General features: G+C 50.5%; 1 protein-coding gene across 1 annotated transcript; it reads left to right on the top strand.

Moving 5' to 3' along the window:
- The first annotated feature begins 16,452 nt into the window (after positions 1 to 16,452).
- On the top strand, positions 16,453 to 45,957 carry GPR4 (G protein-coupled receptor 4). Its single transcript, XM_077463205.1, has 2 exons — positions 16,453 to 17,156; positions 44,657 to 45,957. Exon 2 carries the CDS (start codon positions 44,787 to 44,789, stop codon positions 45,894 to 45,896), a length of 1,110 nt encoding a protein of 369 aa, XP_077319331.1. The 5' UTR covers positions 16,453 to 17,156; positions 44,657 to 44,786; the 3' UTR covers positions 45,897 to 45,957.
- The last annotated feature ends 26,132 nt before the right edge of the window (positions 45,958 to 72,089 follow it).

Raw genomic sequence — 72,089 nt, 5'->3', positions numbered from 1 at the left:
ATCACCATCATCTCCAGAGACTGACCACCCCTCCCTCACCACCCACCTCATCACCATCATCTCCTCTGTATCACAATCATCTCCAGAGACTGGCAACCCCTCACCTTATCACCAACATCCCCAGAGACCGACCACCCCTCCGTATCACCATCATCTCCAGAGACCGACCACCCCTCCCTCACCACTCACCTTTTCACCATCATCTACAGAGACTGACCACCCCTCCGTATCACTATCATCTCCAGAGACCGACCACCCCTCCCTGGGCACCATCATCTCCAGAGACTGACCACCCCTCCCTCACCACCCACCTCATCACCATCATCTCCAGAGACTGACCACCCCTCCCTCACCACCCACCGCATCACCATCATCTCCAGAGACTGACCACCCCTCCCTCACCACCTACCTCATCGCCATCATCTCCAGAGACTGACCACCCCTCCGTATCACCATCATCTCCAGAGACCGACCACCCCTCCCTGGGCACCATCATCTCCAGAGACTGACCACCCCTCCCTCACCACCCACCTCATCACCATCATCTCCAGAGACCGACCACCCCTCCCTCACCACCCACCTCATCACCATCATCTCCAGAGACTGATCACCCCTCCGTATCACCATCATCTCCAGAGACCGACCACCCCTCCCTCACCACCCACCTCCCCACCATCATCTCCAGAGACCAACCACCCCTTCCGTATCACCATCATCTCCAGAGACCGGCCACCCCCCACCTTATCACTATCATCTCCAGAGAACGACCACGCCCTCACCACCCACCTCATCACCATCATCTCCAGAGACCGACCACCCCTCTGTATCACAATCATCTCCAGAGACTGGCAACCCCTCACCTTATCACCAACATCCCCAGAGACCGACCACCCCTCCGTATCACCATCATCTCCAGAGACCGACCACCCCTCCCTCACCACTCACCTTATCACCATCATCTCCAGAGACTGACCACCCCTCCGTATCACCATCATCTCCAGAGACCGACCACCCCTCCCTCACCACTCACCTTATCACCATCATCTCTAGAGACTGACCACCCCTCCGTATCACCATCATCTCCAGAGACCGACCACCCCTCCCTCACCACCCACCCCATCACCATCATCTCCAGAGACCGACCACCCCTCCCTCACCACCCACCTTATCACCATCATCTCCAGAGACCGACCACCCCTCCCTCACCACCCACCTTATCACCATCATTCCCAGAAACCGACCACCCCTCACCACCCACCTCATCACCATCATCTCCAGAGACCGACCACCCCTCCCTCACCACCCACCCCATCATCTCCAGAGACCGACCACCCCTCCCTCACCACCCACCTCATCACCATCATCTCCCGAGACCGACCACCCCTCCATATCACCATCATCTCCAGAGACCAGCCACCCCCCACCTTATCACTATCATCTCCAGAGACCGACCATGCCCTCACCACCCACCTCATCACCATCATCTCCAGAGACTGACCACCCCTCCCTCACCACCCACCTCATCACCATCATCTCCAGAGACTGACCACCCCTCCCTCACCACCTACCTCATCTCCATCATCTCCAGAGACTGACCACCCCTCCGTATCACCATCATCTCCAGAGACCGACCACCCCTCCCTCACCACTCACCCTATCACCATCATCTGCAGAGACCGACCATCCCTCCATATCACCATCATCTCCAGAGACCGACCACCCCTCACCAACCACCTTATCACCATCATTCCCAGAAACCAACCACACCCTTACCACCCACCTCATCACTATCATCTCCAGAGACTGACCACCCCTCCCTCACCACCCACCTCATCACCATCATCTCCAGAGACCGACCACCCCTTCCGTATCACCATCATCTCCAGAGACTGACCACCCCCCACCTTATCACTATCATCTCCAGAGAACGACCATGCCCTCACCACCCACCTCATCATCATCATCATCTCCAGGGACCGACCACCCCTCCCTCACCACCCACCTTATCACCATCATCTCCAGAGACCGGCCACCCCCCACCTTATCACTATCATCTCCAGAGAACGACCATGCCCTCACCACCCACCTCATCATCATCATCTCCAGAGACCGACTACCCCTCTGTATCACAATCATCTCCAGAGACTGGCAACCCCCCCCCTTTTCTCACCAACATCCCCAGAGACCTTCCAACCCTCACCACCCACCTAATCACCATCATCTCCAGAGAGTGACCATGCCCTCACCACCCAACTTATCATCATCATCTCAAGAGACGACCACCCCTCACCACCCAACTTATCGCCATCATTCCCAGAGACTGACCATGCCCTCACCACCCACCGTATCACCATCATCCCGAGAGACTGGCCACCCCCTTATCCCACCCAAATTATCACCATCATCCCCAGAGAACAACCACACCTTCACCATCCAACTTATCATCATCATCTCCAGAGACTGACCATGCCCTCACCTTATCACCATCATCTCCAGAGACTGACCACACCCTCACCACCCACCTTATCACCATCATCTCCAGAGACCGTCCACACTTTACACTATAGTGTCAAAAGTATTGGAACACCTGCCTTTACACGCACATGAAATTGAATGGCATCCCAGTCTTAGTCCGTAGGGTTCAATATTGAGTTGGCCCCGCCCTTTCCAGCTTTAAACAGCTTTACCTCTTCTGGGAAGGCTGTCCACAAGGTTTAGGAGTGTGTCTTTGGGAATGTTTGATCATTCTTCCAGGAGTGCATTTGTGAGGTCAGGCACTGATGTTGGACGAGAAAGCCGGGCTCGAAGTCTCCGCTCTAATTCATTCCAAAGGTGTTCTATTGGGTTGATCTAAATCATCATCTCCGGAGACCAGCCACCCCCTCACCACCCACCATCTCCAGAGACTGACCATGCCTTCACCACCCACCTTATCACCATCATCACTAGAGACTGGCCACCCCCTTATCCCACCCAAATTATCTCCATCTCTAGAGATCGACCACCCCTCACCCCCCACCTTACCACCATCATCTCCAGAGACCAACCGCCTTCTCCCCACCCACCTTATCACTATCATCTCCAGAGACCGACCACCCCTCACCCCCCACCTTACCACCATCATCTCCAGAGATCAGCCAGCCCTTACCAAACCTCATTATCACCATCCTCTCCAGAGACTGACCACCCCTCCATATCACCATAATCTCCAGAAACTGACCATCCACCTTATCACCATAATCTCCAGAGACCAGCCACCCCTCACCACCCACCTTATCAGCATTATCTACAGAGACGAGCCACCCCTCCCCAACCACCTTATCACCATCATCACCAGAGACCAACCACCCCTTACCCACCACCTTATTACCATCATCTCCAGAAACTGACCACCCACCTTATCACCATAATCTCCAGAGACCAGCCACCCCTCACCTTATTACCGTCATCTCCAGAGACCAACCACCCCTCACCACCTCTCCTTATCACTATCATACCCTGAGACCATCTCCCCCTCCCCCTTTCTAGCCCTCCTTATCACCATCATCTCCAGAGACCACCGGCAACCCCTCCTTATAACCATCATCTCCAGAGACTGGCCACCTCTCACCCCCCACACACACATTATCACCATCATCTTAAGAGACTGCCCCCTTACTATCCCTCCTTACAGCTATTGATTCCAAATACCAGGAGCCCCCTTAATTCCTCCACACACCGCTCTTGTGTCTAGAGAGCCGGATCATCACCCCTCATAAGGATATCACCACCTGAGACTGGGCGCCATCTTACTTTCCTATTCTACTGTGCTACAGAGAATGGGCACTATCCTGCCAATTTCCCGTGTACATAAAACATGTATAACCAGGATGAGTATACTGGGTGGAAGTCTGTGTTTTCCATTAATATCTTAATCATTAATATCTTAATGTTTAAATGTGCCTCACGGCACTGTCATGGTAACTGCATCCTCTATTGCTCGATACAGGACAAATTGAAGGTATTGCTCATGATGGTTAAAATGGAGTTCTTGGACCAAATGTACAATGAACCTTTCCATTTGCTCATTCCTGGATTTTCTACTGGACAACGCAAAAAGGAATGAACATGTGCAATATGCAGTAACCCATAGCAACCATTAAAGTCATATTATAACTGACCAAACTACAGTAAACGAATTGCGACTGGTTAGCATTGGAGGGTGAAAACATGTCTCCTGCCAGGTAAAGGACAACGATGTCTACATGAGGCCTGTTCTCAGAGCCTGCATGGTATTGAAAATATTGAAAATCAGGGAAGGTGACAACATCTATTTCTTCCCTCGTTTGTATGTCCTGAGCAGCAAGCTTTAATTTCATCAGTAAGAGGAAATATGATGTGGTGATGGGAAGTTGGTTGAGAATGTCAGTACCAGTCTCATGGTGGCACATAGACTGAGCAGTTCTTGTCTTAACAGGTCCCAATCACAGCTGATGGTCACCCTACCTCTATACGGTACTTGTATATCTCGAATTAAAAGAGACAAATGGTGAAAGCTTTCTTGCCATACTTCTCCTCTGGGTCACAGGGGTACACTAATGCCGCATACACACGATCGGACTATCCGACTTAGCCCGGCGGACAAGCCGCCGGACTTTGAAGCAGAGGTCCACCGGACTTTGAAGCAGATGTCCGCCGGACTTTCCGAACGAGCAGACCTGCCCACACCGCCGGACCATGGCGGGAGTCCCCTGGACTTTTGAAATTAATGGACTTGCTCACACACGGAAGAAAGTCCGTTCATTTTGAACGCGGCTCCAGGTAGACGGGACTAGCGAAGGAAGTCAATGTCGCCGCCTTCGGAGGCGAGATTGACATGTATCTGGCCCCGTCACCTGCTATGGACTTAAAGGAGAACCCCTAAGCTGAACAAAACAGCGTGGGGGTCCCCCCCAAGTCCATATCAGACCCTTATCTGAGCACGCAGCCTGGCCGGTCAGGAAAGGGAGTGGGGACAAGAGAGCGCCCCCCCTTCTGAGCCATACCAGGCCGCGTGCCCTCAACATGGGGGGGGAGCTTTGGTGCGGCCCCCCCACCCCAAAGCACCTTGTCCCCATGTTGATGAGGACAAGGGCCTCTTCCCGAAAACCCTGGCCGTTGGTTGTCGGGGTCTTATTGTAATCCGGAAGCCCCCTTTAATAAGGGGCCCCCAGATACCGGCCCCCCACCCTATGTGAATGAGTATGGGGTACAATGTACCCCTACCCATTCACCTGGTGAAAAAAAAGTGTAAAAAAAACACAACACAAGGTTTTAAAATAATTTATTGCACAGCTCCGGTGGTCTTCCGGCATGGGGTCTTCTCGCTGGACTCCTCCGCTATCTTCTGCTAGCTCTTTTACTAGCGGAGGAGCCCGGCTTTCTTCTTCATTGCTGCCGATGCCCGGGGGTCTTCTTCCGACTTTGGGGGGGTCTTGTCCCCCTCTTTGGGGGTCTTGTCCCCCTCTTTGGTTCTTCTTGCCAGGCCTCCGCTTTCTTCCTATGGCTCTTTTACTAGCGGTGGCCCGGTCTTCTGTCGCCGCCGCCTCTCCTTCCATCTTCGGTTCTTCTTTTTTCGGTGTAGGGCTTCCCCTTTAAGTCCATACCAGGTGACGGGGCCGGCGAGGTGTCAATCTCACCGATGGAGGCAGCAACACTGACCTCCTTTGTTAGTCCCGTCTACCTAGAGCTGCGTTCAAAATGAACTGACTTTTCTCCGTGTGCGGGCAAGTACATTCATTTCAAAAGTCCGGCAGACAATTTTGAGTCAAAACTTCTATCTAAGTCCGCCGGAGCCCACACACGGGCAGATTGTCCGGCGGACTCTGGTCCGCCGGACCAAGTCCGCCAGATAGTCCGATCGTGTGTACGGGGCATTACTGTTATTGTCTAGTGACCCAGAATCAATTTATATTGGGCTATGGCCTGCTGTCAGCTGATGAGGCAGAGCAACCCTACGATTTGGAAATATCCCAGCGATATTGTCAGGATCCACCCGGCTGCCTGCTTGAGCGATGGCTCCGCCTCTCAGCACCAGCCCCCACCACAGCCCGGCACTCCAGTGGTTGCTCTCCGTTCTGAGCAGGCTGAGAGCTGAGCGATCAGCGGCCATGTGATCTCTCAGTTCTCGGTCTTAGAGTTGACGTGTGGGACAGCAGCACCATGGAGGTGCATATAAAGGTTTACTGTATTCATATATTCAAACGGTTTAACTGCGCTAATCCAAACAAATGCTTATATACTATTAACACTAACACGGTGTTTATACCTTTATATTTTATGTGCCAACATAACTCTTTAAAGTGCAACGTGACAATAAAAGTGCCAATTATTATAAAGTGCAATCAGAAAAGAATCACAATTTTAAACCGTAGACACATAATATTTATCTCAATCGTCCATTGCCATTTAACATGTATGTTCAAAGTGCTCATGTGCTTCAAATCTCATCCGTGGTGAATTACCATGACTTTTCACCACTTCTTGTGCCACCCCCACCTTCTGAAATGGTCATTCACCAAAGCCTAGAAAAAGCTTTGGCTTTGGTTCATATAGGGATAAGCACTCCACTATTCTGGCGTTCCTCCAGTTAGTTAGCCATTAGACGTTCCTTAATCCTTCATGCCCAACATTGGTATCTCATAAGAATGAAATATTTATTGTTGCGCAGCGTGTTTATAAAAGAGATTTATTTGTAGCCAGTAAAAACACACATAAACAATGCTCAGTCGCATTTTATAGTGCCTTAGACTGGCACTGAGTCTGTCCAGCTTTCTGTTATCGGGCTCGGTTGCGCTGTTTCGTTCCTCGTTCCCGGCTTGCCCTCCAAGACTCGTTTGGGCTCGGGTTAGTGATAGGAAGGGAAATCCATAATTAACCAGAAATCTCTACGCGTTTCGCATACACACATGCATCATCAGGAAGCTTCCTGAAGCCGGTTTGTTTGGATTAGCGCAGTTACACCATTTGAATACATCCCTCCCTATACAAGGTATAGGATTATCCTAACTGCAGCAGATCAACTTTGTAAATATATATTTTTTATTTATATTTTTTTTTTTTACACCAGTGACATTAGTTCACATTATTGTATTTATACTTCTTTAATAATGAAAGCAGTGACTGAAGTCGTGCTATGAGGAGGTTGCAGCACCACGCAGGTTTCCAGGCCGGATGTGTAACGTGCAGCAGATGAGTACAGGACAGACTGGTCAGGTCACACTGATAAGACCAATTATCTATAGCTATGAACTTGTCAGTGTTTGACTTCCCCGAGTCTCCTGGTAACTGTCCCTTCTCCCATCTTCCTTTGCCCGTAATTTCCCGGCTATCTCTCTATGGGAGATAAGGGAGATTAGAGTGTTGGCTGGAACCAGATGAGACTGTCCCAGGCTGGACCCGAGGACCCGAGCACCGGGACCACAATTATAATTCATTATTATGATATGGGATAAAAAAAAAAAAAGGAGGGGGAAGGCCCTCCACATGGGCACACAAACATGGACAGACAAACATGGGCACACGAACATGGACAGACAAACATGGGCACACAAACATGGACAGACAAACATGGGCACACGAACATGGACAGACAAACATGGGCACACGAACATGGACAGACAAACATGGGCACACAAACATGGGCACACAAACATGGGCACACAAACATGGACAGACAAACATGGGCACACGAACATGGACAGACAAACATGGGCACACAAACATGGACAGACAAACATGGGCACACAAACATGGACAGACAAACATGGGCACACGAACATGGACAGACAAACATGGGCACACAAACATGGACAGACAAACATGGACAGACAAACATGGACAGACAAACATGGGCACACGAACATGGACAGACAAACATGGGCACACGAACATGGACAGACAAACATGGGCACACAAACATGGACAGACAAACATGGGCACACAAACATGGACAGACAAACATGGGCACACACGAGTGAGGACATATGGAAGATGTGTCAACACACACACACACAACAAAGCCGTGATCACATGAACAACGTGCCTGTGGGACTGGCTCTTCATACTATGTCTACCAATAATTCATTCATTTATAAATAGGCAGACGTAGAACATCAGTAAATGGGTGGATTTCGTGCCCCTCCCCCCCAATGATGGAGCTCAGGTGTCTGCAGGGAAGGGTCCTGGTAATTCTCCATCATACAAAGACGTTGTAGACAATTGTACTCTTCCATCCTTGTGGTAACAGTTCAGTGAAGACACTTTTCTGTTCCAACATGACTGTGTCCCACCTGCGTACAAGGCCAGCTCCATAAAGACATGGTGTGACCAGTTTGGTGTGGAGGAACTTGAGTGTCCTGTACAGAGCCCTGAGCTCATCCCTACTGAACACCTTAGGGGTGGATTGGAACCCCAACATGTGAGCCAAGTCTTCTTATCCAAATTCAGTATCTGACCTCACAAATGGGAACAAATTTCCACAGACAACCTCCAAAATCTTGCAGGTAGCCTTCCCGGAAGAGTGGAGCCAGCTCCATAAAGACAAGGTATGACCAGTTTCATGTGGAGGAACTTGAGTGTCCTGCACAGAGCCCTGACCTCATCCCTACTATAAAAAACATTTGCGATGAATCGGAATGCCAATTGTGAGCCAGATCTTCTTATCCAACATCAGTCATGTCCTTGCAGGCTCATAACTAAGAAAATCTCTAACATTAATGGTAACTACGCATGTAAAGCACACATCAGAAAATCTAACAGGGTAATTTTACTCAAAATTGATTCACCATGAGGCCACCCATCTAGATGATGGAGTTGTGGTGTCTCCAGTGAAGGTCCTGGTAATATTCCATCATACAAAGACATTGTAGACAATTGTGCTCTTCCAACCTTGTGGTAACAGTTTGGGGAAGACCCTTTTCTGTTTCGACATGACTGTGCTCCCCCATGTGTACAAAGCCGTTCCATTAAGACATGGTGTGACCAGTTTGGTGTGGAGGAACTTGAGTGTTCTGCACAGAGCCCTGACCTCATCCCTACTGAACACCTTTGGGATGAATTGGAATGCAAGTGAGCCAGGTTTTCTCATCCAACATCAGTACCTGACCTCAGAACTGGGCACAAATTCCTACAGACACCCTCTTGTGGAAAGTCTTCAGAGAAGAGTGGAGGATGTTGTAGATGCAAAATGGGCAACTCCATAAAGCCATGGTTTGTGTAAGGAAAGGCTTGCCAATAGATAACTCCTCTGGATGGACTTCTGTGCACAGGCTAACACATGTTCCCTTTCGTGTACTCGTAGGATTTGGGCACTGGCGAATGCATATGCACATACTCATGCACACACAGGTGAACTCGCGCATTCCCATGCGTGCCAGTGCTCACATGCACAGGTGACAGATGTTGGCAACAAACGGGCTATCCAAACTCAGCCAGTGCTCAAAATCAGTGCTGCTTTGTCTTTAGCCTCCTGTGGAACCTGTGATTCTGTATCCTGATTCCAGTTGCTGACCCGGCTTGTCTTGACTACTCTTTAAACTCTGCCTGCACTGACCTCAGCTTGTCTGCTGACCTCCACTTCTGTTTGCTGAATTGGCTTCTGCTTCTCTAATCAGTTCCTGACCATGCTCCAGCCTGTGTCCTGTACCCGATCTATCCTGTGTGTGTGTATAACCCAGCCTGTCTGACTCTGCTTCTCTGTCTGCTGTTGCCAGTACCAGCTGCCTACCTGCTCGCCTGCTTACTGGAGCCATCTGACAACTTTACCTGCCCACTGCCAGCATAGACTCCTGGCCTGCTGATAGCAAGACTTACAGGCACTCATGCCACTCTGTACGCCTGCACCTCCTGTCTATACTATCAGGGTCCCGAGCCAGAGGTGTACTTCCTCATCGTATCAGGCTCTGCTAACAGTTACGTGATAGTTTGATAGTTGGGTATGAAGGAACTCGAGTGTCTTGAGAACCTCCAGAGAAATGTGAATGAACAACGAGACCAACAATTCTTTCATAGGGCCTTGGTTGACTTAGGCCTATGGGACTCTTTTTATAGACACTTGTGCTCTTTGAACCTTGTGGTAACAGTTTGGTGAAGGCCCTTTTCTGTTCCAGCATGACTGTGCCCCAAATGTGTACAAAGTCAGCTCCAAAAAAGACATGGAGTAACCAGTTTGGTGTTGAGGAACTCCAGTGTCCTGCACAAAGCCCTGACCTCAACCCTACTGAACACCTTTGGGATGAATTGAATTACCAACTGGGAGCCAGGCCTTTTTTCTGGTGCCCAATTTGAGGCCCAACATGTAAGCCGGGTCTTCTCACCTAACATCAGTACCTGACAGGGTTGCCGCCTTTTCTTCAAGCCAAACCCGAACACTTTAGCGGAGGCATTTTTTTTTTGGGGGGGGGGGGGGGTATATGCTATAAGATTGTAAAAAGACCTGGGACACTTTTGGTGGCCTGAAAGAGAGTAGTAATGTGGCGCATAGCGCGCCGCAGCAAACGGTGTGCGTTGCTGAATTGTAAGTGTTCTGCACAGAATGCAGGGGTCAGATATGTCCTGGGGAGAGGGCGAATGCTAGCAGGGGGGTGGGGAAGAGTTAGATATGTGCTGGGGGGCAGTGGCGGCTGGTGCTCAAAATTTTATGGGGGGGGAGGGGGGCACAAACAAAGCAAAAAATTCTGAAAAAAAGCCATCAATTGCAACCTCACTGTGCCCCATTGTATGCAGCCACTGCACCCATCGTATGCAGCCTCTGTACCCATCATATGCAGCCTGTGCCCATCATATGCAGCCTGTTCCCATCATACAGCCACTGTGCCCATCATATGCAGCCTCTGTGCCCATCATATGCAGCCTGTGCCCATCATATGCAGCCTGTTCCCATCATACAGCCACTGTGCCCATCATATGCAGCCTCTGTTCCCATCATACAGCCACTGTGCCCATCATATGCAGCCTCTGTGCCCATCATGCAGCCACTGTGTCAATCATACAGACTCTGTGCCCATCATATTAAGCCTGTGTGCCAATCATACAGCCTCTGTGCCCATATGTGCTGGGGGCGCTTGAGGGTGTCAGATATGTGCTGGGGGAGGGCACTTTGTGAGAGAAGAGGGCCAGTGCAAGGGGGAGGGGTGAGGGTAGGAATTGTGCTGGAGGGGTCCTTTGGGAAGGAAGAGAGTGCAAGGAGAGGTTGTCAGATTTGAAATCCAATCCACACTTCTAGCATATCTTCCACCTGCCAAAGCCACCCCCCCCCCCCCCAGCACATATCCTAACCTCTTGATCACTCCACATATTTTCTACCTTGTCCTCCTTTCCAGCTGCCCTCTCCCCCTCCCTCTACAGAACATAACAAAAACTTTCTACAGACCTGATATCGGGGCATCCCTGCTCCCCTCCTCCCCCTGTGTGTACAGAACGAGAAGGAGGAGGAGGGGAGGAGCTTTGATACACTGACACTCTGCTCTGCTGATCCAAGGGAGAGGGGAGACTCGTCACTCTCTGTGCAGTCCGGGTGAATGATGTGTCCGGGTCTGGGGCAGAAGTAAACCCGAACACATCATTAAAAAACCGGACTGTTCCGGGAGAAAACCGTACAGGTGGCAACCCTAGCACCTGACCTCACAAATAGGTACAAATTCCCACAGACACCCACCAAAATGTTACTGCCACAAAGAGGGGGAACTCCATATTAGGCTAGGTTCACACTATTGCGATGCGGGAACGCCGCGAATCCGCGGCGTTTTCCCGCATCGCTCACCTCCCGCCGGCAGTTCACACTGCCCTATGCGGACGGCTGGGGGTGTCAATGTTATGTTAATGACACCCCCAGATCCGTCGGCATATCGCAGTGCGATCTGCCGACTCGCACAGGAATCGGATCGCATGGTGTGAACCCCCATGCGATCCGATTCCGTTGCGGACCCAAAAAAGGGTCCTGTGCGAGTTTGCTGCGGGACAGCTGCGAGTTCAGCCATACTATCTGTATGGCTGAACTCGCAGTGCTACGGAGATCGGATGTGATTTGCTGTGCGAATCACATCCGGATCTCCCCCCGCAGCGGTGTGAACCCAGCCTTAATGACAGTGATCAATAGTGGGACAAATCTTCTCAAATTAGGCCTGGAAGGGGCAGAGTGGGCCTGCAGACCTCAATCAACACAGAGCTGCCAACAGGTAGTGGGCCGAATTGTGTGCAAATAAGGGGGAATCACTCCAGGATTCTACCTTGCAGGACAGTTGGCAAATCTTATGCCGCGTACACACGGTCGGAGAATCTGTCGGAATGCGTCTTATCGGAACGCGTCGTCAGATAATCTGACTGTGTGTGGTCTGCATCGGACTGATTCTGTCCGAATATCCGTCGGACCCAATTTTCCAACATGTTGGAAATATTTCCCGACCAACTGGGCCGGACGTAATCCGATCATGTGTAGAGAATTCCGATCGGACAAAGTGCCACGCATGCTCAGATCAAATTCCTACATCAAAGCTATTGGCTACTAGCCTGAATGTAGTCCCATCGTAACGAAATTACGTCATCACGTTCTGAACGATCGGATTTTTCGACAACTTGGTCCGACCCGTGTGTATGCAACAGTTTCGGACACAATCCGTGAGACTAAATCTGAGGGACAAAATCCGACGGATTTGGTTGGCAGAATCTCCGACCGTGTGTACAGGGGCTTAGAAGTGTGTAGTAATTACTATGCTGCTCCACAATCCCTAGATGCACCAGGTTGTATGTAAGATCGGTATAGGCCTATATATGTCCAGAGGCCCCCATTAGGAGGCGACTACTAGTATTGTGACCTCTGTCCTCATTCCTCCTTCAAACAAGGCCCTCTCCCCAGTTGCCAAGGCACAATGGGCATGCAGTCCGTGGCCCCAAATAATATCCACATTTTCATACAACTGTCACATCCATGTATGTCGTTCTGCACGCTGCACAGCGCCCACTCCAGGATGTCCACTCCGGACACTCAACACCGCATTCCTACCACACTCTGATCACTCCCAGCAACATTCCAGTCTGTGTAATCCTTCCCAGGGCCCTGATCAGACTCGTCACCACGGGCTCCGCTCAGACTCGTCACCACGGGCTCCGCTCAGACTCGTCACCACGGGCTCCGCTCAGACTCGTCACCACGGGCTCCGCTCAGACTCGTCACCACGGGCTCCGCTCAGACTCGTCACCACGGGCTCCGCTCAGACTCGTCACCACGGGCTCCGCTCAGACTCTTCACCACGGGCTCCGCTCAGACTCGTCACCACGGGCTCCGCTCAGACTCGTCACCACGGGCTCCGCTCAGACTCTTCACTATGGGCTCCGCTCAGACTCGTCACCACGGGCTCGGCTCAGACTCGTCACCACGGGCTCGGCTCAGACTCGTCACCACGGGCTCGGCTCAGACTCGTCACCACGGGCTCCGCTCAGACTCGTCACCACGGGCTCCGCTCAGACTCGTCACCACGGGCTCCGCTCAGACTCTTCACCACGGGCTCCGCTCAGACTCGTCACCACGGGCTCCGCTCAGACTCATCGCTATGGACTCCGCTCAGACTCATCTCTATGGGCTCCGCTCAGACTCATCACTATGGACTCCTCTCAGGCTCATCATTATGGGCTCCGCGCAGACTCATCACTATGGGCTCCGCTCAGACTCATCACTATGGGCTCCGCTCAGACACATCCCTATGGGCTCCGCTTAGACTCATCACTATGGGCTCGTCTCAGACTCATCACAGACTCATCACTATGGACCCCGCTCAGGCTGATCATTATGGGCTCCGCTCAGGCTCATCATTATGGGCTCTGCTCAGGCTCATCATTATGGGCTCCTCTCAGGCTCATCATTATGGGCTCAGCTCAGACTCATCACTATGGGCTCGGCTCAGGCTCATCATTATGGGCTCCGCTCAGACTCATCATTATGGACTCCGCTCAGACTCATCACTATGGGCTCAGCTCAGACTCATCACTATGGGCTCCTCTCAGACTTATCACTATGGGCTCGGCTCAGGCTCATCACTATGGACTCCGCTCAGAATCATCACTATGGGCTCGGCTCGGCTCATCATTACAGGCCCCGCTCAGACTCATCACCATGGTCTTCGCTCAGGTTCATCACTATGGTCTTCGCTCAAGCTCATCACTCTGCTCAGACTCTTTACTATGGGTTCCGCTCAGACTCATCACTATGGGCTCCACTCAGACTCATCACTATGGGCTCCGCTCAGACTCATCACTATGGGCTCCGCTCAGACTCATCACTATGGGCTCCGCTCAGACTCATCACTATGGGCTCCGCTCAGACTCATCACTATGGACTCCGCTCAGACTCATCACTATGGATTCCGCTCAGACTTATCACTATGGGCTCCGCTCAGACTCATCACTATGGACTCCACTCAGGCTCATCATTATGGGCTCCGTTCAGACTCCTCATTATGGGCTCCGCTCAGACTCATCACTATGGGCTCCGCTCAGACTCATCACTATGGGCTCCGCTCAGACTCATCACTACGGGCTCGGCTCAGGCTCATCATTACAGGCTCCGCTCAGACTCATCACCATGGTCTTCGCTAAGGCTCATCACTATGGGCTCTGCTCAGACTCATCACTATGGGCTTCGCTCAGACACATCCCTATGGGCCCCTCTCAGACTCATCCCTATGGGCTCCGCTTAGACTCATCACTATGGGCTCGTCTCAGACTCATCACAGACTCATCACTATGGACCCCGCTCAGGCTGATCATTATGGGCTCCGCTCAGACTCATCGCTATGGGCTCCGCTCAGACTCATTGCTATGGACTCCGCTCAGACTCATGGGCTCCGCTCAGACTCATCGCCATGGGCTCCGCTCAGACTCATCGCCATGGGCTCCGCTCAGACTCATCGCCATGGGCTCCGCTCAGACTCATCGCCATGGGCTCTGCTCAGACTCATCGATACAGGCTCCGCTCAGACTCATCGCTACGTGCTCCGCTCAGACTCATAGCTATGGACTCCGCTCAGACTCATAGCTATGGGCTCCGCTCAGACTCATCGCTACGGACTCTGCTCAGACTCATAGCTATGGGCTCCACTCAGACTCATCGATACAGGCTCCGCTCAGACTCATCGCTACGGGCTCCGCTCATACTCTTAGCTACGGGCTCCGCTCAGACTCATAGCTATGGGCTCCGCTCAGACTCATCGCCATGGGCTCCGCTCAGACTCATCGCCATGGGCTCCGCTCAGACTCATCGCCATGGGCTCTGCTCAGACTCATCGATACAGGCTCCGCTCAGACTCATCGCTACGTGCTCCGCTCAGACTCATAGCTATGGACTCCGCTCAGACTCATAGCTATGGACTCCGCTCAGACTCATCGCTACGGACTCTGCTCAGACTCATAGCTATGGGCTCCACTCAGACTCATCGATACAGGCTCCGCTCAGACTCATCGCTACGGGCTCCGCTCATACTCTTAGCTACGGGCTCCGCTCAGACTCATAGCTATGGGCTCCGCTCAGACTCATAGCTATGGGCTCCGCTCAGACTCATCGCTATGGGCTCCGCTCAGACTCATCGCTATGGGCTCCGCTCAGACTCATCGCTATGGGCTCCGCTCAGACTCATCGGTATGGGCTCCGCTCAGACTCATCGCTATGGGCTCCGCTCAGACTCATCGCTATGGGCTCCTCTCAGACTCATCGATATGGGCTCCTCTCAGACTCATCGATATGGGCTCCGCTCACACTCATCGCTATGGGCTCCTCTCAGACTCATCGATATGGACTCCGCTCAGACTCATCGCTATGGACTCCGCTCAGACTCATCGCTACGGACTCCGCTCAGACTCATCGATACGGGCTCCGCTCAGACTCATCGATACGGGCTCTGCTCACACTCCTCGATATGGGCTCCTCTCAGACTCATCGATACGGGCTCTGCTCACACTCATCGATATGGGCTCCTCTCAGACTCATCGCTATGGGCTCTGCTCAGACTCATTGATACGGGCTCCGCTCAGACTCATCGATACGGGCTCCGCTCAGACTCATCGATACGGGCTCTGCTCACACTCCTCGATATGGGCTCCTCTCAGACTCATCGATACAGGCTCTGCTCACACTCCTCGATATGGGCTCCTCTCAGACTCATCGCTATGGGCTCCGCTCAGACTCATCGATACGGGCTCTGCTCACACTCATCGATATGGGCTCCTCTCAGACTCATCGCTATGGGCTCTGCTCAGACTCATCGATACAGGCTCTGCTCACACTCCTCGATATGGGCTCCTCTCAGACTCATCGCTATGGGCTCCGCTCAGACTCATCGATACGGGCTCTGCTCACACTCATCGATATGGGCTCCTCTCAGACTCATCGCTATGGGCTCTGCTCAGACTCATTGATACGGGCTCCGCTCAGACTCATCGATACGGGCTCCGCTCAGACTCATCGATACGGGCTCTGCTTACACTCATTGATATGGGCTCCTCTCAGACTCATCGATATGGGCTCCGCTCACACTCATCGCTATGGGCTCCACTCACACTCATCGCTATGGGCTCCACTCAGACTCATCGATATGGGCTCCGCTCAGACTCATCGATATGGACTCTGTGGTTTCAGCCCAGTACTGTGAAGAAACCACAAATCCATTACTGCTGGCGATCCTCCAGATGGCGACTTTGTCTGCAGGAAAATGATCCATTCTGTATGACTATTTCTAACTTCTCTAAACAACTCCACATTTGTTCTGCGGGGACAGGCTGCGATGTGATGCAAGCTCCTCTCTCACTTTGGGTCCTCTGATCAGTCTGCTCCACACATGGTTAATGTTTAGCCCAACCTCCAGGGCTCTCTTCTCCATCCCAGAAGCTGAACCTATGTACCAGCTCCAGTCTGCCCAGAGCACTCTTCTAAGTAGGAGACTCCTCTGCGAGCCAGAAGACGGAGCTGAGCCTAGAAGACCAAGCTGTGCCTAGAAGACCGAGCTGTGCCTAGAAGACCGAGCTGTGCCTAGAAGACCGAGCTGTGCCTAGGCACTCACCCGGACAGTCTGCTGGGACATGCTGGGATCTTCTCCAACAAGACTGAGCTGAAGAGGAGCAGAGGAGGGGGAAACCCATCGCAGGGGACACAGGTAACAAAACGCTTTACTACAATATTATACTCTATAAAAAAAGAAAACGCTATACTATACCAGACCCTATATAATATACTACAATAAACTATAATATACTCTATAAAATATACTACAATACGCTATACAATATAAAAAATACTACAATATACTATAATATACTAAATAATACCCTGCAATACCCAAAATATTATACTACACTATACTACAATACAAAACACTCTATACTATACAATATACTATACACCATTCTATACTACACAATGCAATACATACACCAAACAATACTCTGTGCTATAAAGTATTATATACTCTACACTACACACTATATATAGTACCCTCCACATCCCACCATCCGGGGACGGAGTGTTCGTTCTGAAACATTCAGGGACAACAATAGTTTCCACGGCAGAGTGCAGATCGGGAGAGGAGGATCACTTTGTACTCCTCACTTCCCCATCGATCCTTTTTTCCTCTCCTGCTCCAGCGCAGTATAGAAGAGTATAGGTCATGAGAGTATATAAATGTATTGATCAGGAGAGTATAGAAGATCATAGATCAGGAGAGTATATATAAGTATTGATCAGGGGAGTATGGAAGAGTATAGATCAGGAGAACGTAGAAGAGTGTACCTGAGTATTGATCAGGAGAGTATAAAAAGAGTATTGGTTAGGAGAGTGTAGAAGATTGTAGATGAGTATTGATTAAGAGAGTATAGAAGCATATAGATCAGGAAAGTATAGAAGAGTATAGGTCAGGAAAGTGTAGAAGAGTATTGATTAGGAGACTATAGACGAGCATTGATCAGGAGAGTATAGAAGAGTGTACCTGAGTATTGATCAGCAGAGTATTGATTAGGAGAGTGTAGATGAGTAATGATCAGTAGAGTATAAAAAAAAGACTGTAGGCCAGGATAGTATAGAAAAGCATTGATCAGGAGAATAGAAGAGTATAGATCAGGAGAGTATTGATCAGGAGAGTATAGAAGAGTATTGATTAGGAGAGTATAGAAGAGTGTACCTGAGTATTGATCAGGAGAGTATAGAAGAGTATAGATTAGGAGAGTATAGAAGAGTGTACCTGAGGATTGATCAGGAGAGTATAAAAAGAGAATTGATTAGGAGAGTATAGAAGAGTGTACCTGAGGATTGATCAGGAGAGTATAGAAAAGTATTGATTAGGAGAGTATATAAGAGTATATAGATCTGGAGAGTACAGAAGTGTATTGATCAGAAGAGTGTAGATTAGGAAAGTATAGTAAAGTATAGATTAGGAGGGTATAGAAGAGTATAGGTCAGGAGAGTGTTATCTCTGTCCTGTACTTTTCTTTCCACCCTCATCCCTCTCCTCATCCAGCAGAGTAGTGAGGAGAATATCTGATCCTGAACACTCTCTAATCCGACATCTGACAACAATCCAATAATCACAAGTGTCCCCCTGCATGACATTATTCATCCAATTCTGAACGCCCAGACAGGATGACAAGTGTGATCCCGCACTCTCTCCTCTGTGACCCTGCACTCTCTCCTCTGAGATCCCGCACTCTCTCCTCTGAGATCCCGCACTCTCTCCTCTGAGATCCCGCACTCTCTCCTCTGTGACCCTGCACTCTCTCCTCTGAGATCCCGCACTATCTCCTCTGAGATCCCGCACTCTCTCCCCTGAGATCCCACACTCTCTCCCCTCTAATCATGCACTCTCTCTCCTTTGGGATCCTGCACTCTCTCTCCTCTGAGATCCCGCACTCTCTCCTCTGAGATCCCGCACTCTCTCCTCTGAGATCCCGCACTCTCTCCTCTGAGATCCCACACTCTCTCCCCTCTAATCATGCACTCTCTCTCCTTTGGGATCCTGCACTCTCTCCTCTGTGACCCTGCACTCTCTCCTCTGAGATCCCGCACTATCTCCTCTGAGATCCCGCACTCTCTCCCCTGAGATCCCACACTCTCTCCCCTCTAATCATGCACTCTCTCTCCTTTGGGATCCTGCACTCTCTCCTCTGTGATCCTGCACTCTCTCCTCTGTGATCCTGCACTCTCTCATCTGTGATCCTGCACTCTCTCATCTGTGATCCTGCACTCTCTCATCTGTGATCCTACACTCTCTCTCCTCTGATCCTGCACTCACTCTCCTCTGTGATCCTGCACTCTCTCCTCTTTGATCCTACACTCTCTCCTCTGTGACCCCGCACTCTCTCCTCTGAGATCCCGCACTCTCTCCTCTGAGATCCCGCACTCTCTCCTCTGAGATCCCGCACTCTCTCCCCTGAGATCCCACACTCTCTCCCCTCTAATCATGCACTCTCTCTCCTTTGGGATCCTGCACTCTCTCCTCTGTGACCCTGCACTCTCTCCTCTGAGATCCTGCACTCTCTCCTCTGAGATCCCGCACTCTCTCCTCTGAGATCCCGCACTCTCTCCCCTCTAATCATGCACTCTCTCTCCTTTGGGATCCTGCACTCTGTCCTCTGTGATCCTGCACTCTCTCCCCTCTGATCATGCACTCTCTCTCCTTTGGGATCCTGCACTCTCTCCTCTGTGACCCTGCACTCTCTCCTCTGAGATCCCGCACTCTCTCCTCTGAGATCCCGCACTCTCTCCTCTGAGATCCCGCACTATCTCCTCTGAGATCCCGCACTCTCTCCCCTGAGATCCCGCACTCTCTCCCCTGAGATCCCACACTCTCTCCCCTCTAATCATGCACTCTCTCTCCTTTGGGATCCTGCACTCTGTACTCTGTGATCCTGCACTCTCTCCCCTCTGATCATGCACTCTCTCTCCTTTGGGATCCTGCACTCTCTCTCCTCTGATCATGCACTCTCTCTCCTTTGGGATCCTGCACTCTCTCCTCTGTGACCCTGCACTCTCTCTCCTCTGTGATCCTACACTCTCTCCTCTGTGACCCTGCACTCTCTCCTCTGAGATCCCGCACTCTCTCCTCTGAGATCCCGCACTCTCTCCTCTGAGATCCCGCACTCTCTCCCCTGAGATCCCACACTCTCTCCCCTCTAATCATGCACTCTCTCTCCTTTGGGATCCTGCACTCTCTCCTCTGTGATCCTACACTCTCTCCTCTGTGATCCTGCACTCTCTCATCTGTGATCCTGCACTCTCTCATCTGTGATCCTACACTCTCTCTCCTCTGATCCTGCACTCACTCTCCTCTGTGATCCTGCACTCTCTCCCCTCTGGGATCCTGCATTCTCTCTGCTCTGTGATCCTACACTCTCTCCTCTAGGATCCTGCACTCTCTCCCCTCTGATCCTGCACTCTCTCTCCTCTGTGATCCTACATTCTCTCCTCTGTGACCCTGCACTCTCTCTCCTCTGGGTCCTGCATTCTCTCTGCTCTGTGATCCTACACTCTCTCCTCTGTGATCCTGCACTCTCTCCTCTGTGATCCTGCACTCTCTCTCCTCTGGGATCCTGCATTCTCTCTGCTCTGTGATCCTACACTCTCTCCTCTGGGATCCTGCACTCTCTCCCCTCTGATCCTGCACTCTCTCTCCTCTGTGATCCTACATTCTCTCCTCTGTGACCCTGCACTCTCTCTCCTCTGGGATCCTGCATTCTCTCTGCTCTGTGATCCTACACTCTCTCCTCTGTGATCCTGCACTCTCTTCTCTGTGATCCTGCACTCTCTCCCCTCTGATCCTACACTCTCTCCTCTGTGATCCTACACTCTCTCCCCTCTGATCCTGCACTCTCTCTCCTCTGTGATCCTAAATTCTCTCCTCTGTGATCCTACATTCTCTCCTCTGTGACCCTGCACTCTCTCTCCTCTGGGATCCTGCACTCTCTCCCCTCTGATCCTGCACTCTCTCTCCTCTGTGATCCTACATTCTCTCCTCTGTGATCCTACATTCTCTCCTCTGTGATCCTGCACTCTCTCCCCTCTGATCCTGCACTCTCTCTCCTTTGGGATCCTACACTCTCTCCTCTGTGATCCTGCACTCTCTTCTCTGTGATCCTGCACTCTCTCTCCTCTGATCCTACACTCTCTCCTCTGTGATCCTACACTCTCTCCCCTCTGATCCTGCACTCTCTCTCCTCTGTGATCCTAAATTCTCTCCTCTGTGATCCTACATTCTCTCCTCTGTGACCCTGCACTCTCTCTCCTCTGGGATCCTGCACTCTCTCCCCTCTGATCCTGCACTCTCTCTCCTCTGTGATCCTACATTCTCTCCTCTGTGATCCTACATTCTCTCCTCTGTGATCCTGCACTCTCTCCCCTCTGATCCTGCACTCTCTCTCCTTTGGGATCCTACACTCTCTCCTCTGTGATCCTGCACTCTCTCCCCTCTGATCCTGCACTCTGTCCCCTCTGATCCTGCACTCTCTCTCTCCTCTGTGATCCTGCACTCTCTCCCCTCTGATCCTGCACTCTGTCCCCTCTGATCCTGCACTCTGTCCCCTCTGATCCTGCCCTCTCTCTCCTCTGTGATCCTGCACTCTCTCCTCTGTGATCCTGCACTCTCTCCCCTCTGATCATGCACTCTCTCTCTTTTGGGATCCTACACTCTCTCCTCTGTGATCCTGCACTCTCCCGACTGTGATCCTGCACTCTCTCCCCTCTGATCCTGCACTCTCTCTCCTTTGGGATCCTACACTCTCTCCTCTGTGATCCTGCACTCTCTCCCCTCTGATCCTGCACTCTCTCCCCTCTGATCCTGCACATTCTCTCCTTTGGGATCCTGCACTCTCTCCTCTGTGATCCTGCACTCTCTCCCCTCTGATCCTGCACTCTCTCTCCTTTGGGATCCTACACTCTCTCCTCTGTGATCCTGCACTCTCTCCCCTCTGATCCTGCACTCTCTCCTCTGTGGTCCTGCACTCTCTCCTCTGTGATCCTGCACTCTCTCCCCTCTGATCCTGCACTCTCTCTCCTTTGGGATCCTACACTCTCTCCTCTGCGATCCTGCACTCTCCCCCCCCTTGTGATCCTGTATTCTCTCTCCTCTGTGATCCTGCACTCTCTCCCCTCTGATCCTGCACTCTCTCCTCTGGGATCCTGCACTCTGTCCCCTCTGATCCTGCACTCTCTCTCCTCTGGGATCCTGCACTCTCTCCTCTGTGATCCTGCACTCTCTCCCCTCTGATCCTGCACTCTGTCCCCTCTGATCCTGCACTCTCTCTCCTCTGGGATCCTGCACTCTCTCCCCTCTGATCCTGCACTCTCTCTCCTCTGTGATCCTGCACTCTCTCTCCTCTGTGATCCTGCACTCTCTCCCCTCTGATCCTGCACTCTGTCCCCTCTGATCCTGCCCTCTCTCTCCTCTGAGATCCTGCACTCTGTCCCCTCTGATCCTGCACTCTCTACCCTCTGTGATCCTGCCCTCTCTCTCCTCTGTGATCCTGCCCCCTCTCTCCTCTGTGATCCTGCCCTCTCTCTCCTCTGTGATCCTGCACTCTCTCTCCTCTGTGATCCTGCCCTCTCTCTCCTCTGTGATCCCGCACTCTCTCTCCCCTCTGATCCTGCACTCTCTCTCCTCTGTGATCCTGCACTCTCTCCTCTGTGATCCTGCACTCTGTCCCCTCTGATCCTGCACTTTCTCTCCTCTGTGATCCTGCACTCTCTCCCCTCTGATCCTGCACTCTGTCCCCTCTGATCCTGCCCTCTCTCTCCTCTGTGATCCTGCACTCTCTCCTCTGTGATCCTGCACTTTCTCCCCTCTGATCCTGCACTCTCTCTCTTTTGGGATCCTACACTCTCTCCTCTGTGATCCTGCACTCTCCCGACTCTGTGATCCTGCACTCTCTCCCCTCTGATCCTGCACTCTCTCTCCTTTGGGATCCTACACTCTCTCCTCTGTGATCCTGCACTCTCTCTCCTTTGGGATCCTGCACTCTCTCCTCTGTGATCCTGCACTCTCTCCCCTCTGATCCTGCACTCTCTCTCCTTTGGGATCCTACACTCTCTCCTCTGTGATCCTGCACTCTCTCCCCTCTGATCCTGCACATTCTCTCCTTTGGGATCCTGCACTCTCTCCTCTGTGATCCTGCACTCTCTCCCCTCTGATCCTGCACTCTCTCCTCTGTGGTCCTGCACTCTCTCCTCTGTGGTCCTGCACTCTCTCCCCTCTGATCCTGCACTCTCTCTCCTTTGGGATCCTACACTCTCTCCTCTGCGATCCTGCACTCTCCCCCCCCCCCCCTTGTGATCCTGTATTCTCTCTCCTCTGTGATCCTGCACTCTCTCCCCTCTGATCCTGCACTCTCTCCTCTGGGATCCTGCACTCTGTCCCCTCTGATCCTGCACTCTCTCTCCTCTGGGATCCTGCACTCTCTCCCCTCTGATCCTGCACTCTGTCCCCTCTGATCCTGCACTCTCTCTCCTCTGGGATCCTGCACTCTCTCCCCTCTGATCCTGCACTCTGTCCCCTCTGATCCTGCCCTCTCTCTCCTCTGTGATCCTGCACTCTGTCCCCTCTGATCCTGCACTCTCTACCCTCTGTGATCCTGCCCTCTCTCTCCTCTGTGATCCTGCCCCCTCTCTCCTCTGTGATCCTGCCCTCTCTCTCCTCTGTGATCCTGCACTCTCTCTCCTCTGTGATCCTGCCCTCTCTCTCCTCTGTGATCCTGCCCCCTCTCTCCTCTGTGATCCTGCACTCCCTCTCCTCTGTGATCCTGCCCTCTCTCTCCTCTGTGATCCTGCCCTCTCTCTCCTCTGTGATCCTGTCCCCTCTCTCCTCTGTGATCCTGCACTCCCTCTCCTCTGTGATCCTGCCCTCTCTCTCCTCTGGGATCCTGCCCTCTCTCTCCTCTGTGATCCTGCCCCCTCTCTCCTCTGTGATCCTGCCCTCTCTCTCCTCTGTGATCCCGCACTCTCTCTCCTCTGTGATCCCGCACTCTCTCTCCTCTGTGATCCTGCACTCTCTCTCCTCTGTGATCCTGCACTCTCTCTCCTCTGTGATCCTGCCCTCTCTCTCCTCTGTGATCCTGCCCCCTCTCTCCTCTGCGATCCTGCACTCCCTCTCCTCTGTGATCCTGCCCTCTCTCTCCTCTGGGATCCTGCACTCTCTCCTCGCTGACCTCTCAGTCATATTTTGCATTGTCTGCACTTCTTTATGCTGGTTCTTATCTTCCTTTGTTATCGGTCACCTCCTCTACCTTATCCTGCAGAACAGATTCCACCCTCCCCGTTCCACACCATCTCCCTCATTCCAGACTTCCTAACTGGGTTCTGCTCCTGCTGTAAGTCACTTTCTAATCACTTCCAGTATGTAAATATTTATATACAAAGCAGGCAGCTCATTAATTATTGACACAGCTACCCTGTGCCCCGGTCCTAACATTCTAGAAGCTTCTATCCTTCTCCCATGACGGATACAGTGTCTGAGAAGTCTCATTTGGTGTATTATCCAGACACAAAAACTGAGATCACGAGGCAGCCCAGATCAGCGCTTATATCAACTCTTCCAAGGCCTTCTCCTTCACAGATAACCCGGCCACACAACTGATAATAAATACAGGAGACAATACACTCCAAAATAATACCCCCAACCCCACTTTCCCTTGGATACCCTAGATAGAGCAGGGTTTCTCAACCAGGGTTCCTTGGGTTCCTCTAGAGGTTGGTAGGGGTTCCCTGAGCAATGGTCAATTTCTGCCTCTCAGGTAAGTTCTCAAGGACACCATTGATCTTTTTAGTTATCTGTAAGGTGGTAATTCATCCCAGCAACCACAAGTGTACGCCCTTGTACACACTGTCAGACATTCCGATGGAAAATGTCCGATAGGACCGCGTTGTCGGATAATCCGACTGTGTGTGGGTTCCATCAGACTGCTTCCGTCTGAATATCCGACGGACAAAGTTTTAGAGCTGGGCTATAAAACTTTCCGACAACATGATCCGATCGGACTTTGTCCGACTGTGTGTAGAGAATTCCGATCGGACAAAGTGCCACGCATGCTCAGATCAAATTCTTAGACCAAAGCTATTGGCTACTAGCCTGAGCGTAGTCCCATCGTAACGAAATTACGTCATCACGTTACGTACGATCGGATTTTCCAAAAACTTTGTCCGTGTGTATGCAACACAAGTTTCGGACAAAATCCGACGGATTTTGTTGTCGGAATGTCCGACCCGTGTGTACAAGGGCTTTGAAGCATTCTTCTCATTGACCATCACACTAATGTATGATGAGTTGTAGATTTTTAATTTTTAGCACAGGGTTCCCCAAGACCGGAGAATTATTCCCAGGGTTCCTCTGTGTTGAAAAGGTTGAGAAAGGCTGCCCAAGAGCAGACACTCTCAACCAGCATTCCATGGAACCTTCCTTCACAGCTTCCTTGAGCTGTGGTGGATTGACCTTTCATCTGGTGGTGCCGATTCCCAGGTTAATCACCACTTGGCAGAGCCATGACACCAATGATCTTTTAAGTGGCATTCGAGCTATCACTGTAAGGACAGCATACGACTCCCAATGAACTAATCATGGCAAGAGTGTTCCCTGAGACCAGAAAATGAACAGGGTTCTTCTGGGGGGGGTAAAGGTTTAGATAGTCAGATAGGTCGCCCAAGAGCCCACATTCCAAATATTAGAGCCATATAAGATATACAACCGAGGCCCGGGATGACCAGAGTCAAGTTGTCATTGCAGTTTCATAAGGTCCATTACAAGGCTATGTGTAGAGTCCACCACCTTAGTGTGCACCACCCACCATCAGTGTGTTCACCCCCAGGAAGATGAGACTGGGCCTCATACTATTTCCAAAAAAAAACACAAGTCTATCAAGTCCAACCTATGTGTGAGATTATATGTCAGTATTACATTGTATATCCCTGTATGTTGTGCTTATTTAATAGTTTTTTTAAATTATCGATGCCCCCCGCTAAGACCACCGCCTGTGGAAGGGAATTTCCACATCCTAACTGCTCTTACAGTAAAGAGCCCTCTACGCAGTTTAAGGATAAACCTCTTTTCTTCTAATTTTAGTGAATGGTCGCGTGTCTTATTAAATTCCCTTTCACTGAAAAATGTCATCAATACGGTATTTATATAATGAAATCATATCCCCTCTCAGGCGTCTCTTCTCCAGAGAGAATAAGTTCAGAGCTCACAACCTTTCCTCATATCTAATATCCTCCAGACCCTTTATCAGCTTTGTTGCCCTTCTTTGTAGTCGCTCCATTTCCAGCACATCCTTCCTGAGGACTGGTGCCCAGAACTGGACAGTATACTCCAGGTGCGGCCGGACCAGAGTCTTGTAGAGTGGCAGAAGGAGATGTCATAATGAGGAGAAGAGCAGTGTGGGGATAGGTTGTCATACTGAGAAGAGCTGAGTGCGGAGAGGTTGCCATACTGAGGAGAAGAGCTGAGTGGGGAGAAGTTGCCATACTGAGGAGAAGAGCTGAGTGGGGAGAGATTGTCACACTGAGGAGAAGAGCTGAGTGGGGAGAGGTTGCCATACTGAGGAGAAGAGCTGAGTGGGGAGAGGTTGCCATACTGAGAAGAGTGGAGTGGGGTAAGGTTGCCATACTAAGGAGAAGAGCTGAGTGGGGAGAGGTTGCCATACTGAGAAGAGCTGAGTGGGGAGAGATTGTCATACTGAGAAGAGCGGAGTGGGGAGAATACAGTATGGGGTACCATACTATGGAGGAGAGCAGAGTAGGTGTTATACTGAGGAGAAGAGCGGAGTGGGGAGAGGTTGCCATACCGAGGAGAAGAGCGGAGTGGGGAGAGGTTCCCATACCGAGGAGAAGAGCTATGTGGGGAAAGGTTGCCATACTGAGGAGAAGAGCTGAGTGGGGAGAGATTGTCATACTGAGGAGAAGAGCTGAGTGGGGAGAGATTGTCATACTGAGGAGAAGAGCGGAGTGGGGAGAGATTGTCATACTGAGGAGAAGAGCGGAGTGGGGAGAGGTTCCCATACCGAGGAGAAGAGCTATGTGGGGAAAGGTTGCCATACTGAGGAGAAGAGCTGAGTAGGGAGAGGTTGCCATACTGAGGAGAAGAGCAGAGTGTGGAGAGGTTGCCATACTGAGAAGAGTGGAGTGGGGTAAGGTTGCCATAGTGAGGAGGAGAGTGGAGTGTGATGAGGTTCCCATACCGAGGGGAATACCGCGGAGTGGGGAGAGGTTCCCATACCGAGGAGAATACAGAAGGGGGTACCATACTATGGAGGAGAGCAGAGTAGGTGTCATACTGAGGAGGAGAGGGGGCTACATACCAAGGTAGAGAGTTGAGTGGGGGGGGGGGGGGGGTGCTATACTTAGGAGTATAGAGAGTGTTGCAGTGAGAAGAGAGGTGATGCCACATTCATGTATTTACTTGGGTGGTTGGGAGGTTAGATACACTTTAAATCTACACATGCAATACATTGGTCGGTTGGGTTTTGGGTAGGGTTATAATGAAATCAGGAATGCCTCTTCTATTAGGATTACAACACATAGGACTGGAGTTGATACTTTAAATGGAGAATTTCAGGAAATGCAAAAAGGAAAATAATTGCAATCCACATGTGGATACGGAGGAGATACATTGACTCCCCTTCCGTTGGTTTAATCTTCAGATCTTTCCCTCGTCTCCATTTCCGGCACACTTAATGAGTATTTAGGTCGTATCACCAACCTGGAACATTCAATAAAATGTCTCTCTGCTGGCAATCGCCTTTGTTTTGTGGTAGAGGAGATCACGTGTCTCGCTTTATGGGTTCTCTACCTAATATAGACCTCCCGCCCTGGTATAGGTGAGCACTATGTTGACTTTCCCTCCTCCCAGTCATTAGGTAGGGGCTTTCTACACTTAGTGACAACTTTCTCTCGTTTCTTCATTGGGAGGTCTTGCTTCCCCTCCGGTACATTGGAGAGAACGCCGACCTCTCTATATTGGGATAACTCGCCTTCACCACATGGCAATGTGTTTTCAATATCGGGGGGGGGGGGGGGGTTTATTGTTGAAAAGAGATGAAACACGAATGGAATGTGTTTATTGGGATGGAAATCCATTCCACCTCGTCAGCTATCTGCAGACTGAACCAACAGGAAAAGGTTGGCGTTGTACTTTCTCTGCCTTTTTACCCTTCAGGAACCCTTGGCATGACATTCTGATCTATAGCCCGCGGTTCCTTGTTGTTGTTTGTAGCGTTGGTGCGCTGTGCTCAGCGGCAGCCCTAGCCCTCCATTGGTGGGGAGTGGAAACCTCGACTTATATTTTGGAGGGTGAATGTGATTCTTAGCAGCGTGCCGGCATGTCATGATGTTAATGTTAAACCTCCAATAATGTTAATGTTAAACCTCTAATAACATTAAGCTCTCGCCCGCCATTCTTGACATGCCATTCAGCAGAGAGAGGTCACCGGCTTTCTAAGCACTTCGTGTTGTGTTATATGAAGCTGAAATGCATTCTAGGACAGTGCTTCTCAAACTCCGGTGCTGTCGGCGTTCCCCTGGGGGGGCTGCGAGCAGGGGGCCCGGTCTGCTCTAGATCAGTGTCATGAGTTGTCAAGATATGGGCAGGCCGGCCACCAGCACCATACCAATCACTGGCTCTATGATGGAGCTACAGTGTGATATTATTATTATTATTATACATGATTTATATAGCACCAACAGTTTACGCAGCGCTTTACAATGTAGAGGGGGGGACGGCACAATTACAATACAATACAGAAGAGACAGGAGGACCCGGCTCGTTGAGCTTACATTCTAAAGGGAGGGGGTGGTGGTACAAAAGGGAATTATTTGATGTGGGTGGCTCGGGGACAGTTGTTAGGTGGGCGTGGGATAGGCTTTCCTGAATAAGTGATTTTTCAGGGATCTCCAGGAGGTGGACAGGTTAGGGGCTGATCAGACATACCGGGGCAGGGAGTTCCAGAGGATGGGAGAGGCTCTAGAGAAGTCCTGAAGGTGGACAAGTTAGGGGCTGATCGGACATACTGGGTCAGAGAGTTCCAGAGGATGGGGAGGCTCTGAAGAATTCCTGAAGGTGGACAGGTTAGGGGCTGATCGGACATACAGGGGCAGGGAGTTCCAGAGGATGGGGAGGCTCTAGAGAAGTCCTGAAGGTGGACAAGTTAGGGGCTCATCGGACATACTGAGGCAGGGAGTTCCAGAGGATGGGAGAGGCTCTGAAAAAGCCTTGAAGGTGGACAGGTTAGGGGCTGATCGGACATACTGGGTCAGGGAGTTCCAGAGGATGGGGAGGCTCTGAAGAATTCCTGAAGGTGGACAGGTTAGGGGCTGATCGGATATACTGGGGCAGGGAGTTCCAGAGGATGGGGAGGCTCTGAAGAAGTCCTGAAGGTGGACAAGTTAGGGGCTGATCGGACATACAGGGGCAGGGAGTTCCAGAGGATGGGAAAGGTTTTGGAGAAGTCCTGAAGTTGGACAGGTTAGGAGCTGATTGGACATACCGGGACAGGGAGTTCCAGAGCATGGGAGAGGTTTTAGAGAAGTCTTGAAGGTGGACAGGTTAGGGGCTGATCGGATTTATGAAGTCCTGAAGGTGAGCATGGGAGGAGGTAACAAGGGAGCTAGAGAGCAGGAAGTCCTGGTAGGAGTGGAGGGGATGATTTGGGTGATATCTGCAGATGAGGTTGGTGATGTAGCTGGGGGCGATGTTGTGGATGGCCTTGTATGTGGTGGTTAGCATTTTGAATTTTATACGGTGGGGGGTGGGGAAGCCAATGAAGGGATTGTGAGAAAACTCTTAAACAAAGTCCAGACAAATGTGAAAAAACAAAGTGTAGCTGCGCATGCTTCCCACATCGCTTTTTATACTTCTACTACTCGTGATCACCGGTATATTTTTGTACTCATCTATTATGATGCATTGTCCTGTTTAAAATAGAAACCTCTCAGTTTTTGACCTGCACCATATGGCGCCTCTCCATTTTTTCTTATCCTTACCCCGGTTCCATTGAGCCTATCTGTATATACCATCAACCTCAAGACAGCTCCCCTATTGGGTGATGGGTCCATGCTTCATTGAGAGCCATTTGAATCCGGGAACTTTGGTTGGATCAACACCATTGAGACAGCTCCCCTATTGGGTGATGGGTCCATGCTTCATCGAGAGCCATTTGAATCCGGGAACTTTGGTTGGATCAACACCATTGAGACAGCTCCCCTATTGGGTGATGGGTCCATGCTTCATCGAGAGCCATTTGAATCTGGGAACTTTGGTTGGATCAACTTCATCAAGGACTGGAATTACCCTGTTTGGAGTGATTCTCTTCCTGCAAACCCCTAACCCTGAGGCATTTGGCCTACACAAGTCTGACTGACCCACTATCGCTGGTAGGTGGGTCCACCGCATCCGGTAAGAGTACCTATCTATATTCCTTTGATAGAGGATTCCTTTACTCTTACAGCTTCACAGCCAGTCACATATCGTTTGCACCACCCTTTATTCCATCGAGGATTCACAAGTTATGTACTAGATGGACACTTTTTTTTAGTGCTTTTCTTTTATGTTTATTTGAAATTTCACAATTCCTTTTTTGTTCGCATCAGTAAAAATTGGACTTTTGCACGTTCACTAATCTTGTGTATATGTTTATACACATTTATCATTCCAGTTTATTGCTGTTATGTCATTTACTTAGCGCTCCACTTTGTTTTTTCACATTTGTCTGGACTTTGTTTAAATGTTAGCAGCTTTTTTTTGTTACATTTTGGTTAACGCAGTCATTTCTCCAATTTTTTAGACCATGGGATTGGCAGAGAGGGGCGGCAGTCACAGATTGGTTAGAGAGGTGTATTAGTCTAGCCGCAGCATTCTGACTGTCTATTGACTGAAGGGGGGTAGCTTGTGTAAGGGTCGGCCATTAAGGAGAGAGTTGCAGTAGTCAGGGCAGGAAATAATCGAGGAGTGAATAAGTTGCTTTGTGGTGCCATTAGTCAGGAAGGGGCGAATTCTGGAGATGTTGCGGAGGTGCTGGGGGGGGGGGGGGCTGTTTGATTGGGGGACTTCACAATGGGATGTATAGGGGTGACTCTGACATGAAGAAGGGTCTCCTGACATGGTGGGGGGCCTCTAAGGTGATAGGGTATAGGGGCCTCTGATATAATGGGGTAACTCTGATGTGAAGGGGGGTCTCCTGACATGATAGGGGACCTCTAAGGTGATGAGGGGAACTCTGACGCAAAAAGAGGGGGTCTCTTGACACGATGGGGAACCGTTAAGCGGATGGGGGGGTCTTTTATATGAATGGGGCCACTGATGTGATGGTGGAACTCTGATGTGAAGCAGGGTCTCCTATATTAAGGGGGGCCTCTAATATGAACAAGGGCCTTTGGTGTGATGGGGAAACACTGATGTGAAGGGGAGTCTCCTGACGCGATGGGGGACTTCTAATGTGATGGGGGGCTTCTGATATAATGGGGTGACTTTGATGTGAAGGGGAGTCTCCTGGGGGGATGGGGAGCCTCTTATATGAAGAGGGGCCTCTGATATGAAAGGGAGCCTCTGATGTGATGGGGGAGCCTCTGATGTGATGGGGGAACCTCTGATGTGATGGAGGAACCTCTGATGTAATGGAGGAACTTCTGATGCAGTGAAGGGACCTCTGATGCAGTAAAGGGACCTCTGATGTGATGGGGGAACCTCTGATGTAATGGAGGAACCTCTGATGCAGTGAAGGGACCTCTGATGTGATGGGGGAACCTCTGATGCAGTGAAGGGACCTCTGATGCAGTGAAGGGACCTCTGATGTGATGGGGGAACCTCTGATGCAGTGAAGGGACCTCTGATGCAGTGAAGGGACCTCTGATGTGATGGAGGAACCTCTGATGTAATGAAGGAACCTCTGATGCAGTGAAGGGACCTCTGATGTGATGGGAGGACCCTCTGATGTGCTGGGAGGAACCTCTGCAGTGATGGGGGAACCTCTGATGTGCTGGGAGGATTCTCTGATGTGTTGGGAGGACCACTTATGTGTTGGAGGAACCTCTGCTGTGATGGGGGAACCTCTGAGGTGATGGGCAAACCTCTGATGTAATGGGGGAATGTCTGATGTGATGGGAGGATCCTCTGATGTGATGGGAGGATCCTCTGATGTGTTGGGAGGACCACGTATGTGTTGGAGGAACCTCTGCTGTGATGGGAGAATCTCTGAGGTGATGGGGGAATCTCTGATGTAATGGGAGGATCCTCTGATGTGTTGGGAGGACCACTTATGTGTTGGAGGAACCTCTGCTGTGATGGGAGAATCTCTGAGGTGATGGGGGAATCTCTGATGTAATGGGAGGAACCTCTGATGTGATGGGAGGCCCTCTGATGTGAAGTAAATTTCCTCCAGGTGGTTGTTTCTATCGTCTCAGGCTCAGGTTTCCTATGAATAAGTAACATTCAATTTTTTTACATTGTAGACTGGGGGGGGGGGGGGGGCTCCAGATTTAGGTTGAGTAGTACTGTTCCAGGAGGGGATGTTTGGTGTATGTTTTTTTTTTAAACAAGAATAGTTGTCTCCTGTTCTTCTCATACTTCCATGAGAGAGATGAGCTGCTCCTCTCCTCCCATGCTGCCCACAATGGTGATCTCAGATGCTGGAACCACTGGGCTGATATCTATCCACCAGGTGGTACTCGGGTACGAAAACTGAATGCACTATTTGGCGGACACAAATTTGTTGCAGCGGTAGTCTGTGGTGGGGTTATGGAAGCCACCGTTGGGCAGATAGGAATACACAGATAAAGTAACCCCTGAGGATCTCTCACAGGATCCTAGGATTCCCTGCAACCCCCGGTTGGTAAAACTTGGTGTAGAATATGGTTTCAGTTAATCCCAGGTTACCATCCGAATATCAGAGGTGTCCCACTCAAAGTTTCATGAATGTCTGAAATCTTGCATCTCAGAATGGCACTTTAATATCAATTCTGTAAGGGTCAAATAAGGAGTATAAATGTACGGCTCACCACCGGATTCTACACACAGGATATTCAGATTGTCTGCAGAGTGTGGAGGACGGTCACTGCGCCAGCACTGGTGAGACGGGAAATAGACTAAAGTCAATGTTTAGATCTCAGATAGAAGAAACAACAAATGCATTCCATTCACATCCCAATCTTATTCATTTCCAGCACTGAAGACACATTGTCATATCCTGAGGAGAATTCTCCAAATATGTCCTAGCCATTCCATTCATGTGAGAGATGAGCCGCTCCTCCGCTCCCACAACGGTCCAGAGGTAGAGATAGTCAGCGCGGAAAACATATTCCAGAGGGTAGTATTGGGGGCATCAGTGGTAGGTTGACCAAAGCACATAAACCCAAGGTAAGTGTAGTATCAAGTCCTAGGTACAATCTCGGAACACCCAATAAGAGGATAATATGCGACCGGGCTAAACTACGTGGCATGTTCACCAATGCCAGGAGCCTGGCAAACAAGATGGGTGAACTAGAGATACTGTTGTGCGAGGAGAATTTGGATTTTGTGGGAATTTCAGAGACCTGGTTCAACAGCTCTCATGATTGGCTGTCAAAAATTCAAGGGTATACTCTTTATCGCAAGGATAGAGAGGGTAAAAAAAAAAAATAATAATAATCGGGAGGGGTATGCCTATATATCAAGAAAAATGTACAAGTGAATGTGAGAGATGACATCACTAAGGGTGCTAGGGAGGAGGTGGAATCCTTAAGGGTAGAGCTCCGAAGGGATGAAGCTAAGGGGGGAATATGACTGGGACTATGCTATAGGCCCCCTAACCTGAGGAAGGAGGGGGATGGGGATCACCTATCACAATTTGGATTATCAGCAAGGATGGGAAGTGTTATCATAATGGGGGATTTTAATTATCCAGACATAGACTGGGTGGAAGGAACCGTACATTCATCTAATGCTCGCCAGTTCCTAAATGTCTTGCAGGACAATTTTATGGGTCAGATGGTAGACGCACCAACTAGAAATAAAGCGTTACTGGATCTACTGATTACCAACAATACTGACCTTATCACGGATGTGGAAATACAGGGCATGCAAGGTAACAGCGATTACAGGCCAATTGGCTTCAGTATAAATCACACAAATAGGAAACATAAGGGGAATACAAAGACACTGAATTTCAAAACAGCCAACTTTCCAAAACTATGAACCTTACTAAAAGGCATAAATTAAAATCTTAGGAACAAAGAATGCAGAGGGGAGATGGGCTTGCTTTAAAGAGCATATTAAATAAGGGCATTAGCCAATGCAACCCATTTGGTAATAAATTTAAAAGAGCGAACAAAATTCCTGGAAGGCTTAACTCCAATGTAAAAATGCATATAAAAGCCAAGGAGAAGGCCTTCAAAAAATACAAGGTTGAGGGATCATCATCAGCATTCAGACTTTATAAAGAATGCAACAAGAAATGTAAGGGTGCAATAAGGACGGCTTGGATAGAACACGAAAGACACATAGCGGAGGAGAGCAAAAAAATCCCAAGAAATTCTTTAAGTATGTAAACAGTAAAAAAGGGAGGACAGACCATATTGTCCCCATAATGAATGAGGAAGGACATCTGGTTACAAAGGATGGGGAGATGGCGAAGGTATTGAATTTATTCTTCTCCTCCGTCTTCACGAGGGAATCGGGGGGCTTCAGTAACTAAAACTGCAGTGTTTATCCTCAGGACACATCACAGGAAGCACCTCCATAGTTATCAGAGGACAGAATTAAAATTAGACTTGGGAAACTTAACATTAATAAATCACCGTGACCAGATGGTTTGCACCCGAGGGTACTTAGGGAGCTCAGTCAAGTAATTGCCAGACCATTGTTCCTAATTTTTACTGACAGTCTACTGACTGGAATGGTACCAGCTGATTGGAGAAAAGCCAATGTAGCTCCAATATTTAAAAAGGGCCCCAAATACAGCCCTGGAAATTACAGACCAGTTAGCCCAACATCAATATTATGTAAACTCTTGGAAGGGACTACATACAAGATTTTAGTAATGAGAACGGTATGATTAGCAGTAATCAGCATGGATTCATGAAGAATCGTTCTTACCAAACCAATCTACTAACCTTCTATGAGGAGGTGAGTTGCCATCTAGATAAAGGAAGGCCCGTAGACATGGTGTAACTAGGTAATGGAAGGCCCGTAGACGTGGTGTATCTGGATAAAGGAAGGCCCGTAGACGTGGTGTATCTGGATAAAGGAAGGCCCGTAGACGTGGTGTATCTAGATAAAGGAAGGCCCGTAGATGTGATGTATCTAGATAAAGGAAGGTCCGTAGATGTGGTGTATCTAGATAAAGGAAGGCCCGTAGATGTGGTGTATCTAGATAAAGGAAGGCCCATAGACGTGGTGTATCTGGATACAGGAAGGCCCGTAGACGTGGTGTATCTAGATAATGGAAGGCCCGTAGACGTGGTGTATCTAGATAAAGGAAGGCCCGTAGACGTGGTGTATCTGGAGAAAGGAAGGCCCGTAGACGTGGTGTATCTAGATAAAGGAAGGCCCGTAGACGTGGTGTATCTAGATAAAGGAAGGCCCGTAGACGTGGTGTATCTAGATAATGGAAGGCCCGTAGACGTGGTGTATCTAGATAAAGGAAGGCCCGTAGACGTGGTGTATCTGGATAAAGGAAGGCCCGTAGACGTGGTGTATCTAGATAAAGGAAGGCCCGTAGACGTGGTGTATCGAGATAAAGGAAGGTCCGTAGACGTGGTGTATCTAGATAAAGGAAGGCCCGTAGACGTGGTGTATCTAGATAAAGGAAGGCTCGTAGACGTGGTGTATCTAGATAATGGAAGGCCCGTAGACGTGGTGTATCTAGATAAAGGAAGGCCCGTAGACGTGGTGTATCTAGATAAAGGAAGGCCCGTAGACGTGGTGTATCTGGATAAAGGAAGGCCCGTAGACGTGGTGTATCTAGATAAAGGAAGGTCCGTAGACGTGGTGTATCTGGATTTTGCAAAAGCATTTGACACAGTTCCCCATAAACGTTTACTGTACAAAATAAGGTCGGTTGGCATAGACCATAGGGTGGGTACATGTATTGAAAACTGGCTACAAGGGCGAGTTCAGAGGGTGGTGATAAATGGGGAGTACTTGGAATGGTCGGGGGTGGGTAGTGGGGTCCCCCAGGGTTCTGTGCTGGGAGCAATCCTATTTAATTTGTTCATAAACAACCTGGAGGAGGGGGATGGGGGAAACAGTTCAATCTCTGTATTTGTGGACGATACTAAGCTAAGCAGCTAAGTGGAAACCTTGCAAGAAAATCTGAACAAATGAATGGGGGGAGGGGCAACTACATGGCAAATGAGGTTCAATGTAGAAAAATGTAAAATAATGCATTTGGGTGGCAAAAATCTGAATGCAATCTATAGACTGGGGGGAGGGGAACCTCTGGGGGGATGTAGGATGGAGGAGGACCTGGGGGTCCTAGTAGATGATGGGCTCAGCAATGCCAAGCTGCTGCTAACAAAGCAAACAGAATATTGGCATTAAAAAGGGATCAACTCCAGAGATAAAAGGATAATTCTCCCCTCTACAAGACTCTGGTCCGGCCGCACCTGGAGTATACTGTCCAGTTCTGGGCACCAGTCCTCAGGAAGGATGTACTGGAAATGGAGAGACTACAAAGAAGGGCAACAAAGCTGATAAAGGGTCTGGAGGATATTAGTTATGAGGAAAGGTTGTGAGCTCTGAACTTATTCTCTCTGGAGAAGAGACTCTTGCTGCTTTGGTGGCCCAAGGGTGGGAAGGGTGTTCAGATGTCTCTATGACATGATGGCTGAGGTCAGATACTTGAGATCATGTTGTTGCCAGACACATTCTCTTCTTCACCCCCACTCCCCCCATTCTGTAAGTAGATTATTGCCTTCAGAACTCTTGATCATCCTGGCCATGACCCCGGTATGTGTAATGCCGGCCATGACCCCTGTATGTGTAATGCCGGCCATGACCCCGGTATGTGTAATGCCGGCCATGACCCCGGTATGTGTAATGCCGGCCATGACCCCTGTATGTGTAATGCCGGCCATGACCCCGGTATGTGTAATGCCGGCCATGACCCCGGTATGTGTAATGCCGGCCATGACCCCGGTATGTGTAATGCCGGCCATGACCCCGGTATGTGTAATGCCGGCCATGACCCCTGTATGTGTAATGCCGGCCATGACCCCGGTATGTGTAATGTCGGTGTCCTATCACATTGTGTCCCCCAACAGATAGTGTCCGCTGTGTAGTGCGCATGGACAGTACACAGCACACACAGATTCCGAAAATAGCCGAAGATGAACGGCGCCTGCACCGTGAGTCCTGGTTCTAGCCTCACCATCCAAGTGGACATAGAGTTGGAATTAAAAGAGCCGAGCCCGAAGTGTGGCGAGCGAAGCGAGCCCGTGAGGGGTACCTGTAATATTTGCAGCCCTATGTCCGCTTGGATGGTGGGGCCACCACCTCCACTCACGGCGCAGGCGATGTTCATCTTTGGAGATTTTCCAAATCTCCTTCTGCTCCGTACTGCACAAGTGCTGCGCCTGCGCAGTACGGGGCGGACATTATCCGATGGACGGACGCTATATGGCAGAACACCGGCCATGACCCCGGTAAGTCTAATGCCTGGCCATGTAGAGCTAGAGAAAGCCAATAGATTCCCTCGTTTATGGGTGTGAATGAAGAAATCCCCAGTGCCAGGTAATACATTCAGACAGCCCCAAAACCCACGCCTGCCTGATCACCCTGACTGGCTGAAGTCACTGTATGGGTAGGAATGTCCAAGGCCCCCCCACGGTTTGAATTTAAGCAAATTCCTGGTGCCTGTTCTTGGAATAGCAGGAAGTTCCCCTCATTTGTCACAAAGACATTCACCAATATAGCACTCACATATACCGGATCTCAGGCTACAAAGTATATACAGATAATGTCCATGAGGCCAAGATCAATCAGATCGGATACAGACATAACAACCCATGCAGCTGCTGTGGGGCCGGAGTGTGGGAAGGGGGCCCTACTAGGGACACTGCCTGATGTCCCCATGACAGGATAGCTGAGGTCAGATACCATCCATATAGAGAAGAGGCGTTATATGGAGGACCATCATTGGGCCAATCTCACTGCTTCGGAGACTGGAACCAATTACAGTCTGCCTTATAAAGAGGACTATCATTGGCCCATCAGTCTCACAGCTCAGAGACTATGGACCCAATCACAGTGTGCGCCTTATATAAAGGACCATCATTGGGCGATCTCACAGCTTAGAGACTCTGAACCCAATGACAGTGTGCCTTATATAGAGGACTATCATTGGCCCATCAGTCTCACAGCTCAGAGACTATGGATCCAATTACAGTGTGCCTTATATAGAGGACTATCATTGGACGATCTCACAGCTGAGAGACTATGGAACCAATCACAGTGTGCTTTATATAGAGGACCATCAATCTCACAGCTAAGAGACTATGGAACCAATCACAGTGTGCCTTATATAGGAGGACCATCAATCTCACAGCTCAGAGACTATGGAACCAATCACAGCGTGCCTTATATAGAAGACCATCATTGGGGAGATCTCATAGCTCAGAGACTATGGAACCAATCATAGTGTTCCTTATATAGAGGACCATCAATCTCACAGCTCAGAGACTATGGAACCAATCATAGTGTGCTTTATATAGAAGACCATCATTGGTCCAACAGTCTCACAGCTCAGAGACTTTGGAACTAATTACATTGTGCCTTATATAGAGGACAATAGATGTCCTTCTGAATATATCCCGGCCATTCCATACACGTGAGAGATCAGACACTCCTCCAGTCCCACAATGGTGACATCAGATTTCCAGTTTGTGGGACCACAATCTAGGCGCCAGCAGCCTGAGAGTGATTGCCGATACGTTAAGTTAATTAACCACTTGCTGACGGCAATACGTATATATGCATTGAGGTCTGCACATGGTTTACCGGGATCATTGGTGAAGATATCCACCATAACCCTGGTAATTTTTATTTTCTACGGGCGAAGGGCTTTCTCATGAGCTGCTGGGCCGGTTTCCAAAGTGGAAGGAGGGGACACCTCCCCCACCCCTCCTGCCGCTCACCGATGCTTCTTGGGCTTTACTGTTTCCATCGGTTCGCCCAAGAAACGATCCGATGGTGAGGCCGACTGCTCTCATAGATCTTTGATGGACTCCACAGTATGACCTCAGAGGACTGGAGCAACATCATGACGTCACTTCTCAGCCAGGCTGGAAGAAAATCATGTTTTTTTAGCCTTTTGCTTTTAAAAAAAGGTAAAGAAGAGATTTGGGGTCGTTTTGACTCCCAGATCTCTCCATAAAGAGGACCTGTCATCTCTTATTTCTATTACATGATCTCCATAAAGAGGACCCGTCATCTCTTATTTCTATTACATGAGATCTCCATAAAGAGGACCCGTCATCTCTTATTTCTATTACATGATCTCCATAAAGAGGACCCGTCATCTCTTATTTCTATTACATGATCTCCATAAAGAGGATCCGTCATCTCTTATTTCTATTACATGAGATCTCCATAAAGAGGACCCGTCATCTCTTATTTCTATTACATGATCTCCATAAAGAGGACCCGTCATCTCTTATTTCTATTACATGATCTCCATAAAGAGGACCCGTCATCTCTTATTTCTATTACATAAGATCTCCATAAAGAGGACCCGTCATCTCTTATTTCTATTACATGATCTCCATAAAGAGGACCCGTCATCTCTTATTTCTATTACATGATCTCCATAAAGAGGACCCGTCATCTCTTATTTCTATTACATGAGATCTCCATAAAGAGGACCCGTCATCTCTTATTTCTATTACATGATCTCCATAAAGAGGACCCGTCATCTCTTATTTCTATTACATGATCTCCATAAAGAGGACCCGTCATCTCTTATTTCTATTACATGATCTCCATAAAGAGGACCCGTCATCTCTTATTTCTATTACATGATCTCCATAAAGAGGACCCGTCATCTCTTATTTCTATTACATGAGATCTCCATAAAGAGGACCCGTCATCTCTTATTTCTATTACATGAGATCACCATAAAGAGGACCCGTCATCTCTTATTTCTATTACATGATCTCCATAAAGAGGACCTGTCATCTCTTATTTCTATTACATGAGATCTCCATAAAGAGGACCCGTCATCTCTTATTTCTATTACATGATCTCCATAAAGAGGACCCGTCGTCTCTTATTTCTATTACATGATCTCCATAAAGAGGACCCGTCATCTCTTATTTCTATTACATGAGATCTCCATAAAGAGGACCCGTCATCTCTTATTTCTATTCCATGAGATCTCCATAAAGAGGACCCGTCATCTCTTATTTCTATTCCATGATCTCCATAAAGAGGACCCGTCATCTCTTATTTCTATTACATGATCTCCATAAAGAGGACCCGTCATCTCTTATTTCTATTATTACATGATCTCTCCATAAAGAGGACCCGTCATCTCTTATTTCTATTACATGATCTCCATAAAGAGGACCCGTCATCTCTTATTTCTATTACATGAGATCTCCATAAAGAGGACCCGTCATCTCTTATTTCTATTAAATGATCTCCATAAAGAGGACCCGTCATCTCTTATTTCTATTACATGAGATCTCCATAAAGAGGACCCGTCATCTATTATTTCTATTACATGATCTCCATAAAGAGGACCCGTCGTCTCTTATTTCTATTACATGATCTCCATAAAGAGGACCCGTCGTCTCTTATTTCTTTTACATGATCTCCATAAAGAGGACCCGTCGTCTCTTACTTCCATTACATGATCTCCATAAAGAGGATCTGTCATCTCTTATTTCTATTACATGAGATCTCCATAAAGAGGACCCGTCATCTCTTATTTCTATTACATGATCTCTCCATAAAGAGGACCCGTCATCTCTTATTTCTATTACATGAGATCTCCATAAAGAGGACCTGTCATCTCTTATTTCTATTACATGAGATCCATAAAGAGGACCCGTCGTCTCTTATTTCTATTACATGATCTCCATAAAGAGGACCCGTCGTCTCTTATTTCTATTACATGAGATCTCCATAAAGAGGACCCGTCATCTCTTATTTCTATTACATGATCTCCATAAAGAGGACCCGTCATCTCTTATTTCTATTACATGAGATCTCCATAAAGAGGACCCGTCATCTCTTATTTCTATTACATGATCCCCATAAAGAGGACCCGTCATCTCTTATTTCTATTACATGAGATCTCCATAAAGAGGACCCGTCATCTCTTATTTCTATTACATGATCTCCATAAAGAGGACCTGTCATCTCTTATTTCTATTACATGAGATCTCCATAAAGAGGACCCGTCATCTCTTATTTCTATTACATGATCCCCATAAAGAGGACCCGTCATCTCTTATTTCTATTACATGATCTCCATAAAGAGGACCCGTCATCTCTTATTTCTTTTACATGAGATCCATAAAGAGGACCAGTCATCTCTTATTTCTATTACATGAGATCTCCATAAAGAGGACCCGTCATCTCTTATTTCTATTACATGAGATCTCCATAAAGAGGACCCGTCATCTCTTATTTCTATTAAATGATCTCCATAAAGAGGACCCGTCATCTCTTATTTCTATTACATGAGATCTCCATAAAGAGGACCCGTCATCTCTTATTTCTATTAAATGATCTCCATAAAGAGGACCCGTCATCTCTTATTTCTATTACATGAGATCTCCATAAAGAGGACCCGTCATCTATTATTTCTATTACATGATCTCCATAAAGAGGACCCGTCGTCTCTTATTTCTATTACATGATCTCCATAAAGAGGACCTGTCATCTCTTATTTCTATTACATGAGATCTCCATAAAGAGGACCCGTCATCTCTTATTTCTATTATTACATGATCTCTCCATAAAGAGGACCCGTCATCTCTTATTTCTATTACATGAGATCTCCATAAAGAGGACCCGTCATCTCTTATTTCTATTACATGATCTCCATAAAGAGGACCCGTCATCTCTTATTTCTATTATTACATGATCTCTCCATAAAGAGGACCCGTCATCTCTTATTTCTATTACATGAGATCTCCATAAAGAGGACCCGTCATCTCTTATTTCTATTAAATGATCTCCATAAAGAGGACCCGTCATCTCTTATTTCTATTACATGAGATCTCCATAAAGAGGACCCGTCATCTATTATTTCTATTACATGATCTCCATAAAGAGGACCCGTCGTCTCTTATTTCTATTACATGATCTCCATAAAGAGGACCCGTCATCTCTTATTTCTATTACATGATCTCCATAAAGAGGACCCGTCATCTCTTATTTCTATTATTACATGATCTCTCCATAAAGAGGACCCGTCATCTCTTATTTCTATTACATGAGATCTCCATAAAGAGGACCCGTCATCTCTTATTTCTATTACATGATCTCCATAAAGAGGACCCGTCATCTCTTATTTCTATTACATGATCTCCATAAAGAGGACCCGTCATCTCTTATTTCTATTACATGATCTCCATAAAGAGGACCCGTCGTCTCTTATTTCTATTACATGAGATCTCCATAAAGAGGACCCGTCATCTATTATTTCTATTACATGATCTCCATAAAGAGGACCCGTCATCTCTTATTTCTTTTACATGAGATCCATAAAGAGGATCCGTCATCTCTTATTTCTATTACATGATCCCCATAAAGAGGACCTGTTATCTGTTATTTCTATTACATGAGATCCCCATAAAGAGGACCTGTCATCTCTTATTTCTATTACATGATCTCCATAAAGAGGACCCGTCATCTCTTATTTCTATTACATGAGATCTCCATAAAGAGGACCTGTCATCTCTTATTTCTATTACATGAGATCTCCATAAAGAGGACCCGTCATCTCTTATTTCTATTACATGATCTCCATAAAGAGGACCTGTCTTCTCTTATTTCTATTACATGATCTCCATAAAGAGGACCTGTCATCTCTTATTTCTATTACATGATCTCCATAAAGAGGACCCGTCATCTCTTATTTCTATTACATGAGATCTCCATAAAGAGGACCCGTCATCTCTTATTTCTATTACATGATCTCCATAAAGAGGACCTGTCATCTCTTATTTCTATTACATGAGATCCCCATAAAGAGGACCCGTCATCTCTTATTTCTATTACATGAGATCCCCATAAAGAGGACCTGTCATCTCTTATTTCTATTACATGATCTCCATAAAGAGGACCTGTCATCTCTTATTTCTATTACATGATCTCCATAAAGAGGACCTGATGATATGTTTACATTCCTTGCAATAGGAATTATTAAAGTGAATTTTTTCCAAAAAAATTGCATTTGCAAAACCGCTGCAGAAATACTGCGTGACATAAAAAAAAAATATCGCACATTTCATCAATTGCCATTTTTTTTCCCTAGGGTCTCTACTTAGGCCACCACCGCCTATTATTAAAGAATTGGAACTTCCACAAGAAAAAGGGCGATACAAAGAGATAAAAAGAAAACAAAACAACAGAGAAATAAATTATAATAATAAAAAATAAAAAAAGGTTGAAAAGGTAGAATACTTGCAATGTCTTGGTCCAGCCAATGAGCAAGATTGTTATTGGCTCTCAGAATTTGACAGATCTTCCTTGGTTGATGGTACATGAGAACTGGCCCAGCACCCCTCTTTTCTCTGAGATCAAAGGGGTGTTGACAGATACCATGTGACCAATTAAGCGTCAGAGGAGTGGCCATTGTGTTTATGACTGGATCATGCCCCTCCCCTTACACGCAGTTCTGGAAACCGGTAGATTATTGTTCAGTATTATATTTCGCAAATCGCGAATAGCGATACCAAACACAGAGTATATGGGAAGAGCCGGTCACCCAGGGGGTAGGAGACGCCATCTCCCCTTCTGTATGCTCCAGTCATGTATGACCTCAATTTGTCTGGGAGGATATTCCCCATTCAAATAATATACTGCCACTGCTTCCTCACCACCTACCCATAATAACTGCCCCTCCTCTCACAGAGTACCTCACTCCCTACACCCAATAATTGCCAATCCTCTGACAGGAGCACCTACCACTGCTTCCTCACTCCCTACCCCTAAAAATTGCCCCTCCTCTCACAGAGTACCTACCACTGCTTCCTCACTCCCTACCCCTAAAAATTGCCCCTCCTCTCACAGAGTACCTACCACTGCTTCCTCACTCCCTACCCCTAATAATTGCCCCTCCTCTCACAGAGTACCTACCACTGCTTCCTCACTCCCTACCCCTAATAACTGCCCCTCCTCTCACAGAGTACCCACCACTGCTTCCTCACTCCCTACCCCTAATAACTGCCCCTCCTCTCACAGAGTACCCACCACTGCTTCCTCACTCCCTACCCCTAATAATTGCCCCTCCTCTCACAGAGCACCTACCCTTTTTCTTAGCCTACCCCTTGTAGATGAGTATCTTGTCTGCTCCCCTTGCCCTCTCTATAATGGGTCCTACACAAGGCCTCTGCTGGTCGGTATATACAGGTTCCTGTTGTTCAGTCTATGAGAACTCCTCGTTCTATATATGTGATTTCTCACCCTCTGATATTCTCTTTCCACAGACGCAGTGATGGTGCCGCCCCTGAGAAGTCACGAAGGACAGGCCCCATAAATGAGCTCCCATTCAGCACGAAGCGCCCTACAAGGGGCAGGAAGGCGGAGGAGGAGGAGCGGCATACAGCGAACAAGTGAATGGACACAACTGGTTGTCATCTGGCGCTTTCCCTTCCCTTCACGATGACCAACGTCACCCGGGAGGCCTGCAACGTGGACTCAGATCTGGACGGCGTCCTTCCTCCTTCCCTCTATGCCGTGGTGTTTGTGGTCGGCCTTCCAGCCAATCTGCTGGCGCTGTGGGCAGCCTGGCTTCAGGTGCGGAAAGGTAAAGAGCTGGGAGTGTACCTGCTGAACCTCAGCCTCTCCGATCTCCTCCTCATTTGTGCCCTTCCACCATGGACAGACTATTACCTGCGGCGGGACGTATGGGGCTATGGGCCGGGGGCCTGCCGACTTTTTGGATTTGTTTTCTACACCAATCTGTACGTGGGAGCGGCCTTCCTGTCCTGTGTCTCTGCGGACCGATATCTGGCGGTGGCACACCCGCTGCGCTTTCCCGGCGCCAGGCCCATCCGCTCGGCTGCCGCCATCTCTGCACTGGTCTGGGTTGTTGAACTGGCTGCCAATACTCCACCCTTGTTCAGCGACGCCATCACCCGGGACCGCTATAACCACACCTTCTGCTACGAGAGCTACCCCCTCTCCGGAACAGCAGATGCCCTGGCCAATGTTGGGAGGGTATTAGCGGGATTTTTATTGCCCTGGGGGATCATGCTGCTGTGTTATGCCGGATTGCTGCGGGCCCTGAAGGACAGCGCGTCGTGTGAGCGCAGGGAGAAGAGGAGAGTGCGGAGGCTGGCGCTGGGTCTTCCGTGTGTGGCCCTCCTGTGTTACGGGCCCTATTACGTGCTGCTGCTCCTGCGCAGCGTGGTGTTTCTGATCAGCGGAGACGCCGGAGCAGAGGGTAAAAGCTGTGCACTCGAGGAAAGGCTGTTCCCTGCTTACCATGCGGCACTGGCCATGGCCACCCTGAACTGTGTCGCCGATCCTGCCCTTTACTGCCTGGCCTGCCCTGGGGCAAGAGGGGAGGTGGCAAAAGCAATAGGGCGGGTGGTGGCGTGGGCGATGGGCAAGGACAGAACTGGGTGGTTGGACCGGGGAGGGGAAGGGCGGGGGATGGGATATCGAGGAGAAGAAATGGGGATGGTGGAAATGGCTGCCAGAGGAGCCACCTCCATAGTCTGAGCCAGGAGGGCAGATGGGCGATGGGGAGAATCTGCACAATGCAATAAATTATTCCAACATCTTCCAGAATAAGGTGTCGGTTATTGTCAGAGCGCGGTGTGACCGTACGGCACGCCGAGGAGTGTGAGCCATCCTGGAGTGATGATCTGCAGGTGGAAGAATGGAATAGTCTGCAGGTCTGCCATCTGTCTGCTGAGTCAGTGCAGCTTACGCAGACATTGCCGAGACGGCTGTGGCAATCGAGTTACATGGGAACAGGGGAGAGGGTGAGTGAGGAGTACACAGCTGTCACTGGCGGAGGAGCGGGCTGTACCAGGCCACACATTACACCTCCACCGTGCCAAGAATCTGCCTCCCATCTCCCTACACCGGCTGCTCTGCTACCGCCAAACACAGCCCTCATATACACGCACGCCACCTATAGGATCCATTTTCTACACACGCCACCTATAGGATCCATCTACACACGCCACCTATAGAATCCCTCTACTACACACGCCACCTATAGGATCCCTCTACTACACACGCCACCTATAGGATCCATCTACTACACACACACCACCTATAGGATCCATCTACTACACACACACCACCTATAGGATCCATCTACTACACACGCCGCCTATAGGATCCATCTACTACACACGCCACCTATAGGATCCATCTACTACACACACACCACCTATATGATCCATCTACTACACACGCCACCTATAGAATCCCTCTACTACACACGCCACCTATAAGATCCATGTACTACACACTCCACCTATAGGATCCATGTACTACACACGCCACCTATATGATCCATCTGCTACACACGCCACCTATAGGATCCATCTACTACACACCGCCTATAGGATCCATCTACTACACACATTGCCTATAGCATCCCTCTACTACACACACTGCCTATAGAATCCCTCTACTACACACGCCACCTATAGGATCCATCTACTACACACGCCACCTATAGGATCCATCTACTACACACGTTGCCTATATGATCCATCTACTACACACGCCACCTATAGAATTAATCTGCTACACATGTCACATATAGGATCCATCTACTACACATGCCACCTATAGGATCCATCTACTACACACATCGCCTATAGGATCCATCTACTACACACGCCGCCTATAGGATCCATCTACTACACACGCCGCCTATAGAATCCCTCTAATACACACGCCGCCTATAGGATCCATCTACTACACACGCCGCCTGTAGAATCCCTCTAATACACACGCCGACTATAGAATCCCTCTAATACACACGCCGCCTATAGGATCCATCTACTACACACGCCGCCTGTAGAATCCCTCTAATACACACGCCGACTATAGAATCCCTCTACTACACACGCCGACTATAGGATCCATCTACTACACACGCCGACTATAGAATCCCTCTAATACACACGCCGACTATAGAATCCCTCTAATACACACGCCACCTATAGGATCCAGGTACTACACACGCCACCTATAGGATCCAGGTACTACACACGCTGCCTATAGAATCCCTCTAATACGGAGGCCACCTACAGAATCCATCTACTACACACATCGCCTATAGGATCCATCTACTACACACACCGCCTACAGGATCCATCTGCTACAGACGTTGCCTATAGCATCCCTCTACTACGCACACCACCTATAGGACCCCTCTACTACGCACATCTCCCATAGGATCCATCTACTACACACGCCGCCTATAAAATCCCTCTACTACACACGTCGCCTATAGGATCCATCTACTACACACGTTGCCTATAGCATCCCTCTACTACACACACCACCTATAGAATCCCTCTACTACGCACATCGCCTATAGGATCCATCTACTACACATGCCGCCTATAGGATCCATCTACTACACATGCCGTCTATAGAATCCCTCTAATACACACGCCGACTATAGAATCCCTCTACTACACACGCCACCGATCGGATCCATCTACTGCACACGCCACCTATAGCATCCCTCTACTATGCACGCCACCTATAGGATCCATCTACTACACACATCGCCTATAGGATCCCTCTAATATACACGCCACCTATAGAATCCCTCTACTACTCACGCCACCTGTAGGATCCATCTACTACACACACCGCCTATAGAATCCCTCTACTACACACGCCACTCATAGGATCCATCTACTATACATGGCGCTTATAGGACCCATCTACTACGTACAGCGCCTATAGGTACCCTCTACTACACACTCCACCTATAGGATCCATCTACTACACACACCGCCTATAGCACCCCTCTACTACGCACGTCGCCTATAGCATCCCTCGACTACGCACTCCACCTATAGAATCCCTCTACTACGCACATCGCCAATGGGATCCATCCACTACACATGCCACCTATAGGATCCATCTACTACACACGCCGCCTATAGAATCCCTCTAATACACACGCCACCGATAGGATCCATCTACTACACACGCCGCCTATAGAATCCCTCTACTACACACGTTGCCTATAGCATCCCTCTACTACACACTCCACCTATAGGATCCATCTACTACACACACCGCCTATAGCATCCCTCTACTACGCACGTCGCCTATAGCATCCCTCGACTGCGCACGCCACCTATAGAATCCCTCTACTACGCACATCGCCTATGGGATCCATCCACTACACATGCCGCCTATAGAATCCCTCTACTACACACGCCACCGATCGGATCCATCTACTGCACACGCCACCTATAGCATCCCTCTACTATGCACACCACCTACTACACACATCGCCTATAGGATGTCTCTAATACACACGCCGCCTATAGAATCCATCTACTACTCACGCCACCTGTAGGATCCATCTACTACACACACCACCTATAGAATCCCTCTGCTACACATGCCACCCATAGGATCCATCTACTATACATGGTGCTTATAGGACCCATCTACTACATACAGCGCCTATAGGATCCCTCTACTACACACGCAACCTATAGGCTCCATCTACTACACACGCCGCCTATAGAATCTCTCTACTACACACGTCGCCTATATGATCCATCTACTACACCTGCCGCCTATAGATCCCTCTAATACACACGCCGACTATAGAATCTTTCTACTACGCACATCGCCTATAGGATCCATCTACTACACATGCCACCTATATGATCCATCTACTGCACACGCCACCTATAGCATCCCTCTACTATGCACGCCACCTATAGGATCCATCTACTACACACATCACCTATAGGATCCATCTACTACACACGCCGCCTATAGAATCCCTCTAATACACACGCCACCTATAGGATCCTTCTACTACACACGCCGCTTATAGGATCCCTCTACTACACACGCCACCTATAGGATCCCTCTACTACGCACTTTGCCTATAGGATCCATCTACTACACACACACCGCCTATAGCATCCCTCTACTATACACACACCACCTATAGGATCCCTCTACTACACACGCCACCCATACGATCCATCTACTACACACGCAACCTATAGGATCACTCTACTACGCACGTTGCCTATGGGATCCATCTACTACACATGCCACCTATAGAATCCCTCTACTATGCACGCCACCTATAGGATCCATCTACGACACACGCGCCTATAGGATCCATGTAATACACACGCCACCTATAGGATCCATCTCCTGCACACAGCACCTATAGCATCCAGCTACTATATCATCTATAGGATCCCTCTACTACACACAGCACCTATAGGATCCATCTACTACACACACCACCTATAGGATCCATCTCCTGCACACAGCACCTATAGCATCCATCTACTATATCATCTATAGCAGGGGTGTCCAAACTTTTTTCAAAGAGGGCCAGATTCGATGAAGTGAACATGTGTGAGGGCCGACCATTTTGCCTGACATTCTTTGAACCATTAAAATTCGGTCATTCGAGCACTCATACCTGGCCCAACAAAAATTCTCGTGCCTTTGTTGCGCTCGTTTGCCCGACACACAGACGAATGCTCTGTTCTTTAGGGGTACCGTTAAGTCTTAATGGTACCCCACACATTGGAAACATGGGGTGCTTTTGGTGCAGCGCAATAAAAAAAAAAAAAAAAGCTCTGGGACTTCTTTCCCTGTATTTTTGTGGGTATGGAAGACCATTGAAATGCATGGGCTGCCCTACACACAGCATGCAGCCATGCAGATGTGAACCAAGGGCTTATTGGAGGGGCAGTAAAACTACATGGTTAAGCTGTTTTTACCACCCCCAACTTCTCCCCCTCTAGCTGCAGAGGGAGCAGCTGGGGGTGTACACATGCTGTGGCTGCAGCTGGAGGTATGCTCAGGGTGAATGGGCCTGCACTGCAACTACCCCGCAACTGTGTAGACTGCACAGTTGCGGTATAGTGATGCTACATTTACGGGCTTAAAACAGGTGGTGAGGAGGCAACATAATGCCTCTTTACCACCTTTCAAATGCCTCTGAAAAGCGATCTGTATATGGATTGCTTTTCAGAGGAGCAGCAATCCTGGCTGCTATCACACACACAAGCACCACAAAAGCAGTTCTGATGGTACAAGAATGGGGGGGGGAGGTCTGGATTAAAAGTAACACACATGCATACACATACACACATACAGACACATGCATACACATACAGACACATGCATATACTTACATACATACAGACACATGCACACACACACATACAGACACATGCACACACATACATACATACATACACGCACATACATACACGCACATACAGACATACATACACACACACACACACACATACATGCACACAGATACATACAGACACACATGCTGCACACACATACAGACAGACATACACATGCACATACGCATACATACAGACATACATGGACACACACACACATGCAATCATACATGCACAGACACACACACACACACACACACAGACACACATGCACATACAGACACACATACACACACATACATACAGACAGACATGCACACACACACACACACATATAGACACACATGCACACACATACATACAGACATGCACACACATACATACAGACACACATACATACAGACACACATGCGCGCACACACACATACATGCATACATACAGACACACATGCACACACATGCATACAGACAGACATGCACACACATACATACATACAGACATGCACACACACACATACAGACAGACATGCACACACACACACACACACACACACACACATACAGACACACATACACATACAGACACACATGCACATACATACAGACACACATGCACATACATACAGACAGACATGCACACATATACATACATACAGACACACATGCACACACACACACACACATAAATAAAGCCTTTTTAAAACGAATCTAGCTTGTAGTACAGTACCTTTCCATTCCATTTCCTTATTCAGCCGGGTACTGCACTGTAGGGGGAAGCAGAGAGCACAGCACACTCCTCTGCACTTTACTTTCACATTTGAAGCCGACGGAGCTTCACACAGTGACGGGGATCGGCTTATTTGACAGCCCTGATCCCGCAGCACACCAGGCGGGCCGTTCAAAACCGGACCGCGGGCCGCGATTGGCCCGCGGGCCGGACTTTGGACATGCCTGATCTATAGGATCCCTCTACTACACACAGCACCTATAGGATCCATCTACTGCACACGCAACCTATAGGATCCCTCTACTGCACAGGGCACCCATAGGATCCATCTACTACACACACCAACTATAGGATCCATCTACTACACATGCCGCCTATAGGATCCATCTACTACACACACCGCCTATAGGGTCCCTTTACTACACACAGCACCTATAGGATCCATCTACTACAATGCCATCTATAGGATCCCTCTACTACACACGCCAGCTATAGGACCCATCTACTACAACACTGCCTATAGAATCCCACTGCTACACACGCCACCTATAGAATACCTCTACTACACACACACCGCTTATAGGATCCCTCTACTACACAGGCTGCCTATAAGATCCATCTACTACAATGCCCCCTATAGGATGCATCTACTACACACGCTGCCTAGAGGATCCCTCTACTGCACATGCCACCCATAGGATCCCTCTACTACACACGCTGCCTATAGGATCCCTCTACTACAAACGCTGCCTAGAAGATCCATCTACTACACTCACCACCTATAGGATGCATCTACTACAACGCCACCTATAGAATCTCTCTACTACACACAGCACCTATAGGATCCATCTACTATACACACCGCCTATTGAACCCCTCTACTACACCCGGCACCTATACCATCAATCTACCACACATGCCACCTATAGAATCCCACTGCTACTCACGCCACCCATAGTATCCATCTACTGCACATGGCACCTATAGATTTCCACTGCTACACATGCCACCCATAGGATCCCTCTACTACACATGCCACCTATAGGATCCATCTGCTACACATGCCACCCATAGGATCCCTCTACTACACATGCCACCCATAGGATCCCTCTACTACACATGCCACCTATAGGATCCATCTGCTACACATGCCACCCATATGATCCCACTGCTATACACGCTAGCTATGGGATCCATCTACTACACACACCACCTATGGAATCCCACTGCTACACATGCCACCTATAGGATCCCTCTACTACACACAACGCCTTTAGTACCCCTCTACTACACACTGCACCTATAGAATCCCACTGATACACACACCATCTATAGGTTCCCCCTACTACACATGCCACCTATAGGGTCCCTCTACTACACACGCCACATAATTGTGAAGTGGAAGGAAAATGGTAAATGATACAAATAAATATGTGAAAAGTGTGGGGGAGGGGCATTTGTATGGCGCCCCCCGGAGTCAATACTTTGTAGAACCCCCTTTCTCTACAAGTCTTTTTGGGGGTGTCTCTACCAGCTTTGCCCATCTAGAGAGGACATTTCTGCCCATTCTTCTTCTTTGTAAAATATCTCAAGCTCTGTTTGGATGGAGAGCGTCTGTGATCAGCAATTCTCAAGTCTGGCCACAGATTCTCAATGGGATTTAGGTCTGGACTGTGACTGGGCCATTCTAACACATGAATATGCTTTGATGTAAACCAGCGGTAGGGAACCTTTTTGGTTGAGAGAGCCATGCAATATGTTTGTTTAAAACAATTATTATTATTTTTTATCGATTAATTGACCAATTTCAGTTATAACTGTAATATCCACATCTCCCCTACGATTGTCTGCTTGCTTCCCACTACACAGGCAGGCAGATCCACGAGCAGTTGAGGCGGACGACGCCAGTGCGGCTCCTTCTGCTGGATTCCGCGCATGCGTGAACTTTTGTGCGACGGACTTGTGTACACACGCTCGGAAATTCCGACAACAGAGTTTTGTTGGCGGAAAATTTGAGAACCTGCTAGCCAACATTTGTTATCAGAAAATGTGATCGTGTGTAGGCGGCATAACAGGTCTTCTTCTAAGATTGTCCTGTATTTGTCTCCATCCATCTTCCCATCAACTCTGACCAGCTTCCCTGTCCCTGCTGAAGAAAACCATCCCCACCACATGATGCTGCCACCACCATGTCTCACGGTGGGGATGGTGTGTTCGGGGGATGGGCGGTGTTAGTTTCCCCCACACATAGCGTTTTGCTTTTAGGCCATAAAGTAGAATTTTGGTCTCCTCTGACCAGATCACCTTCTTCCACATGTTTGCTGCCCCCTCCCCCACATGGCTTCTCACAAACTACAAACAGGACTTCTTATGACTTTCTTTCTCCAATGTCTTTCTTCTTGTCACTCTTCCATAAAGGGCAGATTTGTGGAGAGACGACTAATAGTTGTCCTGTGGACAGATTCTCCCCCCTGAGCTGTGGATCTCTGCAGCTCCTCCAGAGTTACCATGGACCTCTTGGCTCTTCTCTGATGAATGCTCTCCTTGCCCGGCCCGGTCAGTTTAGGTGGACGGCCGTGTCTTGGTAGGTTTGTGGTTGTGCCCATACTCTTTCCATTCTCCGATGATGGATTGAACAGAGCTCCGTGAGATGGTCAAAGCTTGGGAGATTTTATTATAACCCAACCCTGCTTTAAAGTGATGGAAAAGTCTCATTTTTTTAAAAAAGACACAAACATGTTATACTAGTTGGATTTGCACAGAGCAGCCGGGATCCTCCTCTTCTCAGGTCTCTCTTTGCCTCTTCTCTCCCCTCCCTCCTGTCGAGTGCCCCCCACAGGAAGCAGCTTGCTATGGGGGCACCGGAGCGGAGCTGCAGCTCTGTGTGTCCATCCAGACCCGGGTGGGAGCGGAGGATCTCCTGTGTCCTTGTCCTGACCGTCTTCTTCTGACCACAGCTGGAAGACATCTGCATGGAGTGTGTCCTGGGAATGACTTGTCCCGGTCAGATAGGGACATACAGATACATGTACAGTGCCAGGCACAGCCGTGACATTTCACTGTAATCCCCACTGGAATCCCCTCCTCAGCCACACAGTATTGAAGCACAGGGGCCACTGGGGGCCCTTCATTCCCTCACCTGACTCTCCAATAATCTGCAGAGAATTCCAGCCAGCTACAACCCACGTCTGACATCATACACACCGTCTGACACCGTACGCACACCGTCTGACATCGTACGCACACCGTCTGACATCGTACGCACACCGTCTGACATCGTACGCACACCGTCTGACATCGTACGCACACCGTCTGACACCGTACGCACCGTCTGACACCGTACGCACCGTCTGACACCGTACGCACACCGTCTGACACCGTACGCACCGTCTGACACCGTACGCGCCGTCTGACATCGTACGCGCCGTCTGACATCGTACGCGCCGTCTGACATCGTACGCACCGTCTGACAGCGTACGCGCCGTCTGACATCGTACGCACCGTCTGACACCGTACGCACCGTCTGACATCGTACGCGCCGTCTGACATCGTACGCACCGTCTGACACCGTACGCACCGTCTGACATCGTACGCACCGTCTGACATCGTACGCATACGCACCGTCTGACATCGTACGCACACCGTCTGACATCGTACGCACACCGTCTGACACCGTACGCACCGTCTGACACCGTACGCACCGTCTGACACCGTACGCACACCGTCTGACACCGTACGCACCGTCTGACACCGTACGCACCGTCTGACATCGTACGCACCGTCTGACACCGTACGCGCCGTCTGACATCGTACGCACCGTCTGACATCGTACGCACCGTCTGACACCGTACGCGCCGTCTGACATCGTACGCGCCGTCTGACATCGTACGCGCCGTCTGACATCGTACGCACCGTCTGACACCGTACGCACCGTCTGACATCGTACGCGCCGTCTGACATCGTACGCACCGTCTGACACCGTACGCACCGTCTGACATCGTACGCACCGTCTGACATCGTACGCATACGCACCGTCTGACATCGTACGCACACCGTCTGACATCGTACGCACACCGTCTGACACCGTACGCACCGTCTGACACCGTACGCACCGTCTGACATCGTACGCACACCGTCTGACACCGTACGCACCGTCTGACACCGTACGCACCGTCTGACACCGTACGCACCGTCTGACACCGTACGCACCGTCTGACACCGTACGCACCGTCTGACACCGTACGCACCGACCTGCCACAGACATGAGACTGGCCAGAGGCTCCTCCATACATAGCGGGACGGGATCAGCTCATTGCACTGGGTGTCTGATAGGAAGGGGGGATTTCGGTGGGCAATTTCCAATCTTTGCCCGGACACTTATATGGTCCAAAGCTGCTGCCCTCCTCCATCACCAGGCAACAAATCTATGTAAACATCTAATAATAAAATACAGCAATTTATTTACAAAAAGGTAACCAGCAAATCAAGCCTGAAAACAACGCAGGAGTGGTAAGATGCAGGATAAGTGGGGTGAGGGAGTGGTGGGGTGAAGGAGGAGTGGCGGGTGAAGGAGGAGTGGCTGGTGAAGGAGGAGTGGCGGATGTAGGAGGGGTGGAGGGTGGGAAGGAGGAGTGGCGGGGTCAAGAAGGACTGGCGGGTGGGATGAAGGAGTGGTGGAGTGAAGGAGGAGTGGCGGGTGAAGGAGGAGTGGTGGGGTGAAGGAGGAGTGGCGGGTGGGATGAAGGAGTGGCGGGTGGGATGAAGGAGTGGCGGGGTGAAGAAGGAGTGGCGGGGTGAAGAAGGAGTGGCGGGGTGAAGGAGGAGTGGCGGGGTGAAGGAGGAGTGGCGGGGTGAAGGAGGAGTAGCGGGGTGAAGGAGGACTGGCCAGTGGGATGAAGGAGTGGCGGGTGAAGGAGGAGTGGCGAGATGAAGGAGGAGTGGCGAGATGAAGGAGGAGTGGCGGGGTGTAGGAGGAGTGGCGGGGTGTAGGAGGAGTGGCGGGGTGTAGGAGGAGTGGCGGGGTGTAGGAGGAGTGGCGGGGTGAAGGAGGAGTGGCGGGGTGAAGGAGGAGTGGCGGGGTGAAGGAGGAGTGGCGGGGTGAAGGAGGAGTGGCGGGGTGAAGGAGGAGTGGCGGGGTGAGGGAGGAGTGACGGGGGGGAGGAGGAGTGACGGGGGGGGAGGAGGAGTGACGGGGGGAGGAGGAGTGGCGGGGGGAAAGGAGGAGTGGTGGGGAGAGGGAGTGGCGGGGTGAGGGAGGAGTGGCGGGGTGAGGGAGGAGTGGCGGGGTGAGGGAGGAGTGGCGGGGTGAAAGGAGGAGTGGCGGGGGGAAAGGAGGAGTGGCGGGGGGAAAGGAGGAGTGGCGGGGGGAAAGGAGGAGTGGCGGGGTGAGGGAGTGGCGGGGTGAGGGAGTGGCGGGGGGGGGGGGAAGGAGGAGTGGTGGGGTGAGGGAGTGGCGGGGGGAAAGGAGGAGTGGCGGGGTGAGGGAGTGGCAGGGGAAAGGAGGAGTGGCGGGGAGGAAGGAGTGGCGAGGGGAAGGAGTGGCGGGGTGAGGGAGTGGCGGGGGGAAAGAGTGGCGGGGTGAAGGAGTGGCGGGGTGAAGGAGTGGCGGGGTGAAGGAGTGGTGGGGGGGGAGGAGGAGTGGCGGGAGGAAGGAGTGGCGGGGGAAGGGAGTGGCGGGGGAAGGGAGTGGCGGGGGGAGGGAGTGGCGGGGGGAGGGAGTGGCGGGGGGAGGGAGTGGCGGGGGGGAAGGAGGAGTGGCAGTGGCGGGGTGAGACAGTGGCGGGGGAAGGAGGAGTGGCGGGTGAAGGAGGAGTGGCGGGTGAAGGAGGAGTGGCAGGGTGTAGGAGGAGTGGCGGGGTGTAGGAGGAGTGGCGGGGTGTAGGAGCAGTGGCGGGGTGAAGGAGGAGTGGCGGGGTGAAGGAGGAGTGGCGGGGTGAAGGAGGAGTGACGGGGGGGAGGAGGAGTGGCGGGGGGAAAGGAGGAGTGGCGGGGAGAGGGAGTGGCGGGGTGAGGGAGGAGTGGCGGGGTGAAGGAGTGGCGGGGTGAAGGAGTGGCGGGGTGAAGGAGTGGCGGGGTGAAGGAGTGGCGGGGGTGAAGGAGTGGCGGGAGGAAGGAGTGGCGGGGGGAAGGAGTGGCGGGGGGAGGGAGTGGCGGGGGGAGGGAGTGGCGGGGGGAGGGAGTGGCGGGGTGAAGGAGTGGCGGGGTGAAGGAGTGGCGGGAGGAAGGAGTGGCGGGGGAAGGGAGTGGCGGGTGGAAGGAGGAGTGGCAGTGGCGGGGTGAGACAGTGGCGGGTGAAGGAGGAGTGGCGGGTGAAGGAGGAGTGGCGGGGTGAGGGAGGAGTGGCGGGGTGAGGGAGGAGTGGCGGGGTGAGGGAGGAGTGGCGGGGTGAGGGAGGAGTGGCGGGGAAAGGAGGAGTGGCGGGGAAAGGAGGAGTGGAGGGGAAAGGAGGAGTGGAGGGGAAAGGAGGAGTGGCGGGGAAAGGAGGAGTGGCAGGTGAGGGAGTGGCGGGGGGAAAGGAGGAGTGGCAGGTGAGGGAGTGGCGGGGGGAAAGGAGGAGTGGCGAGGTGAGGGAGTGGCGAGGTGAGGGAGTGGCGGGGTGAGGGAGTGGCGGGGGGGAAGGAGGAGTGGCGGGGTGAGGGAGGAGTGGTGGGGGGGGAAGGAGGAGTGGCGGGGGAAGGAGGAGTGGCTGGAGAGGGAGTGGCGGGGTGAGGGAGGAGTGGCGGGGTGAAGGAGGAGGGGCGGGGTGAAGGAGGAGGGGCGGGGTGAAGGAGGAGGAGCGGGGTGAGGGAGGAGTGGCGGGGTGAAGGAGGAGGGGCGGGGTGAGGGAGTGGCGGGGGGAAGGAGGAGTGGCGGGGGGAAGGAGGAGTGGCGGGGGGAAGGAGGAGTGGAGGGGTGAGGGAGGAGTGGCGGGAGAGGGAGTGGCGGGGTGAGGGAGGAGTGGCGGGGTGAAGGAGGAGTGGTGGGGTGAAGGAGGAGGGGCGGGGTGAAGGAGCGGGGTGAGGGAGGAGTGGCGGGGTGAAGGAGGGGCGGGGTGAAGGAGGGGCGGGGTGAAGGAGGAGGGGCGGGGTGAAGGAGGAGTGGCGGGGTGAAGGAGGAGGGGCGGGGTGAAGGAGGAGTGGCGGGGTGAAGGAGGAGGGGCGGGGTGAAGGAGGAGGGGCGGGGTGAAGGAGGAGGGGCGGGGTGAAGGAGGAGGGGCGGGGTGAGGGAGGAGGGGCGGGGTGAGGGAGGAGGGGCGGGGTGAAGGAGGAGGGGCGGGGTGAAGGAGGAGTGGCGGGGTGAAGGAGGAGTGGCGGGGTGAAGGAGGAGTGGCGGGAGAGGGAGTGGCGGGGTGAGGGAGGAGTGGCGGGAGAGGGAGTGGCGGGGTGAAGGAGGAGGGGCGGGGTGAAGGAGGAGGGGCGGGGTGAAGGTGCGAAGGATCCAATGGTGGGACATATGCAGAATACAGACTGGGAGACGAGTACAGTTTGAGTGACCAGGAGGGGGTCTGAGGACTGAGATACACGGAGAGGAGAGGAGAGGAGGGATACTCACTGTAGGGAGAGGCGGGATGATGACATCACACGGCGACTCCTCTCCCTAGAAGAGAAAATGGGGGGTTGGACATTTACCAGAAGCATGCAGATAATTCCCCTCCCCCGACACTCCGGAGACATCGGCCATAAAACAGGCGACTTCCAGGGGACGGCGGAGGATCCTCATCTCCATCCAACTACAGGAGAGAGAGGAGGACAGAACGATCCAGAGAGAGAAGAGTGTCTGTGTGACACCAATGTATTCCTACACCGAACCATATACCACACTACATATAGGAAGAGATACAACTGTAGAGAGGAGATGAGTGTTGGAGTGCAGTGTAATATACAGGAGGAGGACACTTGTAGAGGGGAGATGAGTGTCAGAGTGCAGTGTAATGTACAGGAGAAGGACACTTGTAGAGAGGAGATGAGTGTCGGAGTGCAGTGTAATGTACAGGAGGAGGAGGAGGACACTTGTAGAGAGGAGATGAGTGTCGGAGTGCAGTGTAATGTACAGGAGGAGGACACTTGTAGGGAGGAGATGAGTGTCGGAGTGCAGTGTAATGTACAGGAGGAGGATACTTGTAGAGGGGAGATGAGTGTCGGAGTGCAGTGTAATGTACAGGAGGAGGATACTTGTAGAGGGGAGATGAGTGTCAGAGTGCAGTGTAATGTACAGGAGGAGGACACTTGTAGAGAGGAGATGAGTGTCGGAGTGCAGTGTAATGTACAGGAGGAGGAGGAGGAGGACACTTGTAGAGAGGAGATGAGTGTCGGAGTGCAGTGTAATGTACAGGAGGAGGAGGACACTTGTAGAGAGGAGATGAGTGTCGGAGTGCAGTGTAATGTACAGGAGGAGGACACTTGTAGAGAGGAGATGAGTGTCGGAGTGCAGTGTAATGTACAGGAGGAGGATACTTGTAAAGGGGAGATGAGTGTCAGAGTGCAGTGTAATGTACAGGAGGAGGGGGACACTTGTAGAGAGGAGATGAGTGTCGGAGTGCAGTGTAATGTACAGGAGGAGGATACTTGTAGAGGGGAGATGAGTGTCGGAGTGCAGTGTAATGTACAGGAGGAGGAGGAGGACACTTGTAGAGGGGAGATGAGTGTCGGAGTGCAGTGTAATGTACAGGAGGAGGAGGAGGACACTTGTAGAGAGGAGATGAGTGTCGGAGTGCAGTGTAATGTACAGGAGGAGGACACTTGTAGAGAGGAGATGAGTGTCGGAGTGCAGTGTAATGTACAGGAGGAGGACACTTGTAGAGGGGAGATGAGTGTCGGAGTGCAGTGTAATGTACAGGAGGAGGACACTTGTAGGGAGGAGATGAGTGTCGGAGTGCAGTGTAATGTACAGGAGGAGGATACTTGTAGAGGGGAGATGAGTGTCAGAGTGCAGTGTAATGTACAGGAGGAGGAGGACACTTGTAGAGAGGAGATGAGTGTCGGAGTGCAGTGTAATGTACAGGAGGAGGAAGAGGACACTTGTAGGGAGGAGATGAGTGTCGGAGTGCAGTGTAATGTACAGGAGGAGGAGGAGGACACTTGTAGAGAGGAGATGAGTGTCGGAGTGCAGTGTAATGTACAGGAGGAGGATACTTGTAGAGGGGAGATGAGTGTCGGAGTGCAGTGTAATGTACAGGAGGAGGACACTTGTAGGGAGGAGATGAGTGTCGGAGTGCAGTGTAATGTACAGGAGGAGGAGGAGGACACTTGTAGAGGGGAGATGAGTGTCAGAGTGCAGTGTAATGTACAGGAGGAGGGGGACACTTGTAGAGAGGAGATGAGTGTCGGAGTGCAGTGTAATGTACAGGAGGAGGAAGAGGACACTTGTAGGGAGGAGATGAGTGTCGGAGTGCAGTGTAATGTACAGGAGGAGGAGGAGGACACTTGTAGAGAGGAGATGAGTGTCGGAGTGCAGTGTAATGTACAGGAGGAGGATACTTGTAGAGGGGAGATGAGTGTCGGAGTGCAGTGTAATGTACAGGAGGAGGACACTTGTAGGGAGGAGATGAGTGTCGGAGTGCAGTGTAATGTACAGGAGGAGGAGGAGGACACTTGTAGAGGGGAGATGAGTGTCGGAGTGCAGTGTAATGTACAGGAGGAGGAAGAGGACACTTGTAGAGAGGAGATGAGTGTCGGAGTGCAGTGTAATGTACAGGAGGAGGAGGAGGACACTTGTAGAGAGGAGATGAGTGTCGGAGTGCAGTGTAATGTACAGGAGGAGGAGGACACTTGTAGAGAGGAGATGAGTGTCGGAGTGCAGTGTAATGTACAGGAGGAGGAAGAGGACACTTGTAGGGAGGAGATGAGTGTCGGAGTGCAGTGTAATGTACAGGAGGAGGAGGAGGACACTTGTAGAGAGGAGATGAGTGTCGGAGTGCAGTGTAATGTACAGGAGGAGGAAGAGGACACTTGTAGAGAGGAGATGAGTGTCGGAGTGCAGTGTAATGTACAGGAGGAGGAGGACACTTGTAGAGAGGAGATGAGTGTCGGAGTGCAGTGTAATGTACAGGAGGAGGATACTTGTAGAGGGGAGATGAGTGTCGGAGTGCAGTGTAATGTACAGGAGGAGGAGGAGGAAGAGGACACTTGTAGAGAGGAGATGAGTGTCGGAGTGTAGTGTAATGTACAGGAGGAGGAGGAGGACACTTGTAGAGAGGAGATGAGTGTCGGAGTGCAGTGTAATGTACAGGAGGAGGATACTTGTAGAGGGGAGATGAGTGTCGGAGTGCAGTGTAATGTACAGGAGGAGGAGGAGGACACTTGTAGAGGGGAGATGAGTGTCAGAGTGCAGTGTAATGTACAGGAGGAGGAAGAGGACACTTGTAGAGAGGAGATGAGTGTCGGAGTGCAGTGTAATGTACAGGAGGAGGAGGAGGACACTTGTAGAGAGGAGATGAGTGTCGGAGTGCAGTGTAATGTACAGGAGGAGGAGGAGGAGGAGGAGGACACTTGTAGAGAGGAGATGAGTGTCGGAGTGCAGTGTAATGTACAGGAGGAGGAGGAGAAGGAGGAGGACACTTGTAGAGGGGAGATGAGTGTCAGAGTGCAGTGTAATGTACAGGAGGAGGAGATGAGTGTCGGACTGCAGTGTAATGTACAGGAGGAGGAAGAGGACACTTGTAGAGAGGAGATGAGTGTCGGAGTGCAGTGTAAGGTACAGGAGGAGGAAGAGGACACTTGTAGGGAGGAGATGAGTGTCGGAGTGCAGTGTAAGGTACAGGAGGAGGAGATGAGTGTCGGACTGCAGTGTAATGTACAGGAGGAGGAGGACACTTGTAGAGAGGAGATGAGTGTCGGAGTGCAGTGTAAGGTACAGGAGGAGGAAGAGGACACTTGTAGGGAGGAGATGAGTGTCGGAGTGCAGTGTAAGGTACAGGAGGAGGAAGAGGACACTTGTAGAGAGGAGATGAGTGTCGGAGTGCAGTGTAATGTACAGGAGGAGGAGGACACTTGTAGAGAGGAGATGAGTGTCAGAGTGCAGTGTAATGTACAGGAGGAGGATACTTGTAGAGGGGAGATGAGTGTCAGAGTGCAGTGTAATGTACAGGAGGAGGGGGACACTTGTAGAGAGGAGATGAGTGTCGGAGTGCAGTGTAATGTACAGGAGGAGGGGGACACTTGTAGAGAGGAGATGAGTGTCGGAGTGCAGTGTAATGTACAGGAGGAGGATACTTGTAGAGGGGAGATGAGTGTCGGAGTGCAGTGTAATGTACAGGAGGAGGAGGAGGAAGAGGACACTTGTAGAGAGGAGATGAGTGTCGGAGTGTAGTGTAATGTACAGGAGGAGGAGGAGGACACTTGTAGAGAGGAGATGAGTGTCGGAGTGCAGTGTAATGTACAGGAGGAGGATACTTGTAGAGGGGAGATGAGTGTCGGAGTGCAGTGTAATGTACAGGAGGAGGAGGAGGACACTTGTAGAGGGGAGATGAGTGTCAGAGTGCAGTGTAATGTACAGGAGGAGGAGGAGGAGGAGGACACTTGTAGAGAGGAGATGAGTGTCGGAGTGCAGTGTAATGTACAGGAGGAGGATACTTGTAGAGGGGAGATGAGTGTCGGAGTGCAGTGTAATGTACAGGAGGAGGAGGAGGAAGAGGACACTTGTAGAGAGGAGATGAGTGTCGGAGTGTAGTGTAATGTACAGGAGGAGGAGGAGGACACTTGTAGAGAGGAGATGAGTGTCGGAGTGCAGTGTAATGTACAGGAGGAGGATACTTGTAGAGGGGAGATGAGTGTCGGAGTGCAGTGTAATGTACAGGAGGAGGAGGAGGACACTTGTAGAGGGGAGATGAGTGTCAGAGTGCAGTGTAATGTACAGGAGGAGGAAGAGGACACTTGTAGAGAGGAGATGAGTGTCGGAGTGCAGTGTAATGTACAGGAGGAGGAGGAGGAGGAGGAGGACACTTGTAGAGAGGAGATGAGTGTCGGAGTGCAGTGTAATGTACAGGAGGAGGAGGAGAAGGAGGAGGACACTTGTAGAGGGGAGATGAGTGTCAGAGTGCAGTGTAATGTACAGGAGGAGGAGATGAGTGTCGGACTGCAGTGTAATGTACAGGAGGAGGAGGACACTTGTAGAGAGGAGATGAGTGTCGGAGTGCAGTGTAAGGTACAGGAGGAGGAAGAGGACACTTGTAGGGAGGAGATGAGTGTCGGAGTGCAGTGTAAGGTACAGGAGGAGGAGATGAGTGTCGGACTGCAGTGTAATGTACAGGAGGAGGAGGACACTTGTAGAGAGGAGATGAGTGTCGGAGTGCAGTGTAAGGTACAGGAGGAGGAAGAGGACACTTGTAGGGAGGAGATGAGTGTCGGAGTGCAGTGTAAGGTACAGGAGGAGGAAGAGGACACTTGTAGAGAGGAGATGAGTGTCGGAGTGCAGTGTAATGTACAGGAGGAGGAGGACACTTGTAGAGAGGAGATGAGTGTCGGAGTGCAGTGTAATGTACAGGAGGAGGACACTTGTAGAGAGGAGATGAGTGTCAGAGTGCAGTGTAATGTACAGGAGGAGGATACTTGTAGAGGGGAGATGAGTGTCAGAGTGCAGTGTAATGTACAGGAGGAGGGGGACACTTGTAGAGAGGAGATGAGTGTCGGAGTGCAGTGTAATGTACAGGAGGAGGGGGACACTTGTAGAGAGGAGATGAGTGTCGGAGTGCAGTGTAATGTACAGGAGGAGGACACTTGTAGAGAGGAGATGAGTGTCTGAGTGCAGTGTAATGTACAGGAGGAGGATACTTGTAGAGGGGAGATGAGTGTCAGAGTGCAGTGTAATGTACAGGAGGAGGGGGACACTTGTAGAGAGGAGATGAGTGTCGGAGTGCAGTGTAATGTACAGGAGGAGGGGGACACTTGTAGAGAGGAGATGAGTGTCGGAGTGCAGTGTAATGTACAGGAGGAGGATACTTGTAGAGGGGAGATGAGTGTCGGAGTGCAGTGTAATGTACAGGAGGAGGAGGAGGACACTTGTAGAGAGGAGATGAGTGTCGGAGTGCAGTGTAATGTACAGGAAGAGGATACTTGTAGAGGGGAGATGAGTGTCGGAGTGCAGTGTAATGTACAGGAGGAGGATACTTGTAGAGGGGAGATGAGTGTCAGAGTGCAGTGTAATGTACAGGAGGAGGGGGACACTTGTAGAGAGGAGATGAGTGTCGGAGTGCAGTGTAATGTACAGGAGGAGGAAGAGGACACTTGTAGGGAGGAGATGAGTGTCGGAGTGCAGTGTAATGTACAGGAGGAGGAGGAGGACACTTGTAGAGAGGAGATGAGTGTCGGAGTGCAGTGTAATGTACAGGAGGAGGATACTTGTAGAGGGGAGATGAGTGTCGGAGTGCAGTGTAATGTACAGGAGGAGGACACTTGTAGGGAGGAGATGAGTGTCGGAGTGCAGTGTAATGTACAGGAGGAGGAGGAGGACACTTGTAGAGGGGAGATGAGTGTCGGAGTGCAGTGTAATGTACAGGAGGAGGAGGAGGAGGAGGACACTTGTAGAGAGGAGATGAGTGTCGGAGTGCAGTGTAATGTACAGGAGGAGGAAGAGGACACTTGTAGGGAGGAGATGAGTGTCGGAGTGCAGTGTAATGTACAGGAGGAGGAGGAGGACACTTGTAGAGAGGAGATGAGTGTCGGAGTGCAGTGTAATGTACAGGAGGAGGAGGACACTTGTAGAGAGGAGATGAGTGTCGGAGTGCAGTGTAATGTACAGGAGGAGGAAGAGGACACTTGTAGGGAGGAGATGAGTGTCGGAGTGCAGTGTAATGTACAGGAGGAGGATACTTGTAGAGGGGAGATGAGTGTCGGAGTGCAGTGTAATGTACAGGAGGAGGAGGAGGACACTTGTAGAGAGGAGATGAGTGTCGGAGTGCAGTGTAATGTACAGGAGGAGGAAGAGGACACTTGTAGAGAGGAGATGAGTGTCGGAGTGCAGTGTAATGTACAGGAGGAGGAGGACACTTGTAGAGAGGAGATGAGTGTCGGAGTGCAGTGTAATGTACAGGAGGAGGATACTTGTAGAGGGGAGATGAGTGTCGGAGTGCAGTGTAATGTACAGGAGGAGGAGGAGGACACTTGTAGAGAGGAGATGAGTGTCGGAGTGCAGTGTAATGTACAGGAGGAGGATACTTGTAGAGGGGAGATGAGTGTCGGAGTGCAGTGTAATGTACAGGAGGAGGAGGAGGAGGAGGACACTTGTAGAGAGGAGATGAGTGTCGGAGTGCAGTGTAATGTACAGGAGGAGGAAGAGGACACTTGTAGGGAGGAGATGAGTGTCGGAGTGCAGTGTAATGTACAGGAGGAGGAGGAGGACACTTGTAGAGAGGAGATGAGTGTCGGAGTGCAGTGTAATGTACAGGAGGAGGAGGACACTTGTAGAGAGGAGATGAGTGTCGGAGTGCAGTGTAATGTACAGGAGGAGGATACTTGTAGAGGGGAGATGAGTGTCGGAGTGCAGTGTAATGTACAGGAGGAGGATACTTGTAGAGGGGAGATGAGTGTCGGAGTGCAGTGTAATGTACAGAGGAGGAGGAGGACACTTGTAGAGAGGAGATGAGTGTCGGAGTGCAGTGTAATGTACAGGAGGAGGAAGAGGACACTTGTAGGGAGGAGATGAGTGTCGGAGTGCAGTGTAATGTACAGGAGGAGGAGGAGGACACTTGTAGAGAAGGAGATGAGTGTCGGAGTGCAGTGTAATGTACGGAGGAGGATGAGGAGGATACTTGTAGAGGGGGGGATGAGTGTCGGAGTGCAGTGTAATGTACAGGAGGAGGAGGAGGACACTTGTAGAGAGGAGATGAGTGTCGGAGTGCAGTGTAATGTACAGGAGGAGGAAGAGGACACTTGTAGAGAGGAGATGAGTGTCGGAGTGCAGTGTAATGTACAGGAGGAGGAGGACACTTGTAGAGAGGAGATGAGTGTCGGAGTGCAGTGTAATGTACAGGAGGAGGATACTTGTAGAGGGGAGATGAGTGTCGGAGTGCAGTGTAATGTACAGGAGGAGGAGGAGGACACTTGTAGAGAGGAGATGAGTGTCGGAGTGCAGTGTAATGTACAGGAGGAGGATACTTGTAGAGGGGAGATGAGTGTCGGAGTGCAGTGTAATGTACAGGAGGAGGAGGAGGACACTTGTAGAGGGGAGATGAGTGTCGGAGTGCAGTGTAATGTACAGGAGGAGGAAGAGGACACTTGTAGAGAGGAGATGAGTGTCGGAGTGCAGTGTAATGTACAGGAGGAGGAGGAGGAGGAGGACACTTGTAGAGAGGAGATGAGTGTCGGAGTGCAGTGTAATGTACAGGAGGAGGAGGAGGAGGAGGAGGAGGACACTTGTAGAGAGGAGATGAGTGTCAGAGTGCAGTGTAATGTACAGGAGGAGGAAGAGGACACTTGTAGGGAGGAGATGAGTGTCGGAGTGCAGTGTAAGGTACAGGAGGAGGAAGAGGACACTTGTAGGGAGGAGATGAGTGTCGGAGTGCAGTGTAAGGTACAAGAGGAGGAGGAGGACACTTGTAGGGAGGAGATGAGTGTCGGAGTGCAGTGTAATGTACAGGAGGAGGAGGAGGACACTTGTAGAGGGGAGATGAGTGTCGGAGTGCAGTGTAATGTACAGGAGGAGGAAGAGGACACTTGTAGAGAGGAGATGAGTGTCGGAGTGCAGTGTAATGTACAGGAGGAGGAGGAGGAGGAGGACACTTGTAGAGAGGAGATGAGTGTCGGAGTGCAGTGTAATGTACAGGAGGAGGAGGAGGAGGAGGAGGAGGAGGACACTTGTAGAGAGGAGATGAGTGTCGGAGTGCAGTGTAATGTACAGGAGGAGGAGGAGAAGGAGGAGGACACTTGTAGAGGGGAGATGAGTGTCAGAGTGCAGTGTAATGTACAGGAGGAGGAAGAGGACACTTGTAGGGAGGAGATGAGTGTCGGAGTGCAGTGTAAGGTACAGGAGGAGGAAGAGGACACTTGTAGGGAGGAGATGAGTGTCGGAGTGCAGTGTAAGGTACAGGAGGAGGAGGAGGACACTTGTAGGGAGGAGATGAGTGTCGGAGTGCAGTGTAAGGTACAGGAGGAGGAGATGAGTGTCGGACTGCAGTGTAATGTACAGGAGGAGGAGGACACTTGTAGAGAGGAGATGAGTGTCGGAGTGCAGTGTAAGGTACAGGAGGAGGAAGAGGACACTTGTAGGGAGGAGATGAGTGTCGGAGTGCAGTGTAAGGTACAGGAGGAGGAGATGAGTGTCGGACTGCAGTGTAATGTACAGGAGGAGTAGGACACTTGTAGAGAGGAGATGAGTGTCGGAGTGCAGTGTAAGGTACAGGAGGAGGAAGAGGACACTTGTAGGGAGGAGATGAGTGTCGGAGTGCAGTGTAAGGTACAGGAGGAGGAAGAGGACACTTGTAGGGAGGAGATGAGTGTCGGAGTGCAGTGTAAGGTACAGGAGGAGGAGGAGGACACTTGTAGGGGGAGATGAGTGTCGGAGTGCAGTGTAATGTACAGGAGGAGGAGGAGGACACTTGTAGAGAGGAGATGAGTGTCGGAGTGCAGTGTAATGTACAGGAGGGGGGAGGAGGAGGACACTTGTAGAGGGGAGATGAGTGTCGGAGTGCAGTGTAATGTACAGGAGGAGGAAGAGGACACTTGTAGAGTGGAGATGAGTGTCGGAGTGCAGTGTAATGTACAGGAGGAGGAGGAGGAGGACACTTGTAGAGAGGAGATGAGTGTCGGAGTGTAATGTAATGTACAGGAGGAGGAGGACACTTGTAGAGAGGAGATGAGTGTCGGAGTGCAGTTTAATGTACAGGAGGAGGAAGAGGACACTTGTAGGGAGGAGATGAGTGTCGGAGTGCAGTGTAATGTACAGGAGAAGGGAGGAGGAGGAGGAGGAGGAGGAGGAGGACACTTGTAGAGAGGAGATGAGTGTCGGAGTGCAGTGTAATGTACAGGAGGAGGAGGAGAAGGAGGAGGACACTTGTAGAGGGGAGATGAGTGTCAGAGTGCAGTGTAATGTACAGGAGGAGGAAGAGGACACTTGTAGGGAGGAGATGAGTGTCGGAGTGCAGTGTAAGGTACAGGAGGAGGAAGAGGACACTTGTAGGGAGGAGATGAGTGTCGGAGTGCAGTGTAAGGTACAGGAGGAGGAGGAGGACACTTGTAGGGAGGAGATGAGTGTCGGAGTGCAGTGTAATGTACAGGAGGAGGAGGAGGACACTTGTAGAGGGGAGATGAGTGTCAGAGTGCAGTGTAATGTACAGGAGGAGGAAGAGGACACTTGTAGAGAGGAGATGAGTGTCGGAGTGCAGTGTAATGTACAGGAGGAGGAGGAGGAGGAGGACACTTGTAGAGAGGAGATGAGTGTCGGAGTGCAGTGTAATGTACAGGAGGAGGAGGAGGAGGAGGAGGACACTTGTAGAGAGGAGATGAGTGTCGGAGTGCAGTGTAATGTACAGGAGGAGGAGGAGAAGGAGGAGGACACTTGTAGAGGGGAGATGAGTGTCAGAGTGCAGTGTAATGTACAGGAGGAGGAAGAGGACACTTGTAGGGAGGAGATGAGTGTCGGAGTGCAGTGTAAGGTACAGGAGGAGGAAGAGGACACTTGTAGGGAGGAGATGAGTGTCGGAGTGCAGTGTAAGGTACAGGAGGAGGAGGAGGACACTTGTAGGGAGGAGATGAGTGTCGGAGTGCAGTGTAATGTACAGGAGGAGGAGATGAGTGTCGGAGTGCAGTGTAATGTACAGGAGGAGGAGGAGGACAATTGTAGAGAGGAGATGAGTGTCGGAGTGCAGTGTAATGTACAGGAGGAGGAGGACACTTGTAGAGAGGAGATGAGTGTCGGAGTGCAGTGTAATGTACAGGAGGAGGAAGAGGACACTTGTAGGGAGGAGATGAGTGTCGGAGTGCAGTGTAATGTACAGGAGGAGGATACTTGTAGAGGGGAGATGAGTGTCGGAGTGCAGTGTAATGTACAGGAGGAGGAGGAGGACACTTGTAGAGAGGAGATGAGTGTCGGAGTGCAGTGTAATGTACAGGAGGAGGAAGAGGACACTTGTAGAGAGGAGATGAGTGTCGGAGTGCAGTGTAATGTACAGGAGGAGGAGGACACTTGTAGAGAGGAGATGAGTGTCGGAGTGCAGTGTAATGTACAGGAGGAGGATACTTGTAGAGGGAGATGAGTGTCGGAGTGCAGTGTAATGTACAGGAGGAGGAGGAGGACACTTGTAGAGAGGAGATGAGTGTCGGAGTGCAGTGTAATGTACGGGGAGGAAGAGGATACTTGTAGAGGGGAGATGAGTGTCGGAGTGCAGTGTAATGTACAGGAGGAGGATACTTGTAGAGGGGAGATGAGTGTCAGAGTGCAGTGCAATGTACAGGAGGAGGGGGACACTTGTAGAGAGGAGATGAGTGTCGGAGTGCAGTGTAATGTACAGGAGGAGGAAGAGGACACTTGTAGGGAGGAGATGAGTGTCGGAGTGCAGTGTAATGTACAGGAGGAGGAGGAGGACACTTGTAGAGAGGAGATGAGTGTCGGAGTGCAGTGTAATGTACAGGAGGAGGATACTTGTAGAGGGGAGATGAGTGTCGGAGTGCAGTGTAATGTACAGGAGGAGGAGATGAGTGTCGGAGTGCAGTGTAATGTACAGGAGGAGGAGGAGGACAATTGTAGAGAGGAGATGAGTGTCGGAGTGCAGTGTAATGTACAGGAGGAGGAGGACACTTGTAGAGAGGAGATGAGTGTCGGAGTGCAGTGTAATGTACAGGAGGAGGAAGAGGACACTTGTAGGGAGGAGATGAGTGTCGGAGTGCAGTGTAATGTACAGGAGGAGGATACTTGTAGAGGGGAGATGAGTGTCGGAGTGCAGTGTAATGTACAGGAGGAGGAGGAGGACACTTGTAGAGAGGAGATGAGTGTCGGAGTGCAGTGTAATGTACAGGAGGAGGAAGAGGACACTTGTAGAGAGGAGATGAGTGTCGGAGTGCAGTGTAATGTACAGGAGGAGGAGGACACTTGTAGAGAGGAGATGAGTGTCGGAGTGCAGTGTAATGTACAGGAGGAGGATACTTGTAGAGGGGAGATGAGTGTCGGAGTGCAGTGTAATGTACAGGAGGAGGAGGAGGACACTTGTAGAGAGGAGATGAGTGTCGGAGTGCAGTGTAATGTACAGGAAGAGGATACTTGTAGAGGGGAGATGAGTGTCGGAGTGCAGTGTAATGTACAGGAGGAGGATACTTGTAGAGGGGAGATGAGTGTCAGAGTGCAGTGCAATGTACAGGAGGAGGGGGACACTTGTAGAGAGGAGATGAGTGTCGGAGTGCAGTGTAATGTACAGGAGGAGGAAGAGGACACTTGTAGGGAGGAGATGAGTGTCGGAGTGCAGTGTAATGTACAGGAGGAGGAGGAGGACACTTGTAGAGAGGAGATGAGTGTCGGAGTGCAGTGTAATGTACAGGAGGAGGATACTTGTAGAGGGGAGATGAGTGTCGGAGTGCAGTGTAATGTACAGGAGGAGGACACTTGTAGGGAGGAGATGAGTGTCGGAGTGCAGTGTAATGTACAGGAGGAGGAGGAGGATACTTGTAGAGGGGAGATGAGTGTCGGAGTGCAGTGTAATGTACAGGAGGAGGGAGGAGGAGGAGGAGGACACTTGTAGAGAGGAGATGAGTGTCGGAGTGCAGTGTAATGTACAGGAGGAGGAAGAGGACACTTGTAGGGAGGAGATGAGTGTCGGAGTGCAGTGTAATGTACAGGAGGAGGAGGAGGACACTTGTAGAGAGGAGATGAGTGTCGGAGTGCAGTGTAATGTACAGGAGGAGGAGGACACTTGTAGAGAGGAGATGAGTGTCGGAGTGCAGTGTAATGTACAGGAGGAGGAAGAGGACACTTGTAGGGAGGAGATGAGTGTCGGAGTGCAGTGTAATGTACAGGAGGAGGATACTTGTAGAGGGGAGATGAGTGTCGGAGTGCAGTGTAATGTACAGGAGGAGGAGGAGGACACTTGTAGAGAGGAGATGAGTGTCGGAGTGCAGTGTAATGTACAGGAGGAGGAAGAGGACACTTGTAGAGAGGAGATGAGTGTCGGAGTGCAGTGTAATGTACAGGAGGAGGAGGACACTTGTAGAGAGGAGATGAGTGTCGGAGTGCAGTGTAATGTACAGGAGGAGGATACTTGTAGAGGGAGATGAGTGTCGGAGTGCAGTGTAATGTACAGGAGGAGGACACTTGTAGAGAGGAGATGAGTGTCGGAGTGCAGTGTAATGTACAGGAGGAGGATACTTGTAGAGGGGAGATGAGTGTCGGAGTGCAGTGTAATGTACAGGAGGAGGAGGAGGACACTTGTAGAGGGGAGATGAGTGTCAGAGTGCAGTGTAATGTACAGGAGGAGGAAGAGGACACTTGTAGAGAGGAGATGAGTGTCGGAGTGCAGTGTAATGTACAGGAGGAGGAGGAGGAGGAGGACACTTGTAGAGAGGAGATGAGTGTCGGAGTGCAGTGTAATGTACAGGAGGAGGAGGAGGAGGAGGAGGAGGACACTTGTAGAGAGGAGATGAGTGTCGGAGTGCAGTGTAATGTACAGGAGGAGGAGGAGAAGGAGGAGGACACTTGTAGAGGGGAGATGAGTGTCAGAGTGCAGTGTAATGTACAGGAGGAGGAAGAGGACACTTGTAGGGAGGAGATGAGTGTCGGAGTGCAGTGTAAGGTACAGGAGGAGGAAGAGGACACTTGTAGGGAGGAGATGAGTGTCGGAGTGCAGTGTAAGGTACAGGAGGAGGAAGAGGACACTTGTAGAGAGGAGATGAGTGTCGG

The sequence above is a fragment of the Lithobates pipiens genome, unplaced genomic scaffold (assembly GCF_037356315.1).
Source record: "Lithobates pipiens isolate NorthernLeopardFrog02 unplaced genomic scaffold, aLitPip1_a1.2 Scaffold_3, whole genome shotgun sequence".
NCBI lineage: Eukaryota > Metazoa > Chordata > Amphibia > Anura > Ranidae > Lithobates > Lithobates pipiens.
Note: the sequence above shows the minus strand (reverse complement) of the source record. Positions and strands in the feature narration are given on the sequence as shown.

Excerpts from the sequence above, each read along its gene's own strand:
- GPR4 (XM_077463205.1), top strand. The coding sequence starts at position 44,787 with ATGGACACAACTGGTTGTCATCTGGCGCTTTCCCTTCCCTTCACGATG.